This window comes from Lactuca sativa, chromosome 2 (assembly GCF_002870075.4).
Source record: "Lactuca sativa cultivar Salinas chromosome 2, Lsat_Salinas_v11, whole genome shotgun sequence".
Classification (NCBI taxonomy): Eukaryota; Viridiplantae; Streptophyta; class Magnoliopsida; order Asterales; family Asteraceae; genus Lactuca; species Lactuca sativa.
Window position 1 is genome coordinate 176067976 of NC_056624.2, and position 72089 is coordinate 176140064.

Genomic DNA, 72089 nt, shown 5'->3' on the forward strand with positions numbered 1-72089 from the left:
TAGTCAAGAATTAATAAGAATTAATTGTGTGGCTAAAAGATATTAATTAAATAAAGGGGACTAGAACTGTCAATTGTGTGATAGTTGAATATTGGGCTAATGGACTCCATAAAGGATGGAGTGGACGAATTCTATGGGGAAACCCATTAGAAATCGTCCAAGGCCTCTAAGGAGGGAGTCCATGGGTTGCTTAGGGCCTAAGCAGTCAAATTAGGGTTTCCTTGTTAGATAACCCTAATAGCCTCACTATTTAAGGATCCCTAGAGCACCAAAAACGTGGGAACTGATTCCTTAGGGTTTCTACACGTTTTATGGTGCCTCCTCTCTTATTCATTCTTCATCCTCTTGCTCTTGGTGTTTGTGAGTCATTAGAGGAGTGACACTTGTGAGTCTAAGCTTTCTAAAGCCATTACAAGGGAGGATTTGAGATTGTTATTGCTACATAACAATCAAGGTAAGATCTAAACCCCGATCTTATGTTAATATGATTAATTGTATGCTAGATCTAGGGTTTATAGCTTTGGATATTCAATTGCATGTTCATTAGACAAACTAGATCCAAAAGCTATTAGGGTTTGCATGTACACCATATGAATGATGTTTTGCTCAAAACCCATCAGTGGTATCAGATCCATGGCTGTTTTTTTGATGTATTTGATGCTATTGTGAATTATCCTTGCTTAAAGATCGAAATTTAGGGTTTCTGGGGGCTGAACTCGCCGAGTCCATGGTGAACTCGCCGAGTCCATGCCTGACTCGACGAGTCAGCTGGTCAGAAAGAGGGAAAATCAGGATTTTGTGCTATTTTGGCTTAGGATTATTACCAAAAACATTTTTGATGAATAAAATCCGATTTTTATTGATTTTGGGTGAATATCCTTACCAAAATAGAAGATAATTACCAATTAATCAAATATTTGTTACCTTATAAGATAATGTTTAATTATTTGAGTTATTTGATGAATTATCTTGCAAGAATTTGGACTAGGTCAAATTAGATAACCACCAATTAATTGTTAATTACCTTATTTGAATTTTGTGATGTAGAATATTCTTGACAAAGTTTAGAAAAGTTTCAAATTAATCCCTTTAGGTTTTATAGTTTAAATCTGAACTTAAAAGTTTTGGTTTTAAAATTTAAATAAGTTAAACCCTAATGTTTTGAAATGTTTCAAAACTTCCCCTCAAGTTTTGGAATTTAAAAGTTGATTAAAAGTTTAATTTAGAAATGTTAAATTCTAAACCCCTAGTATTGTTTTGAAAAGTTCAAATCACACCCTTATGGTTTTATTAATTAATTAAGGTGTCTAATTAAAAGAGATTTAATAAACCCATAAAGTTTTGGTTTACATTTAATTAAATTAAAAGTATAATTTATTAAATTAGACCGCCTAGTATTTTAAAAGTATAAAATACACCTTATACTATATATAACATTAAAAGTCTAGTATTATATATATATATATATATATATATATATATATATATATATATATATATATGAGTAAACAGTCAGTCTTACCATTAGTAGGCCTCATTCACGAAGCTGGTCTATAAGGGGTGTTTAAGGAAATTGCATATAAAATGACGATTGAATGGGTATCCACTCTTACCCACCGCACTCTTGACTAGTGGAGGGCCGTTAGCCGAACAGGTAGGATAGGACAGAAACCTTCCATTATAAGTATAATGAAGTACAAAAGTAACTAAATGCTTTTACAAAATTCCCAATCTTAGTTACTTTAGGCAAAAGTGAATTGATGCAATTCCATGAGATTACACTTTGTGCCCTTGCGAAGACGTTAATAGAGCGTGTGTGGTTAACTGGCACACTAAATGGTTCTAAGCAAAGGTAGCAAAGGGTGACTCATTGTTTGTCATAGCTCGGTGGAGCGTGTGTGGTTAAACGGCACATAGAATAGGTGACTGTAACATTGGGGGAACCATGTAAGTTTGCATGGTTATTCACACCCTGTTTTGTGATCCTCGGTATCCCAGTCACAAATCGAGGGGCATATCGAGATTTAAACATGCCATTGAAAAGTTCAATGAATCTCAAAAGATCTAGGAATTTTCAATAGATTTAAAACTTAAATTTCTTTTTTGTTTTTCATGGTGGAAATTAGTAAATCATCATTTACCTACCTTCAAATATTCTGCAACTGGATTACGGCATCCTTCTTCCGAGTTGTAGAGTATTGTGTTGGGTCCTAGCCTTAATATCTCATTTGGGTGATTTATTAAGGACTCAATCAATCAACTAACTTGAATTTTTCTCCCATTTTGTAGATGTCAAAGTATGACAACTATGGTCTTCCCAAATCCCATAGAACAAGCTTTTCACATGAAGATGATATTCCACGATTCGATCGAGGAACACGAGATCATGCTTCACTTCCTCCACCTCCTCCTATTGTTCTCCCTAACCCAAAAGTTCAAAAGATTGCAAAGTTCAAACTCACTCAAGCCCTTTTGGCAAGTAAACATGAAGAAGGAAAGTCAGTGTGTGCACACGTCCTAGAGATGAAGTCACACATCGATAGGTTAAGAATGTTGGGATCTGTTGTCTGTGAGGAGCTGGCTGTTGACTGGGTTCTTCAGTTACTTCATGACTCATATAGTGAGTTCGTAAGAGAGTACTATATGATGAACCACGACGTAACCCTCATCGATCTCACCTATATGCTTATTGTTGCTGAATCAACAATGATTTGGCGCACTGGAAAAGCAAAGTTGATTGGTGGATCTGCCTTCCAGACCTATGTGGATATAGGCAATGGCAACGAAAGGCATGCCATAATCGAAAAGTTTGATCATAAGAGAAAGGAAAAGTCAGAAGTAGTTCCGTGTGCTGTTCCAAAAGAGTCAATTTGCTTTTATTGCCAAGAGAAGGGGCATTAAAGACGAAGCTGCCCTATTTACCTAAGAGATCTAAGAGATGAGAGAGTCAAAACGTATGGCTCTACTTTAGGTAAAATACATTAACTAACTCTTTTAAGTTCCTATTCTAGATTCTTAATACATGATGTGATAAGATTACATTTCGATGTTTTGTAGGATCGAAGAAAAGAGAGGAAGCTTAAGGGAAGAAGTGAGTGGAATCTAATCGTGAAGAAATAGATTTCGATCGCATTACTTGAAGATTAGAATCTTGAGCTACTACTTGGAGTTAGAATAAGATTGCTAAGAAAATATGTATTAACATAGTTTTTCAATTGAATTGCATTGTAAGAAAAAAAATTTCCGCAATAAAATGAATTTTGATTTTATATTATTTATTTATCCTTGCAATGGCGTGTATGAAAAATTAATGTTTGTAAGTTTCTATTATTAGCAATAATGGATTTGATTCTTAATTATGTTATTGATGGAAATGTCAAGAATTTACCAAATATGGAAAGTTTCTCACCGCCCAAGTTTCGATTGTACAGAAACTTGGAATCATACAACTTGATTGCATGATGAATGAGATATTACATATTTGGAAATTAGACTAATTCGTTGACAAAGTGTCAAGTGAAGGACTAGGAGATCGAGTACACAAGGTTGTGTGTTGATCAAGTCCACCACAAGAGTGACAAAGATATTCGTCATGATTTAATAAAGGTTTAGTAAATATGACTATACTTATAAGATTAAGTGTAATTCCAAGTTGATTGAAAGAGTTTAAATCAATAGCAGAACGAATAAGAAGAATCAAGTAGGCAGAAAGATAAAAGCTTCTCTATTCTAAGAAGAAGAGAGAGTACCTTTTATTATGTTTTATGATAGGTCTTAATGATTAAGAACCATATCTCAATTGATCCTCTAAGTGAGTCTTAGTGCAATTGTATGTCTGAGAAGAGGATTCAAGAATTGAAGAAATGGTTAAATCAAGAGGTCAATCATACTTCGTTCCAAAAACAAGTCTTAGAGTTAAGATTGTGAATTGAGTGACAAGTCTTAAGAAGGTTTATAACATTCATGAAATGTGAAATTTGGAAAAGGTTTTCTTATTCTTGCACATTTGAAATTGGAAAGTTGTGATGTCTTGGATAAGACAAAGACCAACTAGGACCAATTTTGTGAAGTGTTTTGTCTTTATAAAAGCTACACTAACTCTTGAATATTTGTTTGTCAAGAAATGTTTATTGAAAAAAGAATCTTGTATGTCAAGGAGTCAGTGGGAGTCTCAATGGTCTTGAAAAGTTTCAAGAACTAATCAAGAATAAACCTTATCGATCATCACTAGCACACGACTTGAGGTTTACAACCTATCGTGTTGACACTGTCTTGTTTCTGTGCCGTTCCAATTGAGTTAATTATGCATGAGAGTTCTATGAGTTCTCATTTGAATGCATAAAAGGCAAGCACCTTGATCAATGAAAAATACATTGATATGAAAGGGTGAGCTGCTTAACTACTTGGAAGACATGGTGGGCACTCGTATTATCACAAGGCAAGAAATCAAGATTGAGAAAGTTCAGTCTATATGAGTTTGGATTTGTCACAAACTTTGGTTTTGACAAATTCACATGGATAGGAAAACATACACCATAAAATCTAAGTGTCATAAGATTCCCTCCTTCATGAAAATGATTGTGAGGAAATGCTTTCACTAAGAGAGATTTTAAGAAGATAGTGATTGTGAAAATTGTATTCTCGAATTCGATTATGGTAACGATATCCCTTTCCATAATTTGAATTGTGAGATTTGGCAATTAGTTTGAATTGTTTAGACACACATATGAGCTATCTAAGGCAAAGGTGTATAAGTTTAAGAAGCTTAGATAAAGGATTATCAAAGCATTAGGTATTAGAAATAAGAACTTCAGAAATTCAATAAGTATTGTTTTCTGGAAGTTCAGTTGTTTTCTAAAACATGTCAAAGCTAGTGGGAGCATAAGTGTTATGCTTATATGATAATAATCATCATGATAGTGAGAGCATAAATGTTGTGCTTGTATGATTATTAAGGCAAGTATTGCAAGTTAGCAATATTAATTATAGAAAACAAGAGTTATACTTTGCAAAGTCGTAAGGGTTGAAAAGTTGTTTTGCTATAATTAAGGGAGAGAATATTGTACTTCATTTCAAAATCTAAAGCTTAGATTGAGAAATTTTAATAGATTTAGTCAAAGGATACATAGTGTGTTCTTAAATTTCGATTATGGTATCCCTCTTCATAGTTCGAATTTTAAGAACGAGACACATAAAATATTATGGCTGAAGATTGATAAAGTATCATATTTTTATGTAAGACATTATGCATCGTGTCCTATATGCTTCGGGTATAGGATTGATTGCAAGTGCTATTATATTTGACCGTTCTAAAATTTTCCAAATGTCTAGCGCATTTAGAGGGAAAAAGGACAAGAATCGGTTTTGACTAAGATAATTAAACAACTATCAAAGGACGATCCAAAGCTCGCTGAGGATTGGTTGCTTGTGAGTAGTTGGAAGTATGATATTGGATGGATCTTATCCACATTATTATGAATAGATAAGATTTTATTAAGTATGAGCTGTCGTATGGCAAATACGGAAATGTTTCCATATTGGGAGTTGGATATTGAGAATCTATGTCTAGATTAGGAACTTTTATGCAAGAAGGATGTTCAAAGGAATGTACTTTGAGTGAGAGACATCGTATCTATAGAATTGTTTCTGATAGAGATTGGCCAAGTCTTGATGATTTTGAGCTATGACTTTACGAAAGAATCAATGCATAAAATGTTAGAATCTAGCATAAGTAACAAGAATTTGATATTCTTATACTTATGATAAGGATTGGAAGTTGTGAAATGAGTATGATTGGAAATGTGTTCATTTGATCTATTTCACAAAGTAAGGACCGTAGGTAAACATTGTGTGCATGCTGAGAGCATGGGACAAGTGTAGTAATAATTCAAGTAAGAAGTTGATTATCCGAAACAACAAATAATGAGTAATCAATATGGCGATTAAATAAAATGTTTTATTTATACCCAGAGTTTGGGGCCATATGGGATTAGTATTATTCTTGTGTTTCACTTTGCATGTTTTGACTTCCTAAATAATTAAATTGGTTCAGAACAATCAAATTATTCGAACGGACCACAGTCGTTCATATGTTGGAAGTAGGTATGAATGAAGACTATGGTGAATTAATGTGTGGATTGTCTAAAGTGTATTAGACATAAGCAAATGTTTGTTGCAACGTTCATGAGTGCTTATGAATATGATTTGAGCATTGGATTAAACCCATGCTCACTTGGATCACTTCATGGATTTTATCATGAGTGATTGGTGAGACGATAATATCTTATATTCTTGAAACTGAGATGTGTGAGTTGTATCTTGCGAGTCAGTTACACATTGATAATATGTAAACGCACCAGTAACTTGGTGTCATAAAACATATTGTTGTGTGTGATTTGGTAAGTGAGTGAAAGCAAGCATTGAATCAAAGTTTATCCGTTCCTTTTATCCAAAGTGGGATGAAAGTGATATTTGTGGGCCCCTCGATGATTTAGTGATGACACATAAGTGCTTGGCCAAGCCGAGACTAGTTTTATGTGTTCAATTGTAGTCTGTTGTCAGTCGTTATAAATCGGAAATCGGGAAATAACACATAGACAGAGAGAATGATTTAAATCCATGTCTCAGTCTATACGATATCTAGAATGGAGGAATATATGATCCCTTATCTAAAGGACGCGTATCTGATAAGATTAGAGTTGACAGCGGCTTTTGAAAGCTAGGATTGCGGATCAGGATCTGAAGTCATATGCATAATAGTTATTAGACTTATCCAAGTGGGAGACTGTTGGATTAGTGTCTAAGTCCATAACTATTTTGGTATGTACTTGACCCGATGGTGCATGGTCCTTTTGGGTTGCATTCACCAAAGCAACATGATAGGATGAATTATGGAGAGAGAGGATTAATTATGATTTATTAATATATTATGAGAATAATATATTAAAGGAGAAATCATATTGTTTAATTAATATTAGTCAAGAATTAATAAGAATTAATTTTGTGGCTAAAAGATATTAATTAAATAAAGGGGACTAGAACTGTCAATTGTGTGATAGTTGAATATTGGGCTAATGGACTCCATAAAGGATGGAGTGGACGAATTCTATGGGCAAACCTATTAGAAATCGTCCAAGGACTCTAAGGAGGGAGTCCATGGGTTGCTTATGGCCTAAGCAGTCAAATTAGGGTTTCCTTGTTAGATAACCCTAATAGCCTCACTATTTAAGGATCCCTAGAGCACCAAAAACGTGGGAACTTATTTCTTAGGGTTTCTACATGTTTTTGGGTGCCTCCTCTCTTATCATTCTTCATCATCTTGCTCTTGGTGTTTGTGAGCCATTAGAGGAGTGACACTTGTGACTCTAAGCTTTCTAAAGCCATTACAAGGGAGGATTTGAGATTGTTATTGCTACATAACAATCAAGGTAAGATCTAAACCCCAATCTTATGTTAATATGATTAATTGTATGCTAGATCTAGGGTTTATAGCTTTGGATATTCAATTGCATGTTCATTAGACAAACTAGATCCAAAAGCTATTAGGGTTTGCATGTACACCATAGGAATGTTGTTTTGCTCAAAACCCATCAAATTGAAGATAAAGATCTTAAGTCGTCTTATCATCGTCTTGAAAAAGTACTCAAGTTTGAAGAAAGATCAGATATTGATGACGATGAACTTTATACAGAGTTGAAATTATTTGAGACATTGGAAATCAATGAATTTAGCAACCTTATAGATGTTTGAATTTTTTGAAAGAACTTGATTATTTCCCAAATGCAAGCATTGCATATAGAATATGTTGACTATTCCAGTAATGGTGGCATTTGCAGAAAGAAGTTTTTCAAAATTGAAGTTATTGAAGTCTTACTTACGCTCCACCATGTCCCAAGAAAGACTTAGTGGTTTGGCGATGATATCTATTGAGAACGAAATCTTAGAGAGTATAGATTACGAAGAGTTGCTCAACCAATTTGCTATCAAGAATGCTATGAGAGCTTCACGGATTGTCGGTTAGCTGTTACAATATGTAATTATTCATTAAAATACTATGATTTTGTCATGTTTATTGTTATAAAGTTTATCGTCGTTTTTAAAAAAATATATTAGTTTATGTAATTTCAATTTGTTACACTTCAAGGCCTAAAGACCTTTTTTTCCAGTACGTCCTGGACATTTGAATCCTCAGGACCGGCCCTGGACCCATATTATTTGTTTAAAAGGAGAGATTGAAACGTAAATTCATGTCTCTCTTCAAAAGAAGATGGAAGTTTCTTTCACTACGAAGAGACCAGGAGCTCCACCGTTGGATTCTAAAGCATTGCATGGGTATCTAAATATATAGAACAACTAACCATGATTTCTGTCTGAAAACGGATTTAATTGTTATTTTGTTTAATTTATTAGTTTTGAGTAGTGATAAATTTGCAAGTCGCATGTTAATCCCGCTAAAAATATTTTTTTTTTCATTATTTTCTTCAAATATACATTAAAATGTGGTTATCACTTAATTTCCCTTAAATAATACTATTAGTGTTAGGTAGTTGGTAAATATGTTTTACAACTACAATTACTTGGTTAAAACCTCCCCCTACATCTATGCTATTAAAAATTAGTTTCCAACTCATTAACAAGTAATCAAATTTGGTCCGCTGAACAGCCTACCAAAATAACATACGTTTAACTTTAAAAAAATCATATGGATCGGAAGAGTTTTCAGATAATACCACCAGAATAAGCCCAATTATATGGCTCCTTAACATGATCAAGAATCTAAAGCTAAGAATAAGCCCAATTATATGGCTCCTTAACATGATCAAGAATCTAAAGCTAAGATATGCACCAAGCTAGTCCATGTCAAAAATTGTTATTCCTTCGTTTAAATATATCGTTGAAAAAAATATAATTTATGTTAAGAACAGTTGATGTAGTATAATTTTTATTAATACATGTTTTTATTGTTTTTCAAGACATTTATTTTCATTTATATATTATCTTAAAATTAAAATACTGAACCAATACGGACATATGATCGAACACATTTGATGTGGAGAATGACGTTTGAAACACAAGTTGTTAAACTACAATTTAACATGTTCAGTGCATGTGAGTCCCAAAATTTCATATGAATCACCCTCAATCATGCACCACCACCAATACCATTATAAATACCCTCTAAATGATCACCAAACCTATTGCCCATAAATCATAATCAAACAACATGAGCCACCTTTCACTAATTGCCACTCTACTCATCGGCACCATTGAATCCACAACCATTGGAGCTTCCCCAGCTCCATCTCTAGCGATAACTAATCACTTCATGACTTAAATCAATCCCTATGATTTTCTTCGTTAATTTATGCGGTGTTTACTGTTTATACTTATGAGATTTTATCGATTTGAATGATGAAGTAGTACATTACTAGGATATTGTGATGGGAAACGTGCATACAAGTGTTTGAAATCTGGTTGGAGAGACATATGCCTTGAATATTGCGGGAGGAAATGCAAGGTTGTGTGTCTTTAGGTCCTTATGCCAACAAGGCAAGCTCGGTGTCCTTGCTACCATATTAGAGGGTTAGAAATGTAAATAGTGTTAGTAGAAGGTTTAAAGTGTAATTATATGTCAAAGTTAGTTATGGTAGTTAGTTGTTATTCCTTCTCCGGCATATGCAATTAGTTGATTGATTCAATGCAATTTTAGAAGTTTCTTTCCTCCATTCTATTGTTTGATATGTATCAGAGCCACATATCTCATTTTCGCTTAATTCTTGATCGATCTTGATCATTCTTTTTCATATTCTTCTTTTGATCTTTGATTTCTAAAATCTATTCTCCATGTCTAGATCGTAATTTTGAAAGTTCACAAAATTAGAACATTTCAACGATTGATGATAGAATGTCACCTTATTCCATTCATCATTCATATAATCTCGGTTTTATCCTTGTTTCTCAACCACTTACTACTGAAAATTATCCGCCATGGAGAAGATCAATGAGGATTGCTCTTTCTGTCAAAAATAAGGTCAGATTCATCAATGGATCTTTACCTGCACCTCCTATTTCTCAAACCATCAATTATAGTTCATGGATGCGAAATAATCAACTCGTTATTTTGTGGATTCTCAATTCTGTTTCTAAGGAAATCTCAACGAGCATCATGTTTACTGATTCTGCTCAGATAATTTCGGACAATCTCAAGGATCGTTATCAACATAGCAACATGACTCAGATCTTTCAAATTCACATAGAAATTGTGAATCTCAATCAAAACAAGATTCAGATGGTGTCTACTTTACAAAATTAAAATCGTTATCTGAAGAACTTGAGAATTTCAGGCCAAAATGCTCGTGTGGAAAGTGAGAATGTGATGGTGTAACAAAAATTGAAAAATATTTTCAGTATGAACAAATTATGAATTTCTTGATGGGGTTAAATGACTTGTTTTCTACAACTCGTGGCCAAATCCTTCTTATGGATCCATTACTTGCTATCAATCGTGTCATCTCTCTGGTTTCTCAAGAGGAGAAACCAAAAGCCATCTTGATTGATCATTAACATACATCATCAGTTGCTTTTGTAGCAAATTCTATGAACAATAGACCCGTTAACAACAATAACAATCAAAACAAGAGATTCAACAACAAAGATAGACCTTTTTGCACACAATGCAACTTTCAGGGACATATTGTTGAGAAGTGTTACAAACTCCATATATCCACCAGGGTACAAATCCAAGTCAAGGAATAATCAAATCAATGCAGTTACAAATGACAATATCATTATTGATCATTCCATGAATGATGATTTGAGCAACATGTTCAGAGGTTTCTCTCAAGCATAATGTCAACAGGTGATGTCTGCATGATCCAATCATATGATTTCTGTGAATCCAAGTGAGAATACTTCAATAGGTAAATGCTATTCTCTCACTATTAAAAATGGATTACAATCTTGCATGTGGATTCTTGATTCATGTGCTTCTCAACATGTATGTCATGATATTAATATGTTTGTCAACGTAAGAAAAGTTTATCATCATCCTGTTACTCTTCCAAACAAGGTTATCTTACCTGTTCTTCTAGTTGGAGATATTAAAATTGATTATCTCTTTACTTTGAGAAATGTCCTTTATCTCCCCGATTTTGATCACAATCTCATATCTGTTAATGCTCTTACTAAAAACTAGAAGTTTATGGTTACATTTACATGACATCATACTTACATCTAGGATCTCCTTTACAAGAGGATGATTGGAAAAGCTAACAACATTCAAGAACTTTATGTGCTAAACAATCACAAGGAAGAGACTGTTTCTGTTGATAATAGAGTGAGATTCAATAGAAGTGTGGCAAAAGAGATTAGGACACCCTTCCAACAATGCTCTTTTTCCAATTAAGAATATTTTAGGCGTTTCTACTTCTCAAAACAATTGTAATAATCATTATTCTGTATGTCCTTTTACAAAACATAAACAATTGCCACTTGAAAGTTTGAACAATATGTGTGATGATACATTTTCTTTGGCACACTGTGATATTTGGGGTCCATATCAACAAACTCATACAGGACACAAATGTTTTGCTATAATAGTGGATGACAAAAGCCGAAATACATGGATTTATTTGTTGAAACACAATTCTGACATCCAAGACATTATTCCCAAGTTTTACATGTACATTAAAACTCAATTCAACAAGTCCATTAAATCCCTTAGAACTGATAATGCAAAGGAGTTGGAATTGAAAGCTTTTTTTTGCCAAAAAGGAAATAATTCATCAATGATCTTGTGTTGCTAAACCTCAACAAAATTTTGTAGTTGAGAGAAAACATCAACATCTCCGTAATGTAGAAAGATCATTATTGTTCTAATCCAAGATTCCAATTTATTTTTAGGGAGATTGTGTCTTGACAGTTACTTATATGATAACTAGAACTCCATCTAAAGTTCTATCTTATCAAACACCTTATCAACACTTATATGGTAATGTTCCTATATACAAACACTTAAGAGATTTTGTTTGTCTTTGCATATACTTCTACTCTAGCAACATCAAGATCAAAATTTCATCCTAGAGCAAGAGCTTGTTTGTTTATAGGTTATCCTCTTAATACGAAAGCATACAAGTTTTTGATCTTGAAACAAAATAGATTTTCACATCTAGGGATGTTGTTTTTCGCGAAACTATCTTTCCTTTCCAAAACAATGGTAATTTGATTGATCCTGCAACTCTCCAAGCTGCGATTGCTGCAGCTGTTACGACAACATTAGCTCAATTCAGCGCTAACGGTACTAGTGGGAGTGGGACAATTGTACATTCTACTCAAAGTGATGCTCCAGTGCGCTCTAGAGAGTGTTCATATAAGGACTTCACCAAATGCAAACCCAAAACCTTTATTAAGAATGGAGGAATCATTGCCCTGCCGCAATGGTTCGAGAAAACAGAGTCGATCTTTGAGATCTGCTCCTGTCCAGAAGGAAGCAAAGTAAAATTTGCTGCCTGTACCTTCTCGGACAGAGCCCTAACATGGTGGAATAGCCATGTCAAGTCACTTACCCTGATAGTGGCTAATGCAATGGGCTGGGAAGCTGTGAAGGAGCTTATGATTGAGGAATATTGCCCGAGGGGCGAGGTTCAAAAACTTGAACAAGAACTCTAGAGCCTAACCATGAAGGGCTCCGACATAGTTGCCTACACCGCTAGGTTTAGTGATTTTGTGGCTCTATGCCCAGGAATGGTGCCTACTGAAGGAAAGAAGGTCGAGAGGTATATTTGGGGGCTGGTGCCTCCATTTTAGGGGAATGTTCTAGCTTCAAACCCCACTACCTTCGATAGTGCCAAGCAATTAGCATAACAACACATCGATAACGAAGTCCGCACACCGATAACGACGACAACCCTTGCCATCCCAGAACCATCAAAAGCCGCTGACAACAAGCGGAAGTTCTGGGACAAGAAGAAAGGCAACGCATCGCATAACTCTTCCAAGAAGCAGCAGGTCGTGGCTGTTCATGCCGCTATAGCACCTACTGCCACTGCGCCAGCGAAGCAATATGCGGGAAGCTTGCCAAAGTGAAATAAGTGAAGCTTCCACCACAACGGACCCTGTCAGGAAATGCAGTGCGCTAACTGCAACAGGAAGAGGCACACTGCCCATTCTGCAAGTCTCTGGCTAGGTCAATCACCCAAGTCACCAACATTGGAGTGGGCCAGGCTTGCTACGGATGTGGCGAGGTGGGTCACTACAAGAAGAACTGCCTGAAGGCAGGGAACGCTAGTGGAGTGGGAAGAGTTTTGGCGATAGGCGACGAGGATGCGGTAACAGACCCTACAGTGGTCACTGGTATGTTTCTCCTCGATAACTCTTATGCATGCATACTGTTTGATAGTGGAGCGGAGAGGAGTTTCGTGAACCAGAAATTTGCACACTTACTTAAATAAAAATCACATGCATTGAAAGAACCGTTCACTGTAGAAATGGCTAACGGAAAAACTGAGAGCACTAGCTGTATATACATAGGATGTACCCTATCTCTAGATAGCCATTCATTTTCAATCAACCTCATGTCTGTCTCAATTAAAAGTTTCGACGTCATTATCGGCATGGATTGGTTGAGTCTTCATCATGCTGACATCATGTGTTATGAGAAGGTCGTTCTTCTTAATCTACTGTCTAACGAAACCCTAGTTATCTATGGCGACAAACCCGAAACAAACCTTCGTATCATCTCAAGTATACAAGCCCAGAAGTACTTACGAAAGGAATGTCATGCATTCCTTGCTCATGTAGTCGATATGAGCCGAGAGACAAAAGACATAAAGAACATCCTAGAAGTATGCGACTTTCCCGACATCTTTCCAGAAGAACTACCAGGATTACCACCATAGCGTCAAGTCGAGTTCAGAATCGACTTAGTTCTAGGGGCTACCCCAGTAGCCAAATCACCCTATCGTCTAGCACCAGCTGAGATGCAGGAGTTATTTGGTCAACTAAATGAACTACTCAGCAAGGGCTTTATTAGACCAAGCTTCTCACCTTGGGGAGCACCGGTCTTGTTCGTGAAGAAGAAAGACTGATCGTTCCGTATGTGCATCTACTACAGAAAACTAAACAAACTTACTATCAAAAACCGATACCCTCTACCTCGCATAGACGACTTGTTCGACCAACTTCGAGGGGAAAATTACTTTTCAAAGATTGATCTGGATCCGGCTATCACCAGTTACGAGTGGTAGAGGAAGATGTTCCCAAGACAGCCTTTCGAACTCGTTATGGACACTACGAGTTTGTAGTGATGCCATTCGGATTGACTAATGCGCCCGCTGTGTTCATGGACTTAATGAATAGGGTGTGTCGTCCTTACTTGGATCAGTTCGTTATTGTGTTCATTGATGACATACTTATCTACTCTCGTAGTAAGGAGGAGCATAGTCAACATCTACGACAGGTCTTAGAAACACTGCAATAGAAAAAACTCTATGCGAAGTTCTCTAAGTCTGAATTTTGGATTCGTGGAGTCGAATTCTTGGGTCACGTGGTTAGCGACCAGGGAATTCACGTGGACCCTTCCAAAATAAAGGCCATTGAGAACTGGTCAGCTCTGAAGACGCCTACTGAAATTCGTCAATTTCTAGGTCTCGCTGGCTACTGTCGCAGGTTTATTCAAAAATTCTCTAGGATCGCGAAACCGCTTACTACATTAACCCAGAAAGGTGTGACCTTTGACTGGGAAGAGAAAGAAGAGAAGGAGTTCCAAACACTGAAGCGAGCCTTATGCAACGCACCGATACTATCCCTCCCAGAAGGGATAGAAGACTTCGTGGTTTATTGCGATGCATCTAATCAAGGGCTTGGCTGTGTTCTTATGCAAAGGGGAAAGGTCATCGCCTATGCCTCAAGACAGCTAAAGACACACGAAGTCAACTACACCACACATGATCGTGAGTTAGGAGCAGTGGTGTTTGCTCTGAAGATCTGGAGACACTACCTGTATGGTACAAAAAGCACTATCTTTACAGACCACAAAAGCCTTCAACATATATTTGACCAGAAGGAGCTCAACATGAGACAACGATGGTGGGTCGAGCTACTCAATGATTACGAATGCGAAAATCGTTATCATCCCGGTAAAGCTAATGTAGTAGCTGACGCCCTAAGTCGGAAAGAATACTCTGGTTGTAGAGTCAAATCATTGACTATGACTATCATTCATATCTGTCCACACAAATTAAGGAGGCTCATCTAGAAGCCTTAAAGCCTGAAAATGTGGCGGGTGAATCCCTCATAGGGATGGATAAAAACTTGGAAGTCAAGGGTGGTGGAGCCTTGTATCTCATTGATTGGATCTGGACATCGAGGCTCGATGGTTTTAGAGGCTTGGTCATGACTGGAGCGCACAATACTAGATATTCCGTCCACCCAGGTTCAGATAAGATATATATGTATCTCAAAAAGTTATACTGGTGGCCTAACATGAGAGTAGAGATTGCTACCTTCGTGAGAAAGGGTCTTACTTGCGCCAAGGTTAGGTCGAATACCAGAAACCCTCAGGTTTACAATAACAACCTGAAATGCCTGAGTGGAAGTGGAAGCGGATCACAATGGACTTCATAACCAAGTTTCCCAAGACAACGGGTGGTCTCGATACCATTTAGGTGATTGTAGACAATTTAACCAAGTCCGCACACTTCCTGCCTATTAAAGAAACTGACAAGATGGAGAAACTAACAAGAACTTACATTAGGGAGATTGTACGACTGCATGGTGTTCTTATATCCATTATCTCTTATAGAGATAGTAGATTCACTTCAAGATTTTGGCAATTGCTACAAAGTTCCCTCGGAACTAGGCTGGACATGAGCACAACCTATCATCCGCAAATCGATGGACAAAGTGAGAGGACTATTCAAACTCTGGAAGATATGTTGCGCGCTTATGTGATAGATGTTGGGAAGGAATGGGATACTCATTTACCCCTTGTCAAGTTCTCCTACAATAACAGTTATCACACAAGCATAAAGGTTGCTCCATTTGAAGCCCTCTATGGCCGGAAGTGCAGATTCCCTCTGTGTTGAGCTAAAGTGGGTGATACCCAATTAGCTAAAGGACGAGTTCCTGACAACACTCTCACGGGTCCAAAAATCATTTTGGAAACGACAGAGAAGATCGTTCAAATTCGTGAACGATTGAAAGCCTCTAGAGACCGACAAAAATGCTACACAGACAAGAGAAGGAAACCATTGGAATTCCTGGTGGGTGACCATGTTTTATTGAAGTTCTCAGCCTGGAAGGGCTTGATACGCTTCAGAAAGCGTGGGAAGCTAAATCCAAGGTACATAGGGCCTTTTGAGATTCTCTCTAGAATCGACCCTATAGCTTACAAACTCAAACTACCTTAAGAACTTAGTAACGTACACGCTACTTTCCACGTTTCGAACCTGAAAAAGTGTCTATCCGACGAGACTCTTGTTATCCCACTCGATGAAATCGAGATCAATGGGAGCCTCAACTTTGTGGAATAACCAGTAGAGATCATGGACCGTGAGGTCAAGCAAATGAAGCAAAGTCGTATCCCGATAGTAAAGGTTCGCTAGAATGCCAAGCGGGGACCTGAATTGACTTGGGAGCGGGAGGATCAAATGAAACTTAAATATCTTCATCTTTTTCCTTAGTCCATCTATATTTGCTTAAACTCTAATTTCGGGATAAAATTCCCTTTAACGGGGGGATGATGTGACAACCCGTAAGTTTCTATCTGGTAAGTCAAGCAAATCAATCAAAAGTTAGACTTGTTTATGTTACCTTTTAGCCTTGCTAAGGGTTATTCTATGAATTTTTAAGCCTTTTACACTTAGTATTTAATACTAGGAAGTGTGAGTATTGGATCTATGAAAAGAATTCAAGCCAAGAACATCAAAAAAGGATGTTCACGGCCAGAAACTAGGTTCACGACCGTGAACCCAAGTTTGGCCTTGAACTCCTCACTACATGTATAGATTTTCCTCATTTTTCTTAAGTTTCTCACACCTTCCAACCAATAACTCAAACTCTCTCAAGTATCATCAAGGAAATCCATCATTCCTCTTCAAAAATGTAAGTGATTCATCCCTTTTACTAGTTAATCTTCTTCATCATGTGAAACCTTTGAATCACATCCTTGAATTCATCACTTTTCTTTCAAGATCTTCAAGTATTCATATTTTCACCAAGAACACACACTTGTTCTTGGGCCGTAAACACCTTCAAGACTCCCATGAAGTAAGTATCTTTTCCACATACTTGTTATCCATTAGAAGCTCTTGAATCTACACATGAAACAAGCACCTAATTGTATGATCTTCAAGAGTTCACAGCCGTGAACCCTTCATGTGGCCATGAACCCTTCATAAGATCTTCATATGGTCGTGAACCCTCCTTCCTTGGCCGTAAACTCTTCCTAGACCAAGCTTTGGCCATAATCAGTTAAGCATTCTTGGCCGTGAACACATCCTTGTGTGGCTGTAAACTCCATTCACTCAATCATATGTGATTGCAACACTTCATTCCAAGTGTTTTCCTAGTCCCTAAGGTTGTTACCTTACACGATTAGTTGTTATATACACTAATTATATACATATATATGTGTCGTTATATGCTTAATAGGATCCGTTTGTGCTCGAGGCTTCACTTGGCATACTTAGCATCCTATATCGATCTTTCATTCGAATCACTCACTACAGGTGAGTTCATACCCCTACAACTACACTTTTAACTAATTTTAAATGATTTTAGGGGGGGGAGGGGGAATACAAGTATAACAAATTGAAATTGTGTTAATCATTTACATGTGAAAACAACATTCAAAAGGATTTCTTATACTCAAACTTGTTGAAAACTCTTTTAAAGCTTTTATAAACTTCTTTTATATAAAATCATATTCGTCTATCTATTTATGTATACGCATGCTTTAACAGACTTAGGACTATTACTAGATACCTTGACTCATGTTCCTTGTTTGGTTGTGGGCTCGGGGTAGGATCACTAGTCCGAATGTCGGTTAAATCATAGTTATAGTTATTGAATAGATATGTGAATATTAAACCCATTTTAAGGATTATACTTAACTTAGCTGCTTGGTAAGTAATTGAGTCTTTTCTATACATCAGTAACAGTCAAAAAATTCTACTAGTAAACTATAATAGGTATAGTTTAATGGATTACTATTTACTATTCTAGAACAATGAATCTTACATGAGTCAGTTCATACATGAGTCAGTTCAAACATACTATAACAAGAATAGAAGGAACATACTATAACAAGAACAGAAGGAACATACGATAACAAGAACAGAAGGAACATACTATAACAAGAACAGAAGGAACATACTATACATTAGAACATGAAGGAACATACATACTAATACAAGAACAAGATAACATTAATGTGAGCCACTACTTAATGGCATGGCAATATATTGTTGTGTCACATTTTGTAACCAGAGTCTCCTGGAGGGAGAGAATGAGTTTGTGTATAGATCTATACGAGATTGACCACCCTACACCTTGCTGCTAGGTACAGTGGGACCTGCATGTCTACAGTTGACAAATGTCATACCATTTTGATGTCTTTGGAACGTTGTGTTTTATACTAGTAAATCAAACATGGTTATAATCTCATCACATTTTACCTTAATTAAACAGTTGGTTTTAAGGTAGTTAGCACTTCAGTAGTTACTATATACAATACTACAGTACATCTTAATTTTCCCATTACATTCATATAGTGATCTTCTCACATAAAATATAATGTAAACTATTTTCTGGTAATGATAGTCATACTTGGGAAAAATACTCACTTTTACAAAAGAACAAACATACAAAATAGTTGAGTCTTGGTAGAAGACTACTTTTAGTAGAAAATATAGGATTTTCTAGGAAGTATACAAACGTTTACATCAAAAAAACATACAAACAATTTCATCAAACTAATGCAAACATTTGACACTAAAATACTTATGAATTCACCACCTTAAATGCTGATCTACACTTTCAAAATAACTTGTATTCTCAGGTCACCAGTAGACAGGTACAGATGGCCAGGTTTTGAGAAGACGGATCACTTTCAAGACTCGTCTTTTATTTTGATATATATATATATATATATATATATATATATATATATATATATATATATATATATATATATATATATATATATATATTTAGTGTCTTACAAATACATTTAGAACACACATGTATAAATTATACTATTAATGCAATGGATGATGTTGTTGCTTATTTTTACTATTGTGCATTGTTATGATACTGAACATGACGTCCTCCGCCCCCAAACATTTCCGCCGTTCTCAGTTTGGGGGTGTGACATTAAGGTTAACAAGGGATGTTTTGGGAGGTGGAGGCTGATGAAGGAAAGGGTTTTGAGGGGATATGGATGTTTAAATAGTGCTCAAACCACAAAATTAAGGTTTTGCTCATTTGTCATGTACGCTCAACGTACATATGAGTACGCCCAACCTACTCACCCGAACACACGACCCATTTAAATGAGTTATGCCGAATGTACACCCCAAGTACACTTAGCGTAAAGATCGATTTTGCAACATATTTTATCTTTTGAGTCAAAGAGGAAATTACGTGGTATCTGGATGTTACAATTCTGCCACATTACAATCAGACTTCGTCCTCGAAGTCTAATGATACGAATAACTCAGGGTAGTGCTCTCGCAACTCTACCTTGGGTTCCCAACTCCATTCGGAATCCTTCCGATGTTCCCACTGAACGTTGACCAATGATACCACCTTGTTGCGCAAGGCCTTCATCTTCATATCTAAAATCACCATTGGCCTCTCAACATAATTCAGATGATCATGAACCTGAATATCATCAAAGGAAAACTACTGAAATATCAACCACAAACTTCCAAAGTTGAGAAACATGGAAGGTGTTGTGAATCTAATTGAGCTCCTCAGGTAGATCTAGTGGATAGGCCACCTTGCCTACCCTGGCAACTACTCGAAACGACCTGATGAATCAGGGCCCCAACTTGCTCCTCTTCTTAAACCATATTACACCCTTCCAGGGTGATACCTTCATTAAAACCATATATCCAATTTGGACTCCAACTCGGATCGACGTATGTCGACATAACTATTCTGATGACTCTGAGTTGTTTGCAACGTCTGTCTGATCTGATGGATAAGCTCTATCATCTGGAAGACTACCCCGGTCTTTCCCATGACCCTATGACCGACCTCTCCCTAAAAAACTGGGTATGAAACTTTCTCCCATAAAGAAGCTCAAATGGTGGCACATCGATACCTGAGTGATAGATATTTTTGTAAGAGAACTCGACCAGGGGAAGGTAGGAATCCTAACTCCCACCAAAATCTGTAATACATGCTCTTAGCATATCCTCGAGCATTTGGATGGTCCGCTTGCTTTGGCTGTCGGTCTGCACATGATAAGCGATGGTAAAGTGTAATCTCGTACCCAGTTCCTCGTGGAACCTCTGCCAAAATCAAGAAGTAAACCGAACATCTCAATCAGATATAAAATAAATTGGAACGCTATGTCAAGCGACAATCTCGCACACATACATATTGGCCTATTTCTCAAACAAGGAGCACTCCCAGATAGCTAGAAAATGGGCACTTTTGGTCAGACGGTCCACAATAACCCATATCGCATCAAACCCATAGTTGTCTGAGGTAACTTGGTGATAAAATCCATGGTGATATGTTCCCATTTCCACATGGGAACCTCGAAAGGCTGAAGCTTGTTGTGTAGTCTCTGGTGGTCGACTTTGACCATCTGATAGGTCAAACACCTCTCAACATAGCAGTTTATCCCCATTTTCATGCATGGCCACCAATAACTAAGTCTCAAATCTCGGTACATCTTTGTGGCTTCAGGTTGTATAAAAAATCTAGAGTTATGCGCCCCCGCCCCATCCTATTCTGCCTGGCCCTGCCAAAATCTAGCACCCAAAACTGACCACACTAGGTCAACAATGAGTGGCTATATGTAGAAAACTTGTCAATCTCACCTCCGATTCTCTCCTGCTTCCAATTTTCCTTCTTGACTCCTTCAGCTTGAGCCTACTTGATCAAATCCAGAAGCGGAGAACCGATAGAAATCCTCATACATAATCCCTTAATAGAAGAACTAGCTGACTTGTGGCTCAAGGCATCAACAACCACATTCGCTTTCCCCCGGTGATACAAAATCTCACAGTCATAATCCTTGACTATGTCAAGCCATCTATGCTACCTTATATCCAGATTCGGCTAATCCATAAGATATCTCATACTCTTTGATCCATGTAGATGGTACTTCAGACCCAATATAGAAAATGTCACCAAATCTTGAGGGCAAACATCATTGCCCCCAACTCCAGATCTTACGTCGGATATCGAACCTCATGCGGCTTCAGCTGCCAAGAATCATACGCAATAAATCTCCCTCGCTGCATGAGGAATACTCCCAAAATAGTGATAGAAGCATCATAATAAACTATAAAAACCTCCACAACCTCCAGGAGGGTTAACACCAAGGTCTCACATAATTTCTGTCTCAGATTCTCGAACGTAGTTTGCTACTCAAGACCCCAGAAAAAATCCATACCCTTCCTTGTTAGACAAGTGGGAGGTACAACAACTATCAAGAAATCCTGAATAAATCTCTTATAGTATCGTGCTAATCCCAGGAAATTCCTTATCTCCGAAGAAGACTTCGGGACCTTTCACTGCATAACTACCTTAATCTTAGCTGAGTCGGCCAGAATCCCGTTCTGGTTAATGAGGTGTCCCAAGAACTTGACCTCCCGTAAAAAAATCACACTTCGAAAACTAGGAATAAAGCCTCTCCCTCCTCAAAACTCCCAGCAACTCTTGAAGGTGCTCCTCATGCTGCTCCTTGGTCCTGGAATAGACCAGGATGTCAATGATAAAAACAATGACTGAACGATCGAGCATCGACCTGTATACCTGATTCATCAAATCCATAAATTTCCTCGGCATTTTTGAGACCAAACGACATCACCACGAACTCATAATGACCATAACGATTTTATAACGATGTCTTATCCATATCCTCCTGATGTGTGTAAACTCACTTAGTTTTAATCCTACTTTTAATTATAAAATGAACACACAAAGGCAGTGGACCTATCAATTGTGGTATAGCAAAATAAGTAGGGTATCGAACACAGGGAACGGTAAATTAAAACTAAAGACTAATTTTATCTAAATTAATTAATAAGTAGGGGTTTTCTCTAGTTTTACAAGACTAGAAACTTACTAACTATCACTTAAACTAAAAACTAGAAAAGCAAAGATTTAACTAAATTCAATAATGGGAAGGACTTTTGTTTAGTTCAATTCAATTGATCTTATGGTAATAGTGCAATGGATTAATTCTTCTATTGGTTACCGATTCAAGTGATTAGATTCACGTTCGCTGCACTAATCCTTAGAGAACAAACTAACTCAAACAGTAATCAGTTGTCTAATTTAATTTAATTCACTAGATTATTTATTCGGGTTAATTTAGACTTGTAATAGCTAACTAATTTGGTCCTTTAGTTAACTTCTTGTTGATGGTCATCACACAAGCTCATACATGAATTTACCTATTTTTCTTATTAATTCAAGTTTCATGTTCATTAATCCTAGTCATTTGATGAAGTGGTCACATAAGCATATGAGGTTGACAATTAAAACATGTTCATACTATTTAAGTATCTTCATATTAACAGAAAAATAGTTATTATTCACACACAAGGTTCTTTAACAAGCTAAAATCAACAAAATCACCAACATTGAATTAATCCTACCATAAATCAAACCATAGTATCAATATTGTATCCCCAACCAGAAGTTTAAGAGTTTTAGCTCATGATTGAGGCAATTAACAGCAATAAAACGAATTCTAATTGTCTAGACATAATGGAAAACAAAAGATTAAGTAGAATGATGAGAATTTGCCTCAAATCTCCTTCGGAATTGAATTCTAGGTTGTATCCTCGTTCTCTAGGGTTCTTTTGACTCTTAAATTGCTGCTATTCACTCCAGAAGGGTTCCAAAATGTCTAATGTCGATCTGAGAAGTTATCTTTATAGGTGCGAAACGACTCGTCGAGTCGATTGTCGGCTTGCCGAGTCCATTTCTTAATTCCCGTACACGATAAGTCATAGAGTCTTTATCTCCTCGAATCTTCGATCGGACTCACCGAGTAGTCGACCCTACTCGCCGAGTAGGTGTTGTTTTTAGTGGTTTTCTTCTTTGTTCAATTCCCGAGCTCCTAACTGCTTCTCCTGCTTCCTTTTGCTTATGAGCTTCACTTTTGGACTGAAAACACAATTCAAACACTTTTAAGTATCTTTTGTCCATGATATGCAATAAATTAGCTAATAAATGATAAAAATCTATACTTATTATGAGGCTGAATATGCAAATATCAAAATACCCCACACTTGACTTTTGCTTGCCCCCAAGCAAAACTGAATTTTAACACATTAGAATCACATATGACAACTCCAATCTAACCCAACCATTATGCCAAGACCGCAACGCATGCATTTGTGTCTAAAAATTTTCCTAAATACCCCCATACTCCAAATACTCACAGTCCTCGTAAACATTCGCCCACTTATCCCGAACAATGCTCATTTTATGCATCCCTCCGAATCCATCCGCAGAAAACCTCCTATCCTCAAGGTATTTTTAGTTGAGCAACCCAAGCATACATAATCTATAATTACAATTTATGATACCACTATGGAGCTCTTTTGAATTCTTCACTTCCTTGATAATTTGATCTTTGATTTCTGTGAATTCACCACCTTGTTGTTTGATTTTTGGTATCTTCCATTTTTGAACTCTTGGAATTTTGATCTGTTGATCTTCACTTTATTGCTCCAAAATTCTTCATACTTTTCTTGCAATTCTTTCTCTCTCTCTCTCTCTCTCTCTCTCTCTCTCTCTCTCTTTCTCTCTCTCTCTCTCTCTCTCTCTCTCTCTCTCTCTCTCTCTCTCTTTTACATGTACCTCACTTTTTTCACTCAAAACCCTACATGCTTAAGCAGGGGCGCTCAACTTCAACCTTTATTGGCTAACGATAATAATTTTCTTGGATACATTTCTGGTACACGATGCTAAACATATTGCATCCTTCGGGCTAAGCAAGGACGTGTTTTTTTCCCATGATTTCACTGGAATAAGGAAGCCACAAATGCACTAGAACGTATATAGGCTCAACTAAACATTTGGGGCTTCATGCAATCATCAACATAACTCTAACATGGAATCCTAATTACTTTTTACCAAAATTTTCTAAATTAATTCCTAAGTCACATTTTTGGTATGCAGCAATAATAAAAATTAACCTAAATTACGACATTAGGATTCTACATTTACTAAGATGACATCAACCCCCTACCCCACACTTAATTGATGCAATGTCCTCATTGCATGTTATGCATGAAATATAAAAACATGAAATGTAGAGAGAATTGGAACAAACTCCCCAAGGGTAGCAGTCGCTGGGTCGATATCTCTTTTCTTCAACTCCATCTTCAATTGACTTTGGACATGGAAACAGCTCATCCACGTCTTGGGCATCAAATCACATGTGGGCAGCTCCAAATATGCAGGAAAAATAGTGTAAAATCTTCAGGAATTGATCGGGAAGAATAATTGGTCAAGTGGTATGTTCAACAACATCGAATCAGCAGTCTCCTTGGTATGAAAATAAGTGACTCGTCGAGTATAGTTGCGGAAAGTTTCGAAAGTGTGAAAATATAAAGCGACTCGTCAAGTTGGTTAATTGCACTCGGCGAGTCGACCGCTGGGTGGAAAAATTCACGTTCTGCACTTGTTCTAGCTTTTGATAAATCTCAAGGGCTTCCCATAACTTCTATAATTATTCACTCATGTCCCTTAGGACCGGACTCGACACCTTAACTCTAAACTCCGCCCTTTCTTGACTCTTTTCCACTCTTTATTTTTTTCTTTCTCTCTCAAACTCTAGACCCTTTATGCAAGCATTCCTAATCCAAAATCTGAAAGTCATCAAGGCAAATAAAACATCAATCATAAAAATAAAAGTCTTAACTAAAAATTCAAACACACCAAACAAAACAAAAATAAATTGAAAATTGTTCCATTAAACATAAAAAACTAATCATCTTCTTCCTCATCATGTCCATGCGCAGTCCCGCTGCCACCAGCTCCACTCCGTCTTGCACTAATGACCTCGTCCCAAGATGGTATATAAGGGAAGTTACCCCCATCAATGTGTGGAATATGGAAATGGTCAAAAAGCCGCACATGGGATTCATTGCTAAAATTGATACCCCTCGCCATTTGGTCTTGTAACCGCCTCATCTCGACATTGTACCAATCCATTGGTACTTCATCATTGTCCACCGGAATCACCGGTGGTTCCTCCTCCACGTCCCGTTCACATCTCGATCTAACCCTCCTTCCCGGCGCCTCGGGACCGACCACCGGATCGTCATGCGGGATAGCATAATGACCACCGCCATAATCTTCAATAATTCTTGCCCTCCGAAAAAGAATGGGATTAAAGGGAGGGGCAGGAATCAACATCATCAAGTTCCATGCACCGCGGGTCATCAAACCATAAGAGTTGGCTAACCGGGTCACGAACATTCCACCATTAATTTTGGAGGTTTTGTGATCCTTGACCGCACCCTCCTACAAATAAGAGGCCAAACACCATGGAATGTTGCAGAAGGTGTCGGCCGTGATGATACTCCAAAGATAAAATACGTCAAGGTTAGAAACCTTGTCGTCGTCCTTCCTTTGATTTATTGTAGTGGAGATAAGGCGGTGTATGAGACGGTGTGTAGGTGACCTAATGCTCCCTTCTTGGGCCAACTTCGGAATATATAATTTGTTGGAAATTGTGTTCCACCAACCAGTACTCGTAACACCATCGAGGAACACCTTATGAGATTGTTCCAAGAAGGCGTGAAAGATAGCAGTCGTGACCAATGGTTGGTCGTAAATCCCCAAACGGCATGCAAGATCAATGACCGAACATTGATGGAATTCGCCCCCAAGACAAAAACTAAAACTCGCGGGGTGGTAGCAATCATCTCCTCCTCGGAAAGATACCATGGAGAAAAATTCCCAACAGAGTTCTCGATACACCGGTTCTTGAATTCTGAAAACCCGGCTCCATCCATCACAAATAATTGTCTCCCCATCGTAAGTAAATTCCTTCAAAAGGTAAGGCGCCAACTCTTCTTCATACCAGACATTCTTCAACTAATCCCAGTCAACCCTATTAGGTACATAGACCTCCTTCTTCCTGACCTCAGCCAGCTTCTTCTTCCATTTTGTCATTGTTGAAGCAGATTTAATTCGAGGAAAATTCAACCAAGGAAAATCTCCTTGGTTTCCACTTGAGCTCTGTCCTCTTGAAAACATGGTCCCTGCAAAACAAAGAACAAACAACCTAGAAAACACAGAAAATCATCAAAACAGATTACATCTGCGTCCCCGACTGGACTCGTCGAGTCCATGAACAACTCGGCGAATCGTATGAACTACAAGAGTCAGTCGACGGGTCGATCGAAATTCGACCATAAAACTTGAAATTTTTTCAAGGGTTTTGTCCATGGATGTTCCTAAGATGTATTAGAGCAAGAATAACCATCCAAAACAACACAATTAATACTAAATCAAAACCCTAAAAATTCACTAAACTTCAAAATCGAGTATTCTATGAAATTGACACCTTAGAACATCTAAAAATCATGACTTTAATAGAATTATGGAAGAAATTAAGTACCTTTGTTGACAGAATTCAAGAATTTTGAAGAAAGAGTGAAGACTTGATGAATGCTTGAGAGAGAAAGCAAAAGTGGGCGCACGACGAGTAAGGGGGAAATATGATCTCATTAGGGGTTAGAAACCCTAGTTTTACCAGATGTAAAAATTATTTTAAATTAATTTTTTTTTTTGTAAATAAAATTGACTCGTCGAGTCAGGGTCAGACTCGGCGAGTCTGGTCGCAAATTTTAACTCATCTGGGATCTGAAGAGACTCGGCGAGTCAATTACAAGCAATTAAAAATTTATATCATTTTTTCATTCATTTATAAAAGAAAATTCATTTCACCCCACACTTAGCCCATACGCACTCTCAAGCAGTCATGTTTGATGATTTAGAAGACGAAAATAAAATCCTAAAAACGAAAATCAAACAAAACTAAAACGAAAAAGATGAAAGAAAGCAAACTCTAATAATGGTTTGCCTCCCGCCAAGCGCTTCTTTTTAAGGAGTCGTTAGCTGGACTCCTTCCCATCTACGTCTCTTCATTTTCCTGCATCGGGAATGCACGCCTAATCTTTTGCGGTTTATACTTTGTCTTGTAGGCGTGTATCTTCTTCTTGCAGGCTCGTCTCAATTCTTCTCTCTTTTTTCTTGTAGCATCATATTCAGCTGCATGAATTTCCCTTTTCCCCATCTTCTTCTTCTTTACCCCATTCTCTTGCACCCTCTTTTGCACCCCTCCTTCTTTAAATTTCATTACTTCATAGTTGGTGAAGACTCGGGCTCGAGGTTTGGTAATGAATGGGTGATCAGCATCGTCTTTCCTAACCCTTGCATTTTCCTCTTCTCCAAAGCTTGCCTCCTCTTTAAGTGGATTGTCTTCATCATCTTGCATTATTGTATCAAGGCATGCTACATGAACGTGTTGAAAATCACCATCCATTCCTCCTTCTGCTTCTTGATCTTCTAAATAATTAGGGAAAATCTTTATGTCCAGAACATGCAGGGAGCTGGTAACAAGCAGATCAAAATCATCCAAGTTGCTGAGATTTCCGAATGGACTCGTCGAGTCCATGTAAGCAACTCGGCGATTCGGAGCGTATTCCTCACATCCCACTGTGTTTTCTGAATCGGTCCCTTTCAGTTGCTTCTCTATCTCCTCCAAGTCTTTGTCAACATCATCAATTCCTCCAGAAGATAGCAAAAACTTACTTGGATCTTCTTCTTGCAAGAGTGCAAGTTCTTTTTGTAGTATTTCATCATCCAAATTAATGAATGAGACTTCTTCTTTTCTTCCTTCTTCTTGCTTAATTTCTGGTAGAGCTTTAAACACTGCTGACTCATCTCCTACCCTTAATGTTAGTGTGGACTCGCATACATCTATCAATGCACATGCGGTATTCAAAAATGATCTCCCCAAAATAATTGGAATTTCGAGGTCTTCTTCCATATCAAGTACCACAAAGTCCACGGGGAATATAAATTTATCGAACTTAATGAGGAGATCTTCACAAACACCTCTTGGACGAATAATCGTCTTATCCGCTAAATGGATCTTCATATTCACAGGCCTTGGCTCCGGTAACTTCAGCTTCTTGAAGAAAGAAAAAGGCATTAAGTTAATACTTGCACCCGAATCGGTCAACGCTTGAGTAGCAAGTACATTTCCAAATTGGCAAGGAATTATGATGCTTCCCGGATCACCCTTGTTTTCTGGTAGCTCACTTAATACTATCTCCGTGACTTCAGCTAAATCCTTTCTAGCAGCAAAGAGACCCTTTAGCAAGTTAAAATACTTGGGTGTTTGAAGCATCATTTCCACAAATGGAATGTTGACTTGAAGGGTCTTGACATGTTCCATGAAAGCTCTATATGCTCTAACTTTTTCATCAGGTATGGCTCTGATTGGGAATGGCAAAGGAGGATTGTAGGGATTTGATGAAACCGCAGATTTGTCATCAGGGCATGGACTCGTCGAGTCCATTAGAGGGACTCGGCGAGTCTGGTCGGGTTTAGCTGAACTCGACTCTTCTTTTGTTTCTGCTTTCACCTTAGTTGAAACCTTCTGTGCAGGGGTCATAGGAGTAAAAAATTTCCATAGCTGGAGGTTATAGCATTCATGTTCTCCATTCTTGGATTATTCTCGGTTGTACTCGGAAGTTCTCCCGGTCTTCTCTCGTTCACTTGATGTGCAAGTTGTCCTAGCTGTTTCTCAATGTTGAGAATAGATGCTTGCTGATTCCTCAGTATATTTCTAGTCTCTTGTATTGCAGCATCATGATCATTGTGTCTTTTCTTGGACGCGGCTATGAATCTTGTGAACATCTCTTCTAAGTCGGCTCTCTTTTCCACAAATGGTTCTTCCTTTTGATAGAAACCCCTCTCCTTCTGCTTGTATTTCTCTTCCTTTGCCCTTTTATATTCTTCGTATGGGAGCCATTCCTTCTTGGGTTTTTGCCAATTCTCGTCGTATTTGTCCCCACTTGAGTTGAACACTTGCGCCTTCTTGTTTCCATTTTCATCCAAGTCACAATCCTTCGTGAGATGATGCCCTCTACAGTTCTCGCATCCAACTCGAATAGCATGGATTGTTTGATCCATTTTTGTCATCGTTCTATCTAAACTATCGAGCTTAGCCATTACCGCTGCCATGCCATCATTGGCCGAGTTCACTACCCCCCGACTTACTTCATTTCTTGGATTGTGGTATTCTCTAGAATGCTTAGAGAATTCTTCAATTAATTCCTTGATTACCGGGGGTGTCACACCCCAAAACCACGAACGGCGGAAACGTTCTGGGGCGGAGGACGTCATATTCAGTATCATAACAGTTCATAGAAAGGAAAGTACACACCACCATATATATTAAAGTTTCCAAAATGTTTACATAATCGTATTCGTTACTTGTTCAAAAGATAAATACAAAAACATCCTTCAAAAGAAGTAATTAACGTCAGCACGTTAATCCCCAAAAGTTGATTTCCAAATCTGCTTAGCGGTTCCCTGAGAATACAAGTTATTTCAAAGAAAAAGTGTCAACAATTAAGTTGGTGAGTTCATAAGTAGTGTTTTGAGAAAATGTACGCCATTCGAAAGTTCGTGTATGTTTTCCAGAAAACGCACTGTTTCAAATGTAAGGAGTTATGATTTGTTGTGTTGAAAATGAATGTATTAGATCCAGAAAATCTCATATTTTCCCTAATGGTTGAGGTATGATTTGTTGTGTTTTCCAAGAAAAACCCTTATTTTCTTATAAAAGTATGAAATGCATATGAATGTTCGTGTTATAAGTTGCAACTAATTGTACCGAGAAAATCCCTTATTTTCCTATTAGTTGTTTGGTTTGTATACAGGAAAAACCCTTATTTTCCTGACATAACTGGCAGTCTCTAAGACCGAAAATCGCAAGCAACCGACGTGCTCGAAAGGTGTGGCATAGTTTTATATAATAAAGCTATACGAAGATCGCATTTGTTAGATGAAGAATAGTTTTAATAGCTACTCTTTCATAAAAGCATAATACCATAATAATTGTATATCCGATGAGTTTTATAACCATACTAAACATAATATGCCTGTAGCGACGTTCTTCAGGCGTCGTAGCGTTATGACAACTGTCACCCCAAAAGACGGACTGTAGCTAACAGTCAGGGCGCGGGATCATGACTTCCCGTATAGATCTATACACATTTGACACGTTCTCCGAACGGGAGACTCTGGTTATAGACAGGACTTGTAGCGATACCTTTTATCAAAAAGGCAGTGTTTGAAGATGTACACGTCTCATGGATTCTCAACTAAGTCTGTATTAAAGTAGTAGTTTTGTATGCAAAGTTTATCCTTTTTCACAATGTTTGACAAAGCATAAATCATAAGTTTTTAGAATGTATAAAACGGTTTAGCAACGAAGAATACTTTGGAATTTCTAAATACTTTGTATAAATCTAGTGCATGCGAAGTATGACAAGAGTTTTCACATAGTAGTAATAAATCACAAGTGATTCATTTGATAAAAACGAGTAAAGTTAAATTTTTGATGTAGAAGACAAGTTTGTAAACAAAACATATATATGTATATGGTTATATATATGTATAAGTTTTAAAGGATGATTTGGCATGTTTCGTAATTGTTGTTCATATTCTTACGTTTTTATTAGAAACTTTGCATGAAATAATCCTTAAGTTTGATACTAAAGACCTTTTTGTACTTATTAATTTTGTAAAAATGGTCATTAAACATATTTAAATGATTGTGTTTTAACTTCCTTAATGTATAAACATTACTCAAAAATGTTAGAAGGTGTTAATAAATCTATAAACCACTTTTGACAGTTTTACCCTTTACTGTCCCTGTTTTTAGAAAACTCATAGAAAAATCATCGTAAGTCAAAAACTGAATCCGTCACCTCTGAGAGTTTATAAAATAAGTCTACTTTGCTCCTAATTTTTATTATGATTTTTAGTGGTCTCAAACTAGTGTGAAAATGAACATCTTCACAGGCTGGTCCGAAATCACTTCTGAAATGACAGGCAGTTTTATAAAAATCGCCATAAATTGTAGAAAAATCGTATGAACGTGTGCGAGTAGTCATTAGAAAGGTATAAACTTGAACTATTTGCATATTGTACAGTTTTGAAAGATATTAAGTTTAAGATGGTCAAAACAGTCCGTGAACAGGACTCAACTTTTCTGTAGAAAGCTGTCATTTAAATTTGAGTTATGTTTAGTGTTCTAACTTGTATTCCCCCCCTTAAAACTTGAATAAAACATGAAAATGTAGGGGTATGAACTCACCTTATGTGAATACTTGAAGAATGGAAAGTTGAAGATGAACTTTTGGTTGTTGGTTTGATGCTCCAAAACAGCCACTCTTTTGGCTATGTTGCTGTCACGAAAATTTCACAGCAAAAGTGCAAGAAAAGGGTAGTTTACTCACTGTTTTGAATCAATAATTTTGAGTATCAAAACAAGTAACTTCCAGGGGTATTTGGTGGTAAAAATATCAAGCAAAAGGAAGGTGTAGATGGGTGAAATGGTGGCTGAAACACAAAAGGGACAGCAACCCTTTAGTTCATGGTTTTGATGGCTTTGGAAGGAAGTTCTTGTGCTTGAAAATGAGATGAAGGTTGAGAGTAATTACTTGGAGTATTGGCTGGTCAAATGAGGGTAAAATGAAGAGGAAATTTCGTGGTTATGAAGGAGGAAAGGGTGGAAGAGGATAAGGGGACAAAACCTAGACTAGCTTGTGATGGGATGTGAGTTTAAGTGATGTGATCTTGTCTAGCCACTTGCTTGGGTGGTTGCTTAGAGATAGAGTTAGTTAACTAACTAACTACTAGATATTTAGTTAGTTAGGAGTTCTAGGTAAGGAGAGGGAAGGTCTTAATCTTGAAAATTAGAAGAGGGATTAAGAAGCATTCTTAGTAAAATGTCTTAAGTGATTAAGCACTTATTAGTTAAGTTGGCACTTATCTCCACCAATTCTCTTATCTTAATTGATTTAGAAATCATATTCCTTACATGAAATCACTTTAGGTAATGACCCATAACTAGTTATTCACTAGATAATAATACATATGTATAAATACATACATGTATACTTAGTATAAAATAACAATGTAGTTTTTGTGTATTTGAACTTTAATGTTTATGTTTTATTCTTTTTATTCAAAAACACTTGGATACATTTTAATTATACCTTATAATAATTCATTTTATATTTTAATTTATTTAAATATAAAATTTATTGACCAATGTATAATTTCGTGACATTTAACCGGTTAACCATATCGTTAAACACGTTTTGTCACTTTGGTTCGTATATTTGTCGAATTTAGATCCTACACAACTATTAAGCACACGTTTTACATAGAACCTAACTTAATTATCAACTAGATACATGTTGTTACAAAAATTAAGTTTGTTGCGTTCAAATGATGTTATATGCTAATTTCACAAACCGGTGATGGTTCGTAGCCATACATCATAACGAAATTTATCAATAGCTACTTGTTTTATATTTCACAGTAACTTATTTAAATAAAAGAGGTTAAATTCCTTCAACCATTCTTAATAAAATACTCATATTGCTTAATAATCAAAAGATAGCATCGTACGATCGTTCCTATTTTTTTTTTTTTTTTTTTTTTTTTTTTACCAATTGTTACATTCTCCCCCCGTTAAAAGAATTTCGCCCCGAAATTCAACTTGTAGACGGGATATCACTAAACAATTGGGGGTGTTTTATTTATTTATTTATTTATTTATTATTTTTTTATTTTTTTTTTTTTTTGATTCGCGCGTTCCCTAGTGAATTCAGGTCCTCGCTTGGCGTTCCAACGGGCCTTCACTATGGGTATGCGGCTTTGTTTCGTCCTTTTGACCTCCTGATCCATGATTTCCACCGGTTCTTCGATGAAGTTTAGACTCCCGTTGATTTCAATTTCATCCAGTGGAATAACAAGAGTCTCATCAGACAAGATCTTCTTCCGATCCTGGGATGCCTTCAATCATTCACGGGTTTGAACAATCTTCTCTGTAGTTTCTCGTATGTTCTGGGGGCTGGTGAAAGTGTTGTTAGGAACTTGCCTATTAGCTATTTTTGTGTCACCTACCTCATCCCATCAAAGAGGTGATCTACACTTGCTTCTGCAGAGAGCTTCGAATGACGTGACCTTGATGTTAATGTAATAGTTGATGTTGTATAAGGATTCGATGAATGGTTCTTCCTCTTTGTCTTTCAGTTTGAGGGTGATAAAAAGGACTTCTTTAACGACTATTAAAAACACGAGGCGAATCGCCTGTCCCTTATCCAAAATGATAGACAGTGGTATACTATGCAGTCTCGCAATTTTCTTTGTATATGCTCCTGTTAGCTTTTCTATTTTTCTTTGTATCCTTGGTCGGTAGAAAGTGTATGGGTTTGGTTGATTTGTCTACGATCGCTCAAGTGGTAGCATGTCCATCCACTGTCTTGGGTAACTTGTCATGGAGTTCATGGTATGACTCATAACTGATTCATCTATCATCTCTTTGTGTTTATAAGTCGTGTATAATTAAGATTGAAAAGACAGTCGAATCGGTGATTCTATTCTAAGCCCACATCCAAACAAGGAAAAGGATTTAAAGCGGAATTACCAACCCTAAGTCCGTAGAATCTTAATTATATAGGGCTCCAATATATACACTTAGTAATCATAGATTCACTAGTATGGGTCCATAGTCTCTACTTGAGTGGGGTGATTAACTTGGGTGAGATGGCATTTACCACAACCCTTTTCCGCAATTACTACACTTAGGTTGATTTTTGAACTCGGGTTACCGTATGGATGGTATTCCCAGGAGATCTTCTCGGAATATATCGAGAAGGTTACGGGCTTTTTCAACATCCATGATGTCTTTCTCTTCTTGTTTCTTATCCACAGCACAGGCTAGGACGGCGTGGTGCCTCCTGTGTAGGTACTTCTGAGTCTTGTTGCAAAAGGTGAGTCGGGGGATTGTGTCCGGTTTGTCGTTATAGACAACAATGGTTCTATTACTTGATGGGTTTAGGCGAATGGACTTTTCGTAATATATGATATCGGTATGGTGAGGAAACTAACTAATACGTTGTTAAAATGAAAATGTCGTAAATTTTTATTGTGACCGGTTTTAGGATGATTTGAATGAATTGGTTGATTTAGTGTTAGAGTGCACCCTATGTACACGTCTCTAGTGCTTTTGATTATTCCAATTCTACTGTAAATATTTCGTTTAAGTTTTTGAGGTTTTTGGTTGAGAAATTGATTAAATCTACGACTCACAATACTCCTCTCCGCATTTCTATTATATAGTATCCATGCATATGTGCTATCGGGAATTGAACGTACCGGAATCTCAGCGGGGTCTATTACTGCTTTCCCACGCTCTGTTGCTAAAACACTTCCGATGCTCTTGACATCTTTGTTTTTAGTCTCCGGGAACTCCTTTATGAAATGCCCTACTTCTGCACATCTGTAGCAAGTCCGACTCATCCCAGCTTTTGTGTTCTGGTTGGTCTGTTGAGCCAGTACCCTACTGAACTTTGTGGTATGCCCCTTTTTCATTATAGTTCTTGCAATGCATTTCCCTGCACTTTCCTTTGTGATGAAAGCTACACTTGGTGCATTTTGACAGGTTTCTAACATATGGTCTTGTTGGCACTGAGGTAGTAGGGATGGTGGTGGTATGGAATGTCACTGTTTGTTGTACAAGTTGAGGTATCGTGGGTTGGTGAATAATAAAATCCAACCACTGAAAGAGACTTGGAAATGTCTCTGTATCTAACTTGCTATGGTCCAATGACTTAACTAAAGCAGGTTTCAGATAGACTCCAATGAGAGTATGATAAGAGTACTTGAATGATGGAAATGACACAAAAGTTAGCCGGCGGTCAATATCTTGGATATTTACGGCGTAAAAGTTCAGGAAAATGGCCTTGTAAAGGTCTTACATCATATACACAGGAGATAGTTCCTGACAGTATAAAGACCTAACTAAAGTACTTACGGTACAAGATAATTTCATAGAAAATGCCACATCAGGCATAGACAGATGAATACGATTCCTCTTTTTGTAAGGGAAATAAAGTAAAGCGTCTACTACTGGTGACGGTAATTCCTCTGGTGAATTCTTAGTTCAACCAATTGACGTTCCATGTCAAGTAGGTGTCTCTATTACACCCTCTGGCGTACTTGGAGCTCTATGACTTTGGCTCGGGTTTTCAGCTAGTGTTTGCAGCAGGTTCTCATGGTTTCTTTCTGATCTCTTGTGAGCATCTTCTAGATGAGTGGTGTGGAGGGTACTCATTCTTGCATCGGTGACAACTTCGGCAATCTGATGTTGGGCTGTCCTGCCTTGAATCTCATTTTGGGCCACTCTGCGGACCATGATTGGCAAGATTCTACCTGCTGAGCCCCCATTGCTCAGGTCGTAAAATTTTCGGTCGCCAATAAATGGCATGGGCTGATCTTGTTCTTGGCTTCATGTTTCCAAGCATTCCACCGAATCAGGCGTCGGGCCATGAAGAGCTGGACGAGGGTTAGGAATTGGAAAGGGAGTTGCTCGAGGTAGGTTCTCAACCTCTAGTTCGGAATTAGCATCGGCTGAAAGGTTTTCATCATGATGATCATCCAAAGGGATAGGATGATCATTCTCTGGTTCTTCTCCAAACCAACCAGCTATGACTTCATTCGGAAGATACTGGTTGCCGAGGGGATGGAGTCCAACTATGATTTCTATGCGAGAATTTAGGGTAAGTGGATAATTATTAGACGAACTATCTAGATAATTATTTAGAAAAACCCTTATTAGTTACATCGCTATTTGTGAAGTGCATACCAGCTATGTGTAATCTAAACAGGATAGACCTTCGAATAAGTGACCTTATTTCCAAATTCACACAGAATAGAGGTAAGGCAAAATTATCACTGATTCTAAGTCTATAACATCCTAATTACATGTAGCCATAGTGTATCCACTTAGCAACTATCAACTTAGTAATGAGGATCCTGTTTTAAATTCTCAAGTATAAAGTACTTATAGCAACACCAAATACTCCTATAGTATTTTAATTTTAACGTTATGTTCTATTGTTCTCATTGTGGTAGGGTTGGTAAGATTTTAGCATTGTTGCGACTACACATTTAAACCTAGGCACATGCTAGTCAACCCTCGGATAATATAGGCGATCAGGCTATATCTTCCCAGTTTTGACCATATGTCTCTAATCCCACTTGTGTTGCCCAACAATCGTAATTCTTTTGTACTGTCCTAGTGACACTGATTTTAGTATGAATGCAGCACGTATACTTACTTAAATATTTTATTATTTAAAGTATAAACTCTAAATCAGAGTATTTTTAATCCCATTGTATCTATAGTTAGTATATCTTTTATGGGTTGATATACTCAATTCACTATAAACAATGCTCTGATACCAATCTGTCACACCCCAAAACCACGAACGGCGGAAACGTTCTGGGGCGGAGGACGTCATATTCAGTATCATAACAGTTCATAGAAAGGAAAGTACACACCACCATATATATTAAAGTTTCCAAAATGTTTACATAATCGTATTCGTTACTTGTTCAAAAGATAAATACAAAAACATCCTTCAAAAGAAGTAATTAACGTCAGCACGTTAATCCCCAAAAGTTGATTTCCAAATCTGCTTAGCGGTTCCCTGAGAATACAAGTTATTTCAAAGAAAAAGTGTCAACAATTAAGTTGGTGAGTTCATAAGTAGTGTTTTGAGAAAATGTACGCCATTCGAAAGTTCGTGTATGTTTTCCAGAAAACGCACTGTTTCAAATGTAAGGAGTTATGATTTGTTGTGTTGAAAATGAATGTATTAGATCCAGAAAATCTCATATTTTCCCTAATGGTTGAGGTATGATTTGTTGTGTTTTCCAAGAAAAACCCTTATTTTCTTATAAAAGTATGAAATGCATATGAATGTTCGTGTTATAAGTTGCAACTAATTGTACCGAGAAAATCCCTTATTTTCCTATTAGTTGTTTGGTTTGTATACAGGAAAAACCCTTATTTTCCTGACATAACTGGCAGTCTCTAAGACCGAAAATCGCAAGCAACCGACGTGCTCGAAAGGTGTGGCATAGTTTTATATAATAAAGCTATACGAAGATCGCATTTGTTAGATGAAGAATAGTTTTAATAGCTACTCTTTCATAAAAGCATAATACCATAATAATTGTATATCCGATGAGTTTTATAACCATACTAAACATAATATGCCTGTAGCGACGTTCTTCAGGCGTCGTAGCGTTATGACAACTGTCACCCCAAAAGACGGACTGTAGCTAACAGTCAGGGCGCGGGATCATGACTTCCCGTATAGATCTATACACATTTGACACGTTCTCCGAACGGGAGACTCTGGTTATAGACAGGACTTGTAGCGATACCTTTTATCAAAAAGGCAGTGTTTGAAGATGTACACGTCTCATGGATTCTCAACTAAGTCTGTATTAAAGTAGTAGTTTTGTATGCAAAGTTTATCCTTTTTCACAATGTTTGACAAAGCATAAATCATAAGTTTTTAGAATGTATAAAACGGTTTAGCAACGAAGAATACTTTGGAATTTCTAAATACTTTGTATAAATCTAGTGCATGCGAAGTATGACAAGAGTTTTCACATAGTAGTAATAAATCACAAGTGATTCATTTGATAAAAACGAGTAAAGTTAAATTTTTGATGTAGAAGACAAGTTTGTAAACAAAACATATATATGTATATGGTTATATATATGTATAAGTTTTAAAGGATGATTTGGCATGTTTCGTAATTGTTGTTCATATTCTTACGTTTTTATTAGAAACTTTGCATGAAATAATCCTTAAGTTTGATACTAAAGACCTTTTTGTACTTATTAATTTTGTAAAAATGGTCATTAAACATATTTAAATGATTGTGTTTTAACTTCCTTAATGTATAAACATTACTCAAAAATGTTAGAAGGTGTTAATAAATCTATAAACCACTTTTGACAGTTTTACCCTTTACTGTCCCTGTTTTTAGAAAACTCATAGAAAAATCATCGTAAGTCAAAAACTGAATCCGTCACCTCTGAGAGTTTATAAAATAAGTCTACTTTGCTCCTAATTTTTATTATGATTTTTAGTGGTCTCAAACTAGTGTGAAAATGAACATCTTCACAGGCTGGTCCGAAATCACTTCTGAAATGACAGGCAGTTTTATAAAAATCGCCATAAATTGTAGAAAAATCGTATGAACGTGTGCGAGTAGTCATTAGAAAGGTATAAACTTGAACTATTTGCATATTGTACAGTTTTGAAAGATATTAAGTTTAAGATGGTCAAAACAGTCCGTGAACAGGACTCAACTTTTCTGTAGAAAGCTGTCATTTAAATTTGAGTTATGTTTAGTGTTCTAACTTGTATTCCCCCCCTTAAAACTTGAATAAAACATGAAAATGTAGGGGTATGAACTCACCTTATGTGAATACTTGAAGAATGGAAAGTTGAAGATGAACTTTTGGTTGTTGGTTTGATGCTCCAAAACAACCACTCTTTTGGCTATGTTGCTGTCACGAAAATTTCACAGCAAAAGTGCAAGAAAAGGGTAGTTTACTCACTGTTTTGAATCAATAATTTTGAGTATCAAAACAAGTAACTTCCAGGGGTATTTGGTGGTAAAAATATCAAGCAAAAGGAAGGTGTAGATGGGTGAAATGGTGGCTGAAACACAAAAGGGACAGCAACCCTTTAGTTCATGGTTTTGATGGCTTTGGAAGGAAGTTCTTGTGCTTGAAAATGAGATGAAGGTTGAGAGTAATTACTTGGAGTATTGGCTGGTCAAATGAGGGTAAAATGAAGAGGAAATTTCGTGGTTATGAAGGAGGAAAGGGTGGAAGAGGATAAGGGGACAAAACCTAGACTAGCTTGTGATGGGATGTGAGTTTAAGTGATGTGATCTTGTCTAGCCACTTGCTTGGGTGGTTGCTTAGAGATAGAGTTAGTTAACTAACTAACTACTAGATATTTAGTTAGTTAGGAGTTCTAGGTAAGGAGAGGGAAGGTCTTAATCTTGAAAATTAGAAGAGGGATTAAGAAGCATTCTTAGTAAAATGTCTTAAGTGATTAAGCACTTATTAGTTAAGTTGGCACTTATCTCCACCAATTCTCTTATCTTAATTGATTTAGAAATCATATTCCTTACATGAAATCACTTTAGGTAATGACCCATAACTAGTTATTCACTAGATAATAATACATATGTATAAATACATACATGTATACTTAGTATAAAATAACAATGTAGTTTTTGTGTATTTGAACTTTAATGTTTATGTTTTATTCTTTTTATTCAAAAACACTTGGATACATTTTAATTATACCTTATAATAATTCATTTTATATTTTAATTTATTTAAATATAAAATTTATTGACCAATGTATAATTTCGTGACATTTAACCGGTTAACCATATCGTTAAACACGTTTTGTCACTTTGGTTCGTATATTTGTCGAATTTAGATCCTACACAACTATTAAGCACACGTTTTACATAGAACCTAACTTAATTATCAACTAGATACATGTTGTTACAAAAATTAAGTTTGTTGCGTTCAAATGATGTTATATGCTAATTTCACAAACCGGTGATGGTTCGTAGCCATACATCATAACGAAATTTATCAATAGCTACTTGTTTTATATTTCACAGTAACTTATTTAAATAAAAGAGGTTAAATTCCTTCAACCATTCTTAATAAAATACTCATATTGCTTAATAATCAAAAGATAGCATCGTACGATCGTTCCTATTTTTTTTTTTTTTTTTTTTTTTTTTTTACCAATTGTTACATTCTCCCCCCGTTAAAAGAATTTCGCCCCGAAATTCAACTTGTAGACGGGATATCACTAAACAATTGGGGGTGTTTTATTTATTTATTTATTTATTTATTATTTTTTTATTTTTTTTTTTTTTTGATTCGCGCGTTCCCTAGTGAATTCAGGTCCTCGCTTGGCGTTCCAACGGGCCTTCACTATGGGTATGCGGCTTTGTTTCGTCCTTTTGACCTCCTGATCCATGATTTCCACCGGTTCTTCGATGAAGTTTAGACTCCCGTTGATTTCAATTTCATCCAGTGGAATAACAAGAGTCTCATCAGACAAGATCTTCTTCCGATCCTGGGATGCCTTCAATCATTCACGGGTTTGAACAATCTTCTCTGTAGTTTCTCGTATGTTCTGGGGGCTGGTGAAAGTGTTGTTAGGAACTTGCCTATTAGCTATTTTTGTGTCACCTACCTCATCCCATCAAAGAGGTGATCTACACTTGCTTCTGCAGAGAGCTTCGAATGACGTGACCTTGATGTTAATGTAATAGTTGATGTTGTATAAGGATTCGATGAATGGTTCTTCCTCTTTGTCTTTCAGTTTGAGGGTGATAAAAAGGACTTCTTTAACGACTATTAAAAACACGAGGCGAATCGCCTGTCCCTTATCCAAAATGATAGACAGTGGTATACTATGCAGTCTCGCAATTTTCTTTGTATATGCTCCTGTTAGCTTTTCTATTTTTCTTTGTATCCTTGGTCGGTAGAAAGTGTATGGGTTTGGTTGATTTGTCTACGATCGCTCAAGTGGTAGCATGTCCATCCACTGTCTTGGGTAACTTGTCATGGAGTTCATGGTATGACTCATAACTGATTCATCTATCATCTCTTTGTGTTTATAAGTCGTGTATAATTAAGATTGAAAAGACAGTCGAATCGGTGATTCTATTCTAAGCCCACATCCAAACAAGGAAAAGGATTTAAAGCGGAATTACCAACCCTAAGTCCGTAGAATCTTAATTATATAGGGCTCCAATATATACACTTAGTAATCATAGATTCACTAGTATGGGTCCATAGTCTCTACTTGAGTGGGGTGATTAACTTGGGTGAGATGGCATTTACCACAACCCTTTTCCGCAATTACTACACTTAGGTTGATTTTTGAACTCGGGTTACCGTATGGATGGTATTCCCAGGAGATCTTCTCGGAATATATCGAGAAGGTTACGGGCTTTTTCAACATCCATGATGTCTTTCTCTTCTTGTTTCTTATCCACAGCACAGGCTAGGACGGCGTGGTGCCTCCTGTGTAGGTACTTCTGAGTCTTGTTGCAAAAGGTGAGTCGGGGGATTGTGTCCGGTTTGTCGTTATAGACAACAATGGTTCTATTACTTGATGGGTTTAGGCGAATGGACTTTTCGTAATATATGATATCGGTATGGTGAGGAAACTAACTAATACGTTGTTAAAATGAAAATGTCGTAAATTTTTATTGTGACCGGTTTTAGGATGATTTGAATGAATTGGTTGATTTAGTGTTAGAGTGCACCCTATGTACACGTCTCTAGTGCTTTTGATTATTCCAATTCTACTGTAAATATTTCGTTTAAGTTTTTGAGGTTTTTGGTTGAGAAATTGATTAAATCTACGACTCACAATACTCCTCTCCGCATTTCTATTATATAGTATCCATGCATATGTGCTATCGGGAATTGAACGTACCGGAATCTCAGCGGGGTCTATTACTGCTTTCCCACGCTCTGTTGCTAAAACACTTCCGATGCTCTTGACATCTTTGTTTTTAGTCTCCGGGAACTCCTTTATGAAATGCCCTACTTCTGCACATCTGTAGCAAGTCCGACTCATCCCAGCTTTTGTGTTCTGGTTGGTCTGTTGAGCCAGTACCCTACTGAACTTTGTGGTATGCCCCTTTTTCATTATAGTTCTTGCAATGCATTTCCCTGCACTTTCCTTTGTGATGAAAGCTACACTTGGTGCATTTTGACAGGTTTCTAACATATGGTCTTGTTGGCACTGAGGTAGTAGGGATGGTGGTGGTATGGAATGTCACTGTTTGTTGTACAAGTTGAGGTATCGTGGGTTGGTGAATAATAAAATCCAACCACTGAAAGAGACTTGGAAATGTCTCTGTATCTAACTTGCTATGGTCCAATGACTTAACTAAAGCAGGTTTCAGATAGACTCCAATGAGAGTATGATAAGAGTACTTGAATGATGGAAATGACACAAAAGTTAGCCGGCGGTCAATATCTTGGATATTTACGGCGTAAAAGTTCAGGAAAATGGCCTTGTAAAGGTCTTACATCATATACACAGGAGATAGTTCCTGACAGTATAAAGACCTAACTAAAGTACTTACGGTACAAGATAATTTCATAGAAAATGCCACATCAGGCATAGACAGATGAATACGATTCCTCTTTTTGTAAGGGAAATAAAGTAAAGCGTCTACTACTGGTGACGGTAATTCCTCTGGTGAATTCTTAGTTCAACCAATTGACGTTCCATGTCAAGTAGGTGTCTCTATTACACCCTCTGGCGTACTTGGAGCTCTATGACTTTGGCTCGGGTTTTCAGCTAGTGTTTGCAGCAGGTTCTCATGGTTTCTTTCTGATCTCTTGTGAGCATCTTCTAGATGAGTGGTGTGGAGGGTACTCATTCTTGCATCGGTGACAACTTCGGCAATCTGATGTTGGGCTGTCCTGCCTTGAATCTCATTTTGGGCCACTCTGCGGACCATGATTGGCAAGATTCTACCTGCTGAGCCCCCATTGCTCAGGTCGTAAAATTTTCGGTCGCCAATAAATGGCATGGGCTGATCTTGTTCTTGGCTTCATGTTTCCAAGCATTCCACCGAATCAGGCGTCGGGCCATGAAGAGCTGGACGAGGGTTAGGAATTGGAAAGGGAGTTGCTCGAGGTAGGTTCTCAACCTCTAGTTCGGAATTAGCATCGGCTGAAAGGTTTTCATCATGATGATCATCCAAAGGGATAGGATGATCATTCTCTGGTTCTTCTCCAAACCAACCAGCTATGACTTCATTCGGAAGATACTGGTTGCCGAGGGGATGGAGTCCAACTATGATTTCTATGCGAGAATTTAGGGTAAGTGGATAATTATTAGACGAACTATCTAGATAATTATTTAGAAAAACCCTTATTAGTTACATCGCTATTTGTGAAGTGCATACCAGCTATGTGTAATCTAAACAGGATAGACCTTCGAATAAGTGACCTTATTTCCAAATTCACACAGAATAGAGGTAAGGCAAAATTATCACTGATTCTAAGTCTATAACATCCTAATTACATGTAGCCATAGTGTATCCACTTAGCAACTATCAACTTAGTAATGAGGATCCTGTTTTAAATTCTCAAGTATAAAGTACTTATAGCAACACCAAATACTCCTATAGTATTTTAATTTTAACGTTATGTTCTATTGTTCTCATTGTGGTAGGGTTGGTAAGATTTTAGCATTGTTGCGACTACACATTTAAACCTAGGCACATGCTAGTCAACCCTCGGATAATATAGGCGATCAGGCTATATCTTCCCAGTTTTGACCATATGTCTCTAATCCCACTTGTGTTGCCCAACAATCGTAATTCTTTTGTACTGTCCTAGTGACACTGATTTTAGTATGAATGCAGCACGTATACTTACTTAAATATTTTATTATTTAAAGTATAAACTCTAAATCAGAGTATTTTTAATCCCATTGTATCTATAGTTAGTATATCTTTTATGGGTTGATATACTCAATTCACTATAAACAATGCTCTGATACCAATCTGTCACACCCCAAAACCACGAACGGCGGAAACGTTCTGGGGCGGAGGACGTCATATTCAGTATCATAACAGTTCATAGAAAGGAAAGTACACACCACCATATATATTAAAGTTTCCAAAATGTTTACATAATCGTATTCGTTACTTGTTCAAAAGATAAATACAAAAACATCCTTCAAAAGAAGTAATTAACGTCAGCACGTTAATCCCCAAAAGTTGATTTCCAAATCTGCTTAGCGGTTCCCTGAGAATACAAGTTATTTCAAAGAAAAAGTGTCAACAATTAAGTTGGTGAGTTCATAAGTAGTGTTTTGAGAAAATGTACGCCATTCGAAAGTTCGTGTATGTTTTCCAGAAAACGCACTGTTTCAAATGTAAGGAGTTATGATTTGTTGTGTTGAAAATGAATGTATTAGATCCAGAAAATCTCATATTTTCCCTAATGGTTGAGGTATGATTTGTTGTGTTTTCCAAGAAAAACCCTTATTTTCTTATAAAAGTATGAAATGCATATGAATGTTCGTGTTATAAGTTGCAACTAATTGTACCGAGAAAATCCCTTATTTTCCTATTAGTTGTTTGGTTTGTATACAGGAAAAACCCTTATTTTCCTGACATAACTGGCAGTCTCTAAGACCGAAAATCGCAAGCAACCGACGTGCTCGAAAGGTGTGGCATAGTTTTATATAATAAAGCTATACGAAGATCGCATTTGTTAGATGAAGAATAGTTTTAATAGCTACTCTTTCATAAAAGCATAATACCATAATAATTGTATATCCGATGAGTTTTATAACCATACTAAACATAATATGCCTGTAGCGACGTTCTTCAGGCGTCGTAGCGTTATGACAACTGTCACCCCAAAAGACGGACTGTAGCTAACAGTCAGGGCGCGGGATCATGACTTCCCGTATAGATCTATACACATTTGACACGTTCTCCGAACGGGAGACTCTGGTTATAGACAGGACTTGTAGCGATACCTTTTATCAAAAAGGCAGTGTTTGAAGATGTACACGTCTCATGGATTCTCAACTAAGTCTGTATTAAAGTAGTAGTTTTGTATGCAAAGTTTATCCTTTTTCACAATGTTTGACAAAGCATAAATCATAAGTTTTTAGAATGTATAAAACGGTTTAGCAACGAAGAATACTTTGGAATTTCTAAATACTTTGTATAAATCTAGTGCATGCGAAGTATGACAAGAGTTTTCACATAGTAGTAATAAATCACAAGTGATTCATTTGATAAAAACGAGTAAAGTTAAATTTTTGATGTAGAAGACAAGTTTGTAAACAAAACATATATATGTATATGGTTATATATATGTATAAGTTTTAAAGGATGATTTGGCATGTTTCGTAATTGTTGTTCATATTCTTACGTTTTTATTAGAAACTTTGCATGAAATAATCCTTAAGTTTGATACTAAAGACCTTTTTGTACTTATTAATTTTGTAAAAATGGTCATTAAACATATTTAAATGATTGTGTTTTAACTTCCTTAATGTATAAACATTACTCAAAAATGTTAGAAGGTGTTAATAAATCTATAAACCACTTTTGACAGTTTTACCCTTTACTGTCCCTGTTTTTAGAAAACTCATAGAAAAATCATCGTAAGTCAAAAACTGAATCCGTCACCTCTGAGAGTTTATAAAATAAGTCTACTTTGCTCCTAATTTTTATTATGATTTTTAGTGGTCTCAAACTAGTGTGAAAATGAACATCTTCACAGGCTGGTCCGAAATCACTTCTGAAATGACAGGCAGTTTTATAAAAATCGCCATAAATTGTAGAAAAATCGTATGAACGTGTGCGAGTAGTCATTAGAAAGGTATAAACTTGAACTATTTGCATATTGTACAGTTTTGAAAGATATTAAGTTTAAGATGGTCAAAACAGTCCGTGAACAGGACTCAACTTTTCTGTAGAAAGCTGTCATTTAAATTTGAGTTATGTTTAGTGTTCTAACTTGTATTCCCCCCCTTAAAACTTGAATAAAACATGAAAATGTAGGGGTATGAACTCACCTTATGTGAATACTTGAAGAATGGAAAGTTGAAGATGAACTTTTGGTTGTTGGTTTGATGCTCCAAAACAGCCACTCTTTTGGCTATGTTGCTGTCACGAAAATTTCACAGCAAAAGTGCAAGAAAAGGGTAGTTTACTCACTGTTTTGAATCAATAATTTTGAGTATCAAAACAAGTAACTTCCAGGGGTATTTGGTGGTAAAAATATCAAGCAAAAGGAAGGTGTAGATGGGTGAAATGGTGGCTGAAACACAAAAGGGACAGCAACCCTTTAGTTCATGGTTTTGATGGCTTTGGAAGGAAGTTCTTGTGCTTGAAAATGAGATGAAGGTTGAGAGTAATTACTTGGAGTATTGGCTGGTCAAATGAGGGTAAAATGAAGAGGAAATTTCGTGGTTATGAAGGAGGAAAGGGTGGAAGAGGATAAGGGGACAAAACCTAGACTAGCTTGTGATGGGATGTGAGTTTAAGTGATGTGATCTTGTCTAGCCACTTGCTTGGGTGGTTGCTTAGAGATAGAGTTAGTTAACTAACTAACTACTAGATATTTAGTTAGTTAGGAGTTCTAGGTAAGGAGAGGGAAGGTCTTAATCTTGAAAATTAGAAGAGGGATTAAGAAGCATTCTTAGTAAAATGTCTTAAGTGATTAAGCACTTATTAGTTAAGTTGGCACTTATCTCCACCAATTCTCTTATCTTAATTGATTTAGAAATCATATTCCTTACATGAAATCACTTTAGGTAATGACCCATAACTAGTTATTCACTAGATAATAATACATATGTATAAATACATACATCTATACTTAGTATAAAATAACAATGTAGTTTTTGTGTATTTGAACTTTAATGTTTATGTTTTATTCTTTTTATTCAAAAACACTTGGATACATTTTAATTATACCTTATAATAATTCATTTTATATTTTAATTTATTTAAATATAAAATTTATTGACCAATGTATAATTTCGTGACATTTAACCGGTTAACCATATCGTTAAACACGTTTTGTCACTTTGGTTCGTATATTTGTCGAATTTAGATCCTACACAACTATTAAGCACACGTTTTACATAGAACCTAACTTAATTATCAACTAGATACATGTTGTTACAAAAATTAAGTTTGTTGCGTTCAAATGATGTTATATGCTAATTTCACAAACCGGTGATGGTTCGTAGCCATACATCATAACGAAATTTATCAATAGCTACTTGTTTTATATTTCACAGTAACTTATTTAAATAAAAGAGGTTAAATTCCTTCAACCATTCTTAATAAAATACTCATATTGCTTAATAATCAAAAGATAGCATCGTACGATCGTTCCTATTTTTTTTTTTTTTTTTTTTTTTTTTTTTTTACCAATTGTTACAGGGGGTGCCTTCTTTGTGAGTGGGCCTTTCGAGTCGAGCAATTGCCTTGTGGTGACATTGATTCCATCATAGAAAATGGAGACCTCTTGTTGGCTATTAAGGTCATGGTGTGGGCAATCTCTGAGGAGACCTTTGTACCTTTCCCAAGCCTCATAAAGATACTCTCCGGGTTGTTGCTCGAGGTTGGCAATGGCTTTCTTCAACTTGGCTATTTTGGAAGGCGGACAAAAATGGTCTATGAACTCTTCTTTCATTTTAGCCTATGTGGTGACCGACCGGGAGGAAGTGACTTGAGCCAATCCTTTGCAGCACCCTTGAATGTGACTGGAAGCATGCAAAGTAGCTGGGTCTCGCGTGACACATTTGGTACATTGAAGTATCCAACCACATCATTTACTTCATCCAAGTGCTTGTAGGCATCTTCGTGGTCTTTTCCATAGAAGGGAATCTCCTTGAGTTGAGCGAGGATATGACCCTTATGCTCAAAAGTAGCAGTTGCAGGAATTGTGGGCTGCACAAGTCCCGGGACAGTGTCATCGTGCATCCTCTTCTTCCATTCCCCCATGGGGACTTCATCGATATTAGCCATAGTGATAGTTAAATCGTCCTCAAAATCGGATTCGTGCTCGTATGTAGGTTCTTCTTCTTCCTCGGTCTCGTACTCGGTGTCTTCCTTGATCGGGTCTTCGATTGTTAAAGAGGCGCTGGATGCTCCTGATTTGCTGCTCTTCTTCTTGCTGAAAACGGACTTGAGGTTCTTTAGTGGAGAATTCTTTGAAGAAGAGGATTCTCCAACGACTTTTCCTTTGTTCCTCCTTAGTGCGGATTCCGGGTCTTCGAGAGGAGGGACCAAAGGTGTATCAGATCCTAGGGTCATGAAACAACTGCAAACAAAACAAAAAATAAAATGCGTAAAAGGAACAAAATTAAAATAAAAACTAAAACTATGAACAGCGATGGACTCTCCGAGTTCAAGGCAAAAAAACAGAAAAACTTTCTAATTACTAATTAAAACGGATTTTTATTAAAACTTATACTAATTACTAAATTACCTAAGAATTAACTTTGTGTAAGATAAATCCTACACAAAGGATCGATTAAACTAGAAATTAGTGCTAATTTAGACCCGTTCCCCGGCAACGGCGCCAAAAACTTGATGTGTGTAAACTCACTTAGTTTTAATCTTACTTTTAATTATAAAATGAACACACAAAGGCAGTGGACCTATCAATTGTGGTATAGCTAAATAAGTAGGGTATCGAACACAGGGAACGGTAAATTAAAACTAAAGACTAGTTTTATCTAAATTAATTAATAAGTAGGGGTTTTTTCTAGTTTTACAAGACTAGAAACTTACTAACTATCACTTAAACTAAAAACTAGAAAAGAAAAGATTTAACTAAATTCAATAATGGGAAGGACTTTTGTTTAGTTCAATTCAATTGATCTTATGGTTGATATTATGGTAATAGTGCAATGGATTAATTCTTCTATTGGTTACCGATTCAAGTGATTAGATTCACGTTCGCTGCACTAATCCTTAGAGAACAAACTAACTCAAACAGTAATCAATTGTCTAATTTAATTTAATTCACTAGATTATTTATTCGGGTTAATTTAGACTTGTAATAGCTAACTAATTTGGTCCTTTAGTTAACTTCTTGTTGATGGTCATCACACAAGCTCATACATGAATTTACCTATTTTTCTTATTAATTCAAGTTTCATGTTCATTAATCCTAGTCATTTGATGAAGTGGTCACATAAGCATATGAGGTTGACAATTAAAACATGTTCATACTATTTAAGTATCTTCATATTAACAGAAAAATAGTTATTATTCACACACAAGGTTCTTTAACAAGCTAAAATCAACAAAATCACCAACATTGAGTTAATCCTACCATAAATCAAACCATAGTATCAATATTGTATCCCCAACCAGAAGTTTAAGAGTTTTAGCTCATGATTGAGGTAATTAACAACAATAAAACGAATTCTAATTGTCTAGCCATAATGGAAAACAAAAGATTAAGTAGAATGATGAGAATTTGCCTCAAATCTCCTTCGGAATTGAATTCTAGGTTGTATCTTCGTTCTCTAGGGTTCTTTTGACTCTTCAATCACAGCTATTCTCTCCAGAAGGGTTCCAGAATGTCTAATGTCGATCTGAGAAGTTATCATTATAGATGTGAAACGACTCGTTGAGTCCATTGCCGACTCGCCGAGTCCATCTCTTAATTCCCGTACACGATAAGTCACGGAGTCTTTATCTTCTCGAATCTTCGATCGGACTCGCCGAGTAGGTGTTGTTTTTGGTGGTTTTCTTCTTTGTTCAATTCCCGGGCTCCTAACCACTTCTCCTGCTTCCTTTTGCTTCCGAGCTTCACTTTTCGACTGAAAACACAATTCAAACACTTTTAAGTATCTTTTGTCCATGATATGCAATAAATTAGCTAATAAATGATAAAAATCTATACTTATTATGAGGCTAAATATGCAAATATCACCTCCTCCCTGAATCTCATATGATGATACCATGACCTGAAATCGATCTTGGAGAACCAAGATGCACGCTACAGTTGATCGAAGAGATCATTAATCCGTAGATGTGGGTAACGGTTCTTCACCGTCAACTTTTTTTTAACTCCCGATAATCATACACATGCGGTGAGACCCATCATTCTTCTTCATAAACAAGATCGGTGATCCTTCAGGCGAAGTGTTTGGTTTGATAAATTGCTTGCCTAAAAGCCCCTGAAGCTGAGGGGATAACTCCTGCATCTTTAGTGGTGCTAATCGGTATAGCGCCTTAGCAATCGGCATTGCACTAGGGATCAGGTTGATCTTGAAATCCACTTGCCTCGCAGGAGGCACGTCGGGTAATTCCTCCATGAATACATCTGGGAAGTCTCTGACTACAGGCACATCGAAAATCGAAACCCCCTTCTCTACCTAAGTGTCAATCACATAAGCAAGGTATCCCGAACATCCATGCTATAGATACTGTCAAGCCCTGGCGGTTGAATAAAAATTTGAACCAACTATGGTACCCTCACCATAAATAATTAGTTCTCCTCCACTTGGGGTTCAACCTACCACCCGATGTCGCTCATAATCTATTATGGCCCCCAAATCTACTCAACCATTCGATCCCTACTATCTCACACACATCCCCCATAGGGATAGGTATCAAATCAATTGGGTAAGACACCTCGAAAATCTCTAAGGTACAATCCCGGAAAACGCTCGATGCAGGAACCCTGTGCTCGTTGGCGATAGAAACCCACAACGGACACTGGAAATCTACATGAGACATATCAAAAATCCTACTGAAGGACTGAGACACAAAGGACCAACTCGCACCCATGTCAAAAAGCACAAGAGCAAGCAAGGAATTCACTAAGAAGATACCTAATAGAAATACAATCATAAAGCACACAATAAAATAACTTAATAGAATCATAAATGGAAACATACCGGTAACGAAGTCCGACGCCACCCTTGTCTCATCCGCTGTGAGCTGGAAAGCAAAACCTCGAGCCCTTAGGGGCTCCACCCTGTCGTGTTGTCCATCCATGATTCTCAAAGTAGTCGGGGCTGGTTCCTGCACTAGTCTGACGACTAGCAAGGGAAAATTAGCCTTCACATGGCCAACCTACTCATAAGAGTAACAAATCCTGGTGCTCACTCTCTTTGCCACATTTGCATAATACCCTCATGAACCTTGAGAAGTTCTAGCCAGCGTCGTTGCCTCATGTTCAACTCCTTCTGATTAAAGAGATACTGGAGACTCTTATGATCAGTGAAGAGCTTGCACTTCGTGCCGTAGAGGTGATGCCTCCATATCTTTAAGGCAAAAACTACCGCTGCCAACTCTAGATCATGAGTGGGGTAGTTCTTTTCGTGCTCTTTCAATTGTCGAGATGCGTATGCTATCACCTTTTCTCCTTGGGTCAGAACACAACCCAACCCGACTCCAGAAGCGTCACTATAAACCGCGAAATCTTCGACTCCATCGGGTAGAGAAAGTATCGGTGCTTCACATAACTTCTTCTTTAGCTTCTCGAATGCCTCATCGTGTTTCTCACTCCACGTATACGTAGCTCCTTTATGAGTCAAAGCTGTTAATGGAGCAGCTATCGAAGAAAAGCCTTGGATAAATCGTCGATAATATCCGGCTAATCCTAGAAAGCTTCGAATTTCCGTGGGACTCTTTGGACGTTCCCACTTCATTACAGCCTCGATCTTTGCGGGGTCAACCATTATTCCCTCTTGGTTAGCAACATGACCCAAGAATTGGACTTCCCGTATCCAAAAGTCGCATTTGGAGAACTTTGCAAAAAGCTTCTCCTTCTTCAACACTTCTAATACTTCCCGTAGATGCTTGCCATGCTCCTCTTGGCTTTTCGAGTAGATGAGAATGTCGTCGATGAACACTATCACGGATTTATCGAGGAATGGTTTACAAACCCTATTCATCAAATCCATGAATGCTGCAGGAGCATTGGTTAGTCCAAATGACATAACCAAGAACTCGTAGTGTCCATATCTTGTTCTGAATGCAGTCTTTTTATCCTGCTCTCTCACCTTCAGCTGATGATATCCTGACCTAAGATCGATCTTTGAGAAGTAGCTCGAACCTTGCAGCTGATCGAATAGGTCATCAATCCTCGGCAATGGATACTTGTTTTTCACCGTTGCCTTATTCAGCTCTCGATAGTCTATACACATCCTCATGCTTCCGTCCTTCTTCTTTACGAATAACACCAGAGCTCCCCAGGGTGATGAACTAGGTCGAATAAAACCGTTGTCCAACAGCTCCTGAAGTTGCGTCATGAGCTCCTTCATCTCCGTCGGTGCTAATCGGTAAGGTGCCTTTGCTATTGGTGTTGTTCCTGGTAACAAGTCTATACGAAACTCCACTTGTCTATCAGGTGGTAATCCGGGAAGGTCTTCGGGAAAGACTTTCGGATAATCACACACAACCGGTATATTCTGCACCTCTTTCTTCTCCTTCTTGGCATCGATTACGAATGCCAAGTACGATGCGCACCCTTTGGACAAACATTTCCTGGCTTTGATCAGGGAGATGATTCCAGAATTCACTCTGCGTTTGTCCCCGTACACCATAAATGATTCCTTTCCGGGTGGGTTCACCTTTACTATCTTCTTTCGGCATTGAATCTCAGCATCGTTAGCGCTAAGCCAATCCATACCCAAAACAATGTCGAAACCGTTTAACTCTATGGGTAATAGCTCTTCGTGGAATTCGTTTCCGTTTAGGTCAATGACGATGTTCCTAATACGATTACTAACAGGTACGAATTTGCCACTGGCAACTTCTACAATCAGGGCATTATCTAGTTTTTCTACAGGCAATGCTAATTTCCCACCAAATTTATGCGACACAAAGGAGTAGTTGGCTCCGGAATCAAATAGTATATTTGCAGGCAAACCATCTACAAGAAAGGTACCTGAAGCGACGTCTGCTGCCTCCTTTGCAGCCTCGAGCGTCATCTGGAAGGCTCTTGCCTTCGGCTTCGGTGGTATGTTGGGTCTTCCCGTCTCCTTCTTCTTCGGGCAATCCCTTGAAATGTGCCCCTCCTCGTTGCACTCATAACAGACCTTCTTAGTGAACGTGCATTCATTGGCATAGTGCCCAGGCTTTCCACATTTGTAACAAGTGACCCCTCCGTCACACTTCCCATAGTGCTTTTTCTTGCACTTGTCACACCACTTCGCTTCTGATCCTCCTCCTCTCGAACCAGACTTCGAGAATCTACCCTTCTTACCGGACCTTGAGGATCCGTCAAATTTCCTTTTCTCGCCAACCTCGACTTTGCTGGCAGCTCTTCCCTTAATCATATCCTCCACAGACTTGGCAGCCCAGATAGATGCCTCCAAAGTAGGTGCCTGACGCACTGGCACCGCGTACTCCCATGGTAATCCCTTTGCGTACTTATCAATTTTTGTCAGCTCATCCGGAACAAGACGCAAGGCAAATTCCATCTTTTCTGTGAAGTTGTTCGTGTATTCATCGATTGACATGCTCCCCTTCTGTAGGGTTAGAAACTGGTTCTCTAGCTCGAGCAGGTTTTGAGCTGAGCAGTACTTTCGTTTGAATTGTACCAGAAATTCTGCCCATGTCAGTTCCAGGGGTTTGTTGGGGCTTAAAGTCTTCCCCAAAGTATTCCACCAACGTACAGCGCCTCCTCGAAACTGATGCACTGCAAACGTGGTCTGTAGCTTCCCTTTGCAACCGCATGTCATGAAAGCTAACTCCATCTCCGAGATCCAATCCATGACTCCGATTGGATCTTCCTTCCCCGTGAAAGTCGATGGCTTGCAAGTCTGAAAATCCTTGTACTTGCATCCATTTCTCTCGAATCCGTTATCTTGGTTATTTTCTTGAACTATTGGTTGGTTGACTTGACCAATAGTTCCACTGTAGTCTCCTTCCTCAGTCTGCCCTTCGTTCAACTCGGGCTGTTCGATTTGAATAGTGCCTTCCTCTCGATTTTGCTGGAGCAAACGTCTATTTTCCTCCATTTGACGATCCAACATAGCCTGGATCATCGCTTGCACTCCGGCCATCGTGACTGGCTCAGGTGCAACTTCTTCTACAACAGGTATTTGTTGAACCACTGGGGGTTGGTTCCTATCTCCATTCGCGTTCACGTTTCCGCTACGAGTCCTTGCCATCTTGATCTATACACCGAATAAGGTGAATTTAGATCTTTATTTAGGATAGACGTTTAAATCGTCCTTATCACTCCGAATCGTTTACATGCTAGTTCTAATATCGTAGTCGTACGTTTAAAATCCTAAACACATAAGGTTTCCAGATCCGGTCGGCAACAGACCATAGATCCGAACAAATAACAGCATATCATGCACAAAGCATTTAGCACATAAAAGCATTTTAGGCACAATTCCTAAAATAAGCTAGTGCTCACACCTCACAATCATCGCTTAGCATTCTAAGTTTAAGTCTAGAAATCCTAAAAATTCCTAGTTCGCTTAAACTAATGCTCTGATACCAACTGTGACATCCCCAAAATCACGGCCAGAAAAGACCGGTTTGTTTATGCTTTGTTTAAAAATCAGAGTTACATTTTAAATGAAAGTGTTGCGGAATTTGTCCCAAAACAAAAATATGATAAAGATTTATCAAAAGCATTTCCATAGAAATGTATTTCATTAAAAGACTCGGGATGTCATGTTCGTACAGATTAAAAGCATAAACAGTACAATATAAGCCTTACTACATTATTTCATATCTACAGGCCTATATCTGTAATCCCTCGTCCAAAACATCACATCTATGCTCATGCGCCACTACCTGTAATACATAAAACTGAGTGGGTCAGGCTTGGGAGCCTGGTGAGCACATAGGGTTTTCAACCCACAATAAATAAGTTTATTAATTTCATCAATCAACAATAACCCGATTACCCGTTCCCGTTATCCTCACTTTACGTCCCTAAACACCTATCATGAGGGACCTAGCCTAAGGATCATCATCGGGATGGACACTACTGCTAAGGGGATTCCTCAGCAATAAATGTCCTAAAGGCAACCATGTGGGGGATGGAGTACACCGGTGAACACATCGTTCACAAACACCTACAGGTTGCGAGCCTGCTAGTGTTCCACTGGACTGTCTAGAAGAGTCCGTGGTCGTCATCCATACTCCGCTAGATGACAGAAACAACAACATCAACATCGAGGCCTCTCATCATTTTATCACACATCACCTATTGCATCTACCCATGTTTTACCCCAACATTTTCGTAGATATAAAATACATATACAGTTTAAATCATTGAAAACATGTATAACAACGTTCATCTAGCATAGAGAGCAAGTATTCAGATAATATGCACACATAGCACGTAATTTATATAAAATACTTCATATCTATGTGTAAGTTGAAAGTAACTATGCACTCACCTGATTAGGTGGTGACTCAGCACTCGGACAACGCTTCGATACTCTCAAAACGATATTCCTTCGATAAAACCTAGTATCGATACCACTAGGGTTTAGTTTAACGATAACCGCGATAAATTAATTAGTCCGAGTATTATTAAGCGTTAATAATACTCGATATAACTCATAATAATAGCCCAAATAATTATTTTAAGGACCTAATAACATTCCTATAATTATTTGAAAGCTATATTAAAAATTGCGTAAGCGTAGCATACTTACAGCGAATTTTATCGAGAACCGGGACTTGATTGGAGCAGCGTTTCGAAACCGAAAAACTCCTTTTTCTCGGGACTCCGGGAGCCTCGGGGCTTCCCTAGGGTGCTAAGGGTTTAACTAGGGCTTAGGGGACTCCAAAAGGGTTAGAGAGAGAAAGTAGTTTAGAGAGAGAAGTGAAAATGTGTGAAAAATCCGGAAGAATTCGCATGGTATTTATAGGGACTGAAGCTCGGATTTACGCTGGGCGTACCGAGGGTACGCTGGGCGTACTCCTCGGATAAGATCACCAGCTCGGACCCAGCTGTCTCGCACCCATCGGATGGATCAGATCGGACCTACGCGGGGCGTAACCTCTTCGGACGCGGGGCGTACTGCGAGGCTTCATGGCATGATCCGAAGCGAGATTTGAATCATCATCCGACAGCCCACAACGTGCCACGTCATCAATCTTCATCAGCCTTCGCAAATTCGATTATAAACTTTAAAAATTCGTAACTTTCGCGTACGAGCTCCGTTTTCGACGTTCTTTATATCCATGTGAAGGTGGGAACGTACTCTACAACCTTCGTTTAGACTTCGTCGGCTAGTTTTGGCTCGATTTTAAATTTTATATTATTAACGGGCCAGGACACGATTGGTCCGTTAATCCTCATAACTTCTTCATCCGACATCCGTTTTCACCCATCTTTTTCTCGTTACGCTACTCTTAACGAGATCTTCGATTCTCGTTCAGGTCGTGTTGGCTAAAAACCGCTCGATCTAATATTCGAATTTCGGGCTGTACACTGCTATTCCGAAACTTCGAAAAATCATAACTTCTTCATACGAAGTCAGATTTGGGCGTTCTTTTTATCGATGTTCTTAGTTTAACATATTCTACGACTTTCGTTTAGATTGCTAAGGCTAAATCTCACTCTATCGTAAATTCACTATTTACGCTTCCCGGTGCCGTGCCGGTTTTACCGTGAAACTTCGACGTGTCATAACTTCTTCGTTATAACTCGGATTTCGGCGTTCCTTATATGCACGGAAACCTTGAGACATATTCTACAACTTTATGTAGAGATATCGGGATTATCTCATACTTTAATTTTGATGCTTATTTTTGTTATTTATTAATTATACACTTATAATTAAATAATATACACATAAACACACATAATTCACATAATACTCAAATATTTCATCTTTATTACTTCAAAAAGAGTTACAAGAGTTGACCTAGACTATTACATTGACAAAAATGCTTAGCCCTGAAACCCGGGCGTTACAATTCTCTCCCCCTTAGGATGATTCCGTCCCGGAATCATGCATCAGCAAACAGATGTGGATAGCGACTCATCATGTCATCCTCTGTTTCCCAAGTGAGATTCGGCCCATTCGAATGTTTCCATCGGACTAGCACCAAGTCGACCATCTTGCGTCGTAACTTCTTAGTCTTACGGTTAACAATTGCCTCAGGCTCTTCGATCAGCCTTTTATTCTCATCCATCCTTAACTCTGAGATTGGAATTATGTCGGGAACATCTCCCGTGAATTTCCTGAAATAACACACATGGAAAGTGTTATGAATACCATTGAGTTCTTCAGGCAATTCCAGCTTGTAAGCTTGGTTCCCAATCTTCTGAAGAACTTTGAACGGTCCAATAAACCTTGGAATCAACTTTCCTCGTTTCCCAAATCGTATAAGTCCCTTCCACGGTGAGACTTTAAGCAAAACGGAATCCCCAACTTCGAAAGTTATCGGTCGTCTTTTCTTGTCAGCATAGCTCTTCTGACGATCCTGGGCTGCTAACATCCTTTCCCTAATCACCTTCAACTTCTCAGCAGTCTCATGGACTATCTCGGGGCCCATAAACTGCTTCTCTCCGGCTTCAAGCCAACAAGACGACGTACGACACTTTTGTCCATACAAGGCTTGGTAAGGTGCCATCTTGATGCTCGAGTGAAAACTATTGTTGTAGGAGAATTCTACCAGAGGTAAGTGCTCGTCCCAATATCCTTGGAATTCGAGGGTACATGCTCTTAGCATATCTTCCAATGTCTGAATCGTTCTTTCGCTCTGACCATCAGTTTGCGGATGGTAAGCAGTACTCAAACATAACTTTGTACCCAACTCCTCTTGTAGACTCCTCCAAAACCTTGACGTGAAACGACTATCACGATCTGATACAATCGTAAGAGGAACACCGTGAAGTCTTACAATTTCCTTCACGTAAGCATTTGCGAGCTTATCCATAGACCACTTCTCGTTGGCTGCTATGAAGTGTGCACTCTTGGTGAAACGATCCACGACTACCCAAATCATGTCGTGACCCTTCTTCGTCCTGGGCAGTTTAGTCACAAAATCCATGGTGATGTCTTCCCATTTACCCATGGGTACAGGTAAAGGTTCTAAACTCCCATACGGTTTCTGATGTTGTGCCTTAACCCTCGCACATGTTATGCACTCGGCCACATACTTCGCAACATCGAGCTTCATCGTCGGCCACCAGTAGTAGGGTTTTAGGTCCCTATACATTTTAGTGCTACCGGGATGAATCGAGTACATGGTCTTGTGTGCTTCTTCCATTAGAAGATCTCTTATTCCTCCCGTCTTAGGTACCCAAATTCGATCTTGGAATACCTTCAGTCCTCGACTGTTTGTACCAAACACTAACGTTCTTCCCAAACGTTCTTCCTTTCGGTCATTTTTCTCTAAAGCTTCTTCTTGAGCTTTCCTGATACTTTCCACAATCGTCGAGACGACTTCAATTCTTAACGCTCTTGGCCTTTTCCTTTCCAGATTGACTTTCCGACTGAGAGCATCAGCAACAATATTTGCTTTACCTGGGTGGTAAAGTATCTCACAGTCGTAGTCCTTGAGAAGTTCTAGCCAGCGTCGTTGCCTCATGTTCAACTCCTTCTGATTAAAGAGATACTGGAGACTCTTATGATCAGTGAAGAGCTTGCACTTCGTGCCGTAGAGGTAATGCCTCCATATCTTTAAGGCAAAAACTACCGCTGCCAACTCTAGATCATGAGTGGGGTAGTTCTTTTCGTGCTCTTTCAATTGTCGAGATGCGTATGCTATCACCTTTTCTCCTTGGGTCAGAACACAACCCAACCAGACTCCAGAAGCGCCACTATAAACCGCGAAATCTTCGACTCCATCGGGTAGAGAAAGTATCGGTGCTTCACATAACTTCTTCTTTAGCTTCTCGAATGCCTCATCGTGTTTCTCACTCCACGTATACGTAGCTCCTTTATGAGTCAAAGCTGTTAATGGAGCAGCTATCGAAGAAAAGCCTTGGATAAATCGTCGATAACATCCGGCTAATCCTAGAAAGCTTCGAATTTCCGTGGGACTCTTTGGACGTTCCCACTTCATTACAGCCTCGATCTTTGCGGGGTCAACCATTATTCCCTCCTGGTTAGCAACATGACCCAAGAATTGGACTTCCCGTATCCAAAAGTCGCATTTGGAGAACTTTGCAAAAAGCTTCTCCTTCTTCAACACTTCTAATACTTCCCGTAGATGCTTGCCATTCTCCTCTTGGCTTTTCGAGTAGATGAGAATGTCGTCGATGAACACTATCACGGATTTATCGAGGAATGGTTTACAAACCCTATTCATCAAATCCATGAATGCTGCAGGAGCATTGGTTAGTCCAAATGACATAACCAAGAACTCGTAGTGTCCATATCTTGTTCTGAATGCAGTCTTTTCAATATCCTGCTCTCTCACCTTCAGCTGATGATATCCTGACCTAAGATCGATCTTTGAGAAGTAGCTCGAACCTTGCAGCTGATCGAATAGGTCGTCAATCCTCGGCAATGGATACTTGTTTTTCACCGTTGCCTTATTCAGCTCTCGATAGTCTATACACATCCTCAAGCTTCCGTCCTTCTTCTTTACGAATAACACCAGAGCTCCTCAGGGTGATGAACTAGGTCGAATAAAACCGTTGTCCAACAGCTCCTGAAGTTGCGTCATGAGCTCCTTCATCTCCGTCGGTGCTAATCGGTAAGGTGCCTTTGCTATTGGTGTTGTTCCTAGTAACAAGTCTATACGAAACTCCACTTGTCTATCAGGTGGTAATCCGGGAAGGTCTTCGGGAAAGACTTCCGGATAATCACACACAACCGGTATATTCTGCACCTCTTTCTTCTCCTTCTTGGCATCGATTACGAATGCCAAGTACGATGCGCACCCTTTGGACAAACATTTCCTGGCTTTGATCAGGGAGATGATTCCAGAATTCACTCTACGTTTGTCCCCGTACACCATAAATGATTCCTTTCCGGGTGGGTTCACCTTTACTATCTTCTTTCGGCATTGAATCTCAGCATCGTTAGCGCTAAGCCAATCCATACCCAAAACAATGTCGAAACCGTTTAACTCTATGGGTAATAGCTCTTCGTGGAATTCGTTTTCGTTTAGGTCAATGACGATGTTCCTAATACGATTACTAACAGGTACGAATTTGCCACTGGCAACTTCTACAATCAGGGCATTATCTAGTTTTTCTACAGGCAATGCTAATTTCCCACCAAATTTATGCGACACAAAGGAGTAGTTGGCTCCGGAATCAAATAGTATATTTGCAGGCAAACCATTTACAAGAAAGGTACCTGAAGCGACGTCTGCTGCCTCCTTTGCAGCCTCGAGCGTCATCTGGAAGGCTCTTGCCTTCGGCTTCGGTGGTATGTTGGGTCTTCCCGTCTCCTTCTTCTTCGGGCAATCCCTTGAAATGTGCCCCTCCTCGTTGCACTCATAACAGACCTTCTTAGTGAACGTGCATTCATTGGCATAGTGCCCAGGCTTTCCACATTTGTAACAAGTGACCCCTCCGTCACACTTCCCAGAGTGCTTTTTCTTGCACTTGTCACACCACTTCGCTTCTGATCCTCCTCCTCTCGAACCAGACTTCGAGAATCTACCCTTCTTACCGGACCTTGAGGATCCGTCAAATTTCCTTTTCTCGCCAACCTCGACTTTGCTGGCAGCTCTTCCCTTAATCATATCCTCCACAGACTTGGCAGCCCAGATAGATGCCTCCAAAGTAGGTGCCTGACGCACTGGCACCGCGTACTCCCATGGTAATCCCTTTGCGTACTTATCAATTTTTGTCAGCTCATCCGGAACAAGACGCAAGGAAAATTCCATCTTTTCTGTGAAGTTGTTCGTGTATTCATCGATTGACATGCTCACCTTCTGTAGGGTTAGAAACTGGTTCTCTAGCTCGAGCAGGTTTTGAGCTGAGCAGTACTTTCGTTTGAATTGTACCAGAAATTCTGCCCATGTCAGTTCCAGGGGTTTGTTGGGGCTTAAAGTCTTCCCCAAAGTATTCCACCAACGTACAGCGCCTCCTCGAAACTGACGCACTGCAAACGTGGTCTGTAGCTTCCCTTTGCAACCGCATGTCATGAAAGCTAACTCCATCTCCGAGATCCAATCCATGACTCCGATTGGATCTTCCTTCCCCGTGAAAGTCGATGGCTTGCAAGTCTGAAAATCCTTGTACTTGCATCCATTTCTCTCGAATCCGTTATCTTGGTTATTTTCTTGAACTATTGGTTGGTTGACTTGACCAACAGTTCCACTGTAGTCTCCTTCCTCAGTCTGCCCTTCGTTCAACTCGGGCTGTTCGATTTGAATAGTGCCTTCCTCTCGATTTTGCTGGAGCAAACGTCTATTTTCCTCCATTTGACAATCCAACATAGCCTGGATCATCGCTTGCACTCCGGCCATCGTGACTGGCTCAGGTGCAACTTCTTCTACAACAGGTATTTGTTGAACCACTGGGGGTTGGTTCCTATCTCCATTCGCGTTCACGTTTCCGCTACGAGTCCTTGCCATCTTGATCTATACACCGAATAAGGTGAATTTAGATCTTTATTTAGGATAGACGTTTAAATCGTCCTTATCACTCCGAAACGTTTACATGCTAGTTCTAATATCGTAGTCGTACGTTTAGAATCCTAAACACATAAGGTTTCCAGATCCGGTCGGCAACAGACCATAGATCCGAACAAATAACAGCATATCATGCACAAAGCATTTAGCACATAAAAGCATTTTAGGCACAATTCCTAAAATAAGCTAGTGCTCACACCTCACAATCATCGCTTAGCATTCTAAGTTTAAGTCTAGAAATCCTAAAAATTCCTAGTTCGCTTAAACTAATGCTCTGATACCAACTGTGACATCCCCAAAATCACGGCCAGAAAAGACCGGTTTGTTTATGCTTTGTTTAAAAATCAGAGTTACATTTTAAATGAAAGTGTTGCGGAATTTGTCCCAAAACAAAAATATGATAAAGATTTATCAAAAGCATTTCCATAGAAATGTATTTCATTAAAAGACTCGGGATGTCATGTTCGTACAGATTAAAAGCATAAACAGTACAATATAAGCCTTACTACATTATTTCATATCTACAGGCCTATATCCGTAATCCCTCGTCCAAAACATCACATCTATGCTCATGCGCCACTACCTGTAATACATAAAACTGAGTGGGTCAGGCTTGGGAGCCTGGTGAGCACATAGGGTTTTCAACCCACAATAAATAAGTTTATTAATTTCATCAATCAACAATAACCCGATTACCCGTTCCCGTTATCCTCACTTTACGTCCCTAAACACCTATCATGAGGGACCTAGCCTAAGGATCATCATCGGGACGGACACTACTGCTAAGGGGATTCCTCAGCAATAAATGTCCTAAAGGCAACCATGTGGGGGATGGAGTACACCGGTGAACACATCGTTCACAAACACCTACAGGTTGCGAGCCTGCTAGTGTTCCACTGGACTGTCTAGAAGAGTCCGTGGTCGTCATCCATACTCCGCTAGATGACAGAAACAACAACATCAACATCGAGGCCTCTCATCATTTTATCACACATCACCTATTGCATCTACCCATGTTTTACCCCAACATTTTCGTAGATATAAAATACATATACAGTTTAAATCATTGAAAACATGTATAACAACGTTCATCTAGCATAGAGAGCAAGTATTCAGATAATATGCACACATAGCACGTAATTTATATAAAATACTTCATATTTATGTGTAAGTTGAAAGTAACTATGCACTCACCTGATTAGGTGGTGACTCAGCACTCGGACAGCGCTTCGATACTCTCAAAACGATATTCCTTCGATAAAACCTAGTATCGATACCACTAGGGTTTAGTTTAACGATAACCGCGATAAATTAATTAGTCCGAGTATTATTAAGCGTTAATAATACTCGATATAACTCATAATAATAGCCCAAATAATTATTTTAAGGACCTAATAACATTCCTATAATTATTTGAAAGCTATATTAAAAATTGCGTAAGCGTAGCATACTTACAGCGAATTTTATCGAGAACCGGGACTTGATTGGAGCAGCGTTTCGAAACCGAAAAACTCCTTTTTCTCGGGACTCCGGGAGCCTCGGGGCTTCCCTAGGGTGCTAAGGGTTTAACTAGGGCTTAGGGGACTCCAAAAGGGTTAGAGAGAGAAAGTAGTTTAGAGAGAGAAGTGAAAATGTGTGAAAAATCCGGAAGAATTCGCATGGTATTTATAGGGACCGAAGCTCGGATTTACGCTGGGCATACCGAGGGTACGCTGGGCGTACTCCTCGGATAAGATCACCAGCTCGGACCCAACTGTCTCGCACCCATCGGATGGATCAGATCGGACCTACGCGGGGCGTAACCTCTTCGGACGCGGGGCGTACTGCGAGGCTTCGTGGCATGATCCGAAGCGAGATTTGAATCATCATCCGACGGCCCACAACGTGCCACGTCATCAATCTTCATCAGCCTTCGCAAATTCGATTATAAACTTTAAAAATTCATAACTTTCGCGTACGAGCTCCGTTTTCGACGTTCTTTATATCCACGCGAAGGTGGGAACGTACTCTACAACCTTCGTTTAGACTTCGTCGGCTAGTTTTGGCTCGATTTTAAATTTTATATTATTAACGGGCCGGGACACGATTGGTCCGTTAAATCCTCATAACTTCTTCATCCGACATCCGTTTTCACCCATCTTTTTCTCGTTACGCTACTCTTAACGAGATCTTCGATTCTCGTTCAGGTCGTGTCGGCTAAAAACCGCTCGATCTAATATTCGAATTTCGGGCTGTACACTGCTATTCCGAAACTTCGAAAAATCATAACTTCTTCATACGAAGTCAGATTTGGGCGTTGTTTTTATCGATGTTCTTAGTTTAACATATTCTACGACTTTTGTTTAGATTGCTAAGGCTAAATCTCACTCTATCGTAAATTCACTATTTACGCTTCCCGATGCCGTGCCGGTTTTACCGTGAAACTTCGACGGGTCATAACTTCTTCGTTATAACTCGGATTTCGGCGTTCCTTATATGCACGGAAACCTTGAGACATATTCTACAACTTTATGTAGAGATATCAGGATTATCTCATACTTTAATTTTGACGCTTATTTTTATTATTTATTAATTATACACTTATAATTAAATAATATACACATAAACACACATAATTCACATAATACTCAAATATTTCATCTTTATTACTTCAAAAAGAGTTACAAGAGTTGACCTAGACTATTACATTGACAAAAATGCTTAGCCCTGAAACCCGGGCATTACAATTCCTGAGGATCACTAGCTTATAACTAGGATGCAATTCTATTATAAGCAAATAACAGTGTGGGTATCTTTGGGCATACTTTCTTGCTCCGGATAAGCATACATATCTCATTATTCTTTGGTTACCTTTTAAAACAATTTTGAAATAATTATGAAAACAATTTTGAAATCAGTTATAAAAACTTTACAGATCCTTAGTTTGAGTATGGATTCACATGAATGCTTATCCAATTCGCTCAATCCAGGGCTCTGATACCAACTTGTAACATCCCAAAAGTCACAGTAAAATTTTCATTTTTCAATTTAGTAAAATCATTTTTTCAATCAAGACCCATGTCATGAGAACCAAACATCCAAATACAAAAAAATCCCAAAATCAGAGTATCATAAAATCTCCTAAACATATTACTAAAGGTTGTGTACGGTCTCTCCTTTGCCTTGCCCCGATCATCAGAAGTACCTGAAACATAACACTTAAAATTTAAGCCAAAGCTCAGTGAGTTTCCCTAAAATACCATCACACCACAAATAACAACATATATACTGGGTCCATAGCTATCGGGCTGGACTACCCCTGAGCCCATAACGTGAGTCTGGTTTGCCCACCTAGCCCACAACTCGTGTCTGGATTGCCCCTAAGCTCCAGGTTTGTTGACTCTGCATAAGCAATATTGCCTCAAACCAACCGCACTATGTCGACATACGCAACAAATAACATATAACCAGTAAATAGATAATCTTGCAAATCTAACAAACCACTACAACATAGTAACATCCTATATACCAGGAAACATAACCTAGTTGGCCAATATTGGTGCCTTCGACCCACAAGTACAGGGAGGAAGACTCACCTCATAGTCTGAAATGTACTGAATGGATCACTTGTCCAACTGTTGTCTCTACTGGTCACCTATATAATAAATAGTGAGCCAAACTCAAACTATTACTCAAAATACCCAAAATACCCCTAAGTCAAACTTGGTTAAACCCCTGGTGAATGGTCGAAAGTCCGAAGTCAAAAAGTAAAAGAAGGTCAACATAGACTGAGTTAGCGTACTCAGTAACTACGCCCATCATAGTGAACCCTTGGCCAAGCTACAGGGGCATCAACCAAATACGTGCAACGAACCACTAGGTATGCTCAACGTACTTAGTTGGTTCCCTTTTTCTCCATTAAGTGTTTATTCCATTAAGATTTAATGCCCAAAGTTCAGATCTGGACCAAAATATCATTCTAAGTCATAAATTTTCCACCTTTATGACTTTCCTTGGCTAGAAGTGGTCTAAAAACCCAAAACCCTAACTTAATACTCAAACCGAACACCATAACTCTTGCATGGAGGGAAGAAAAGGACAAAGATCACATTTTTATGGTTCCTAACACTCAAAAATGTCTGAAAGGACAACTCTCAAGGTTTAGAGTAGGCCATACTCATGAACACCAAGATTATAGGACTAAAATTCATAAAACTTAAGAACTCGCAAAATCCAAGGAGAACATTCATCAATTTCCTAACTTTACAACTTGTGGAGGTTGCTTGCAAGGTGGAAGTTCCAGATCTACACTTACTTGAAGCATACAAAATGAATCCACTATCTTTTTCTTCCTTCAAGAGCACAAATACACACTCTCAAGCTCAAAAAATGCTCACATAATGGATTAGGGTTTGCGAGGGATGTTTTGGGATGTGAAGGCTGATGAAGGAAAGGGTTTGAGGAGATAAGGATGTTTAAATAATGGTCAAACCCCAAATTTAGGGTTTTACTCATTTGTCACGTACACTCAGCGTATGCATGAGTATGCCCAGCGTACTCACCCGAACACGCGACCCATTTAAATGATCTACACCAAGCGTACTCCCCAAGTACGCTTACCGTAAGGACCGATTCTACAACATATTTTATCTTTTGCGTCAAAAAGGAAATTACATGGTATCTAGGTTGTTACATTGTTGGTCCACGCCGTCATGTCGGACGCCTTCCAGAACTTCGCCATGTATCCAACTCTCATGGTACCACCTGTCACGTCCTTATTTTTAGGTCAGTCGACAAGGCTACGTGTCACTCGGTCGGTTGGAGGAGTCGGCTAGCCGACAACGCTATGTGGCGCGCTCTCGGGCGGCCACGTCTTAAGGCCAGACGTTTTTCTGAAATCTTCGAATGGCTATAATTTTTGCAAACGACCTCCGTTTGCAACGTTCTTTATATCCCCAGAATCCTCTCGATGAGCTCTATAAGTTTCCTTTAGACTTCAACAGTTAATTCTCACTTTAATTTAAATTCATATTTTTATAGAGATTAGATTGTTGGAATATGTGCGAAAATTCTAACTTTTTCATACAAAATCCATTATCGACTGTCTTTATATTGACGGATTCGTATTCACGAGATATTCAACTCTCGTTTACATTGTTTTGGCTAACAATCAACCGATTTTAATTTCGATTTCTGTGTCACGCACTACTGTATCGAAACTTCGAAAAATCATAACTTCCTCATATGAAGTCAGATTTAAGCATTCTTTATATGTACTCTTTTGCTTTTACGATTACTACGACTTTCGTTTAGATTACCTAGGCTAATAAACAACCGATCTCTAACTCGCTTTTTACGACACGCTTTGCTATATAGGGTTGAACGTGAAACTAAGAAGGATCATAACTTCTTCATACAAAGTCATATTTAAGAGTTTTTTTACATCCATGAGATTGTTATTATGATTATTACATCTTTAGTTAAGATTATTGATTCTAAATAACCTTCTAATTAAATGTTATTTATTGTCCGTAACATTTATTATATTTTAATGTATAGTCCAAATTTGAGGCGATGCATACTATACCACAAATAAAGAGTTGATGTTCATTTTATCTTTTGGTACCACCGGTACCTTCCGTACATCCAACCCAAATCCTTAAAGTGCTTTTGATCGGAAGAAGTAAAACTTAATCTCTAAAGAATTTTCTATTTTGACTTTAATTATTAGGATGATTCTTTATATTTTGAGTTTGATATATATATATATATATATATATATATATATATATATATATATATATATATATATATATATATATATATATATATATATATATATATTAAAGAAGTTCAAGCTTAGGAACAGTGAATTTCCTAACCTTTTGGTAAAATTGATCAATTTATTTTCTCTATTGACAATTTTGGTATTGTTTTCCGTTTTTTTTTTACCCTGGACTTTTTATGTTTGTGAATTTTATCACTTTTAATCATCGGATAAAAGTGTGGTCAATATCTCTGGTCAATGGTCAACTGTTAAAGGAGCGCGACTCATCATGATGCAAGCTACATGTTCCTCTTCTATGCGTCCTCATCTTTCACCGCCTCCCCCTTCCAATTAGCTTACAACACTTCAAATCCAACTTTATTCCTTCCCTATCTTCTATTCGACGAATTCTTGATTCACCAAAAAACACCTCATCTCTTTCTTATTCTCACCGCTCCGTTTGATGGAGGGCTTTTTCTGGATTCGTTTTAGCTTTCGCTCCATCTCCATCTTCTAAGTTTTCTAATATGTGTGTTCAAAAAAGACTCGATTTTCCATCGCCGACAGCAAATCAGACCCTCTTCATTGTCAATCCCGTTCTCAATCTTTCAACTTCTACCCAGATGAACGATTAAAAGACAAAAAAGGTGTATATGTTTATATCCAGCCTAGGGATTCAGCACCAGGGGAAACACACATACAACCCATTGTGTGTGTGCATGATCGTGAACCAGGAAGAGAGGCATAGAGAAATTCGTAGCCAACATGGAAAGATTTCATTGCAGTTTGCACGTATTCTTCTTCTAGGGTTTATGTGATGTCAAGTAAACGCTTGGTCTATGTGGATTTGTTCTTGCCCTCCCCGTTCCACCTGCTTCCCACCGCTTCCTCTCGAATCACCTTTTTCTACTCCTATGGAATCGGCTTCCTTCATCTATCGATTTTGGTAAGCAACAACTCACACATGTGCTTTTCTTGGTGATGGTGCGACGAAGTTAATGACTATGGGATTTGAGGTGTGATGTGCGAAGGGTGTCGTTTCGCCGTCGGTTTCCTTATTTCCGTTTTCGTCTCTCTCTCTCTCTTGAACATCTCTGTAGAGCACCACTGATTTAACATGCCAAAATCAGAGATGTCGATCCTTCTTCAAAAAACAGACGATGCTTTCTCCACAGCTTCCTTTACCGGTGCAACTACAGTTATGCTTCGAGTGGCGATGTAGTTAGGTTCAATCTGATGTAGCAGGATGTTGATGTAAGCCCTAATTTCTTTTCAATTTTGGGTTTTGGAAAGCATAATCTTTGCTATGGACCGATGATTGTTGATATATATATATATATATATATATATATATATATATATATATATATATATATATATATATATATATATATATATATATATATATATATATATATATATATGGTCTTCCTTTTCTTTTTTGAGGTTGTCTAAAACTCCCATGTTTGGCTTTTACTTGTTTTCAATATGCTTTAGTGCTCATCGAATCTTACCTGTGTTGGTGGTAGCTAGCATAGTCAGGTGAATCTGTGATGTAGATGAAAGGAACATAAACAAATAGAGGTGTGGGATCATCAATGTGAACGGAAAGGTAACTCCATCAGGAATAAAAAATTTATTCTTTCATTTTCTATATTTTCACTCGCTTTTTTACCATCCATGATTGTAATTTTATTTTGAATTTCAATTTTTTGTGTTTAACTCCTATATTTCTAGGGCTTTGTCAAATGGAACATATTAACAAACAGAAGAGTTGTTATCACCCTCGATTTTAGAAAACCTCTCAATGCCATGAATATAGGTAACCATTGTACATGAGTTTTCACTACCCTAAGCTTTGTGTATATACAAGTTCCATTATATTGACTTCTATTTGAAGCACCAATTGGAATTCAAAAAAGGAATGTTATGTATAACTGTAGGTGTCTGACTGCAGATCAGGTGTTCACTGTTGAATACTTTCTTATTTGCAAAATCTTGGATATAAGAAGCCATATATAACCGTCATGGATAGCATAACAATGGGGTTTCGGAATGGTGTATCTGATCATACCCACTAAAAAACCATAACACAGGCAAACTCAACATTTTAGCATTAAATATTTAAATCAAAACTCAAAATCATACATTTATGAGTTTTTTTCTTTTCTACCAGATGTTCTTGCGATGCCAAAAAATGGAATTGGATTGTTCCCAGATGTGTGCTTTGCTTATATAGAAGCTAAGAGTCTATGACAACAAATTGGTAATGGAGTTTTGAGGAAGACTACAAACAAAATGGAACTTAATGGTGAGTGTTTTTTTATTTATTATCTTTTTAAATATTAAAGAAAAGGTTTTATTGTTTATTATTTTAAAAAAGTTACAAATGATAGAAATGAAGGCTTCATTGACATTGCCAAAATGATTTGCTAAAGCCAAATGACAACATTACCCTTACCCAACTTTTCTCTGTACTTCCATCACGACTTTTACATGTGTTAAACATTGATGATAGAAATCTCAAATAGGAAGAAGTTGAAGTAAGGGGTTTAAAGGTATGCTTTTGAAAACATATTACCTTCTATCTTCTAATTTATATTAATCAAAATGGGCTGTTGATAGTGGTATTGTTATATTTTTAGAGAAATACAACAAAAAAAACACATGTACTTTCATAATCTTATTGATTTTTCCATTTACCTGTTTTATTTAGTCATTAAACAATTATACTTTCTTCCACTGTCTCAAAATTGGCCTGTTTTGATATTATAAAAATTACAGAAAAAAAACAACTTATTTTTACCATTATATTTTTTTATCGTCTAAAAATTTTATTTACTAATTAAGCCGCTACACTAATATTTTTTTATTGATTTGGTCATTAAACTCTTATTTTTTTTACGATTTAGCCACAAAACTATTATGATGAAAATCTAAAAAAAATTAGTTCATTGGCTAAATTACATGATTCAAAAGTTTTTTATTTGTCATAAAATGGCTGATAGACCATTTTTTTCTTTGATAACAGTTGGTCTATTTGCCCCCTGTCCATCCTGCTAACAGTTAAAAAAAATTAATGACATTCTACTTTTTGTTTATTCATATTATATATTATGAAGCAAAAAATTGAAAGTAAGATACAGGTCAAATGGAAGGCTTGCAATCATGGTCTCAAACCACAAGCTTGCCAGCATTGGTTAGTTTAATTTATAAACTTTAACTTTTATTCAATATAATGATAGATTTGATTTTTTGAATAATCAAAACGACAAAATATAATGGAGTCTTGATAAAAATGTATATGTAAGCACAATTTGGGCAACAACAGTTGCTACATCAATGGCTTACACAAGTGCTAAAAGAGCTGCATTTAAGCCTAGCGTTAGATATACAATTTATATTGAAACATTTAAACAATTTATATTTATCTCTATGGTTATTTTATATGTATTTGTTTGCCACTATAGGATGCATGCATAAGGTTTAACGTTGGTAGGTCAACTTTCAGTTGGGTTTAAGCCTATTTGCATATATTCATAAATTGAATGGCAGGTATGCATCTGAACATAGAATTTGTTATTCCATAGAAGATTTAAGAATGTAGGCTGAAAATCTATTTTGCTGATAAGAAGGTGGATGAATTGGAGAAAGCTATATCTAAGGCAGCTAGAGACCCCGCTAAATATGGAATCGATCAACCCGCACTTGAAAGAAGATTTAAATGGACAAGAACCACTATGACTCAAGTAAATTCTTTTTTTTTAATATAAACATTAAAAATTCACACAATTGATTTTATTTAGGAGGTGTTAAGAAATCAGTGGTGGGAAGAGACTTGAATGGCAGTAGCTCTTCCATATTTAGTGGGATGTATCAAGAACTAATGAGTCTCCCAAGTGCACGTCAGCAAGACTGATGTTAAGTGGCTTTTTTTGCATATCTTAGAACAAAAAAACTAAAATAGAGCAATGTATTTTCATTTTAATGTTTAGCTTTATGTAATTTGGATCCTTTTTTTCTGCAAAAAGGCAATGTTATTTATTTTTATTATTTTAAGCATCAAAATTGTAAAAGGGCGAATTGCAGAGAATAACAACATACTTGAATGTGGCTACCAATTAAGACAATCTACTATACATGTACACAAAAACAACACGTTCCACCCCCGCAACGCGGGGGAACGCATCTAGTTATTAGGGTGGCAGTTGCGTTAACTAGTCCAGTCAAGGAACGATGTGTTACAGGTTGTAGAATACACATTACAGGCTGTAGTAGGTACTGCATGAATGTAATGTTACATGAGGTATGCAATTTTTGAGAAACACAGGTTGTAATGTTTGGACTTAAATACATAAAATAGATAGTGCATTCCAACTGTTTTAACCTCCGATCAAAATGTTTCATATAAAATTAACACATGGTGCATAAAGATACTCTATTATCTACAAGGCATACATAAACGACAAATATTAATGTGATGTCGTCTTGTCATATTTTAGTCATATTGAATCTAAATTATTTAACGCAAAGATTGAACTTATGAAAAAAAATTGAAGTTAGAAATATAGATTAGTTGATGTTTATATTATAATAAACAAATTGAAGCATTTTATGCAAGGGCGAAGCCATAATTTTTTTAGGATCATCCGTATAAATTAATTAGAATATATATATATATATATATATATATATATATATATATATATATATATATATATATATATATATATATATATATATATATATATATATATATATATATATATATATATATATATATATATATATATATAAACAACTTTTTTTTGAGAATTTGAGGGTGATTCTGGGCTTACCCTCG

General features: G+C 37.7%; 4 long non-coding RNA genes and 1 other non-coding gene across 13 annotated transcripts; 2 read left to right on the top strand and 3 right to left on the bottom strand.

The window, feature by feature from the left end:
• Nucleotides 1-29648: 29648 nt before the first annotated feature.
• LOC128132215 (uncharacterized) lies at nucleotides 29649-32424 on the bottom strand. The gene is made up of 2 exons (XR_008230307.1): nucleotides 31607-32424; nucleotides 29649-29814 (listed from the first exon to the last, which is right to left on the bottom strand). It is a non-coding gene; the product is annotated as an uncharacterized LOC128132215 (long non-coding RNA).
• Nucleotides 32425-36850: 4426 nt separating this feature from the next.
• Nucleotides 36851-39626, bottom strand: LOC128132216 (uncharacterized). Its single transcript, XR_008230308.1, has 2 exons — nucleotides 38809-39626; nucleotides 36851-37016 (listed from the first exon to the last, which is right to left on the bottom strand). It is a non-coding gene; the product is annotated as an uncharacterized LOC128132216 (long non-coding RNA).
• A 4426-nt stretch (nucleotides 39627-44052) lies between these two features.
• LOC128132217 (uncharacterized) lies at nucleotides 44053-46715 on the bottom strand. Its single transcript, XR_008230309.1, has 2 exons — nucleotides 46011-46715; nucleotides 44053-44218 (listed from the first exon to the last, which is right to left on the bottom strand). It is a non-coding gene; the product is annotated as an uncharacterized LOC128132217 (long non-coding RNA).
• Nucleotides 46716-47486: 771 nt separating this feature from the next.
• LOC111902798 (small nucleolar RNA R71) lies at nucleotides 47487-47593 on the top strand. The gene has a single exon (XR_002853963.1). It is a non-coding gene; the product is annotated as a small nucleolar RNA R71 (small nucleolar RNA).
• A 19880-nt stretch (nucleotides 47594-67473) lies between these two features.
• On the top strand, nucleotides 67474-71299 carry LOC111902759 (uncharacterized). Of its 9 annotated transcripts, none has more exons than XR_006188307.2 (7): nucleotides 67483-68500; nucleotides 68776-68858; nucleotides 68984-69068; nucleotides 69204-69804; nucleotides 70369-70445; nucleotides 70717-70801; nucleotides 70882-71299. It is a non-coding gene; the product is annotated as an uncharacterized LOC111902759 (long non-coding RNA). The 9 variants fall into 9 exon arrangements; XR_006188308.2 differs by having other exon boundaries at nucleotides 70393-70445; XR_006188310.2 differs by having other exon boundaries at nucleotides 67486-68500; nucleotides 69204-69557.
• The last annotated feature ends 790 nt before the right edge of the window (nucleotides 71300-72089 follow it).